This window comes from Curcuma longa, chromosome 4, assembly GCF_044706935.1.
Source record: "Curcuma longa cultivar G26 ecotype Majalengka, Jawa Barat chromosome 4, ITB_CL_G26_1.1, whole genome shotgun sequence".
Taxonomy (NCBI): Eukaryota; Viridiplantae; Streptophyta; class Magnoliopsida; order Zingiberales; family Zingiberaceae; genus Curcuma; species Curcuma longa.
Window position 1 is genome coordinate 7062288 of NC_133864.1, and position 68233 is coordinate 7130520.

Below are 68233 nucleotides of genomic sequence, written 5' to 3' on the forward strand. Positions count from 1 at the left end.
ACTCTATTCCGCGATTAAAACCAAAAAACTAGTAATAAAAAAAAAGGACACAAGATTCTACAGGAAGGGAGGAAAACGATGCTCACACAGGGGCCTTTTTAACCTAAAATCAACCGAACGCCAGGCAAAACACTAAAACCATCAAACCAGCTAAAAAATAAGCAGAAAGGGAAGATAAGATAGAGATCGGTAAAACCTAACTAGCGGAGTTGATGTGCTACCTCCTCGTATCGAATCGAAGGGCGCTCTTCCTCCGCAACGACGCTCCTTCCTTGTGGGTCGGCAAATCTCTCGTCTCGCTTCGGATCCTTCGTTTCTCTCTCAACGTCGTCGTCGATTCCTTCGAGACGCTTCATGGATCCGCCCCCTTTCTAGTTGGGTTTGGTTCAACTCTGGCTCGGGTCACGGCCCGGCCGGATTCGGCACCCAATCCGGTCGTTTAGCTTTTCAGAAATTACATTTTTTGTAAAATTAATTATTTTAAATTTCGACACTATTAAAAAAAATCGTTTACAATTTTCTAAATTATTATTATATCTGACCTTAAATCTTATATATTTATGTATAAATAAAGCATTATTAATAAATAGTGCTAATATTTATAAAGAGTCAAATGTAATTTAAAATATGTATAAACACAGTAAGTTAAATTATAAAGTATTTACAAATTGATGCAGTAAATTAATAAATTAACTTAGAGATCTAAAGTAGTTTAAATGCACAAATAATTATGCTTATGTAGTTTGTATGTATTCCTTTTATAATTTGAAATATTTTAAATCAATATTTTTAAGGCAAAACTCATAATGAATTGATCGTCTAAATAAATAAATAAATAAATAAATATATATATATATATATATATATTTATTTATTTATTTAAATTTTTAGTTTTTCCCCTAGACAACTATATGGAATATTCCTTATAATCAATAGAATTATAGTAGGTCTTACTTTTTAAAAATTCGAATAATTTAAATTCAAATATCAAATTTAATAAAAAAACTCTTGTATGTTTATATATAATTTTGTAATAAAATTATCGTTGGCAAAAAAGTGTTTCTGAATACACGCGAATTTAAAAGAAATAATAAATAAATGTGATTTAAAGATCATGAATTTAAAATTTAAAACTAACTTCTAATAAAATAGAATAAGATTGTATATAATAGATAATTTTTTAAGATCTTATATTGATGAAAATTTCGTAAAGAATATAAAATAGATATTTTGATTTTTTTTATAAATTAAAAAAAGTCTCTTCCGTGATTCGAACACTTTTTATTATTATTATCTTTAACCTTATTAGAAGCGTCCTAAAAATTACTCAAAATTATTTCTATTTAAAAAACAAACAGACAAGCAAAATGCGTGGGGCGCGCCTGGATTCCCACCGTCCATTAACACGTGAGTGCGCGGCCCACGTGCGGCCACGCGCCGCTTCGTGTCGCCCTCCAGCCCAACACCGACACGACACGTGTCGCATCATGGAGAACCTCCTGCACGTGGGGACGTTCGATGCCCAATCATTGACTAAAGCTATTTCCTCCACTACCTTCGTCAAAAACAGAAAAATAATAAATAAATAAAATAATAATCTTCAAAAAGAAAAAGAATTATTTTTGTTTTATTTTGACGTGATCGATGAGCGCTGATGACGTGAGTGGTGGGTAAAAGCTTTTTTTTTTAATTTAAAAATAAAAGAAATTAGATGCCTAGAGAAGAATATTTACTCCGCAAGCAACCTCCAAATGAATGTTATCACGTTCGATTTTAGGATGGTTGAATGTTAGCGAATCTATTTCTTTTTTAGGATGGTTGAATGTTAATATCTAGGATACATAGTTATTTGGACATTCCATATTTAGACTTCTGTATAAAGGTAGCAATCTGTCATTCTAACAGTCTTACATTGTCAGTCTCACAATCATTTATGAGGAAGTAAATCAAAGAGCTGCAGTTGACCATGACAGAGGAGGACATTATCTCGGCTTTGTAAAATTTGAATCATTGTTCCACTTTCTATAACTTTGTTCTGTCGTAATCAATTCAATTATACCTCATAGCATCATATTTATAGACATATCTTCATGATGGTGCTCAATTAGTTAAAGAGGGATAGATACATCAATTCCACCTCTCATTCAAAATATATATAATATATATTATTTTTTTAAAAAAATATTAATAAAAAAGTCATTTTATTTTTGAATTTAGTAGGAAATATGGAATCAGATTGTATATCTACAGATTAATTGATTAATTTTATATATATATATATATATATATATATATATATATATATATATATATATATAATTTTCTATCCTAATGGTATAAAAGCATGAAGAGGAATAATAAGAAATTTATTTTTAAATAAAAATAGTTTTTAAATATATATTAATTGTATTTTACATATTAGTTGGGATCCTTATCGCAATAGACTCTCGTCACAAATTTGTGACGGAAATCTGGTCCGTTCGATTTTAAAATCAACGATCGATCGCTAAACCCCTAAACCCTAAACTCTAAACCCTAAACCCTAAACCTTAAATCCTAAATCATAAACTCTAAACCCTAAACCCCAAAGCAAATCACCCATTCAATCTACGGTCTGGATTTAATCTTAATTTTAAAATCGAACGGTATGCAAATTTTCGTCACAAATTTGTGACGGGAGTCTACTGTGACAAGCAACTTTTTTTTTTTTTTTACCTATATCTTTCAAATCCGTGCAAGTGCATAGTTTGCATTCCCCCACAAAGTGTGCTGGCTTGCCCAACCCTACCCTACTCTATACCTCTCTCCCGGCCCCTTTATCAACCCCCATACTGCATCCTCTCCCAGCTCCCTCACTTCATCTTCTCCGATCCGCCTCTCTCATGGAAGCTCGCGCGCGGCCGCTTCCCTGGCCAAAGCTCGGCGAGGCTGGTGGCGGACGACTCAGCTAGCCATGCATGGCGGCTAGCTGAGAGATCACAAGCTCTCGGCGGGGAATTGAGGTGCATGGTCCGAGACAAGCTCTTAATCACCTTTCTCTCTTCAACCTTCTCTTCTCTCCCTCTCCTCCTGTGCTTCTGTGTAAGGATTTAGATATATGCATTAATGGCCTCCTACACACCTGTTTAATGACTTAATGGCCGATCACTGCATGCTCGGAATAATATGTCGCCTGAGTGGCCGTACCTTGACCGACCTTGGAACAGCAACAGGAAGAGGGGGAAGCTCATCTATCCGGCCCTCTGTCTGTCTGTGGCTGGCTCTCACTGTCTCAGCGTGCATGATCAGTGAGCGAGCGTGCATGGCCGGCCATGGGGTTTTGGACTGGCGTGCAGGGCGTAGGATTCCTGCATGGATGTGGTGGATTCTGACACTCCTGAAGCTACTGTTTGCACTAGCTAGATTCGATTCCACTGCATAATATTTCTGACAACTTGTTTTCTCTTCATTTGCTTTAATTAAAGCTGATCGATAGCTAGCTCTAACTAATGAGTAGTTTCATTACTGGTTTCTGTAATTTTTATTATTATTATTATTTCCTGATGAATTTGTGGTTATGAGAGGAGGAGGGCTCATCATTTTGTGGTTATGAGAAGTGAGCTCGCTTCTGTTGTTTGTTGGTTCTGACTTCTGAAGTTGCAAAGCAGTGGTCGTCTGTCTTCTGTTCAAGCTCAACTTCTTAAATTTATTAAACCTTTTCTCTTTGAGAAGATAACTTATCTGGAGATTCTTGAATGAAGAAAGGATTCAATTATTCTGAAAGAATTAAAAGAGAAACTGAATGGGATGAAAATCTCATGTAAAGATGACTTATCTATCAACTTTTTCACTATCATCCTCAAAAAAGCAAATTTGAAATTGTTAGAATAAAGTTATCCTCTGTATTTGAACTCAGTGTTTATTATAAGAGTCATGTTGATCAATAATGCAACATAATAGGGAGAGAATATATAACAGTAGGTCATAAGAATTGGATACTAGATTATTAAAAAATTACAATTAAAATTAAAACATAAAGTTAGACACGAGCATCTCCATATATAAAATTAAAAATATATATTGCATATGATACAATAGTCTCTTGGAACTGACACGTGATTACTAATAGAAATATTGGTTAAGAAATAAGTAAAAAAATCATTAAGAAAGATCAGATAATGTTCGAGGAAGGGATAATTGATAACTCTATATATACCCCTCAGGTTCTAACCTCTGCAAGTCTTCGTCATCACACTCTAACCCTATCTCGGCCTTGAGTTTCGTTGAGTTTCAGTTTTGACACTCACTCGACATCATACGTTGACCCCATCTTGGCCTTGAGCCTCGACCTTGAGTTCCAGTCTCGGCATTCACTCGGCATCACGCGCCGACCTCATCTTAACCTTGAGTTTCAATCTCGGCACTCACTCAGCATCACACACAGACCCCATCTCGACCTCGAGTCCAGACCTCAAGTTTCGATCTCGACACTCACTCAACATCACGCCGATCTTATCTCGACTCTCGAGTTCCGATCTTAGCCCTCACTCGGCATTACAATCCGATCTCATCTCAGCCTCGAGTTTCGATTTCGGCACTTATTTGGCATTACGTGCCGACCTCATCTCATCTTCCAGTCCCAATCTTGAGTTACAATCTCGACACTTACTCCAACATCACGTGCCAACTTTATCCTGACCTTAGGCCCCAATCTTAGAGTCTGCTTGATCCCAAGAGTCGGTTGACCTGCGCAATCAAGAAAGCCTAAGACTATTTCTTTCAAAAAAAAAAAAGATATCTCCAAAAGATATGGACAATCAGAATTTTTCTAAACTGGAACGGATATATCAGAATATTTCCTAAATGAATGTTAATATTTCAAAGATCAACTTTATAAAAAGTTGTCCATACTTATGGGTACAAGTATGTACATATCAATCATAATTTTTTCAAGTCATTAAACTCTTTCCTCATGCAAAATCCTAACTTGAATGTCATCGGAGTATTTGTCGGGATGAAAATCACTCAATATTTTGAAGTGTCCGCTGTAAACCAAACACAAGAGCCCAACATTCTAACTCTTTTTAAAGTACTTTTCAGGTATCTTCATCTTTCTCGACGATTATCTTCGAAGAGCATGTACATTAATAGTGTGTTGGTCGATGATTTAATTATCCACGATGTATTAATCAGAACACCTATTACATAATAGATTGATCGATAATATATAAAATTAAAATTTCATATAATTTTGCACTAACTAGATTCCATGCATTTTGGGTAGAGAAATGCGATGGATTGAAGTTGACACGAGCATCTCCTAATAGATTGCTTGAGCAACACGATGCATTTTACTATTTCTTTTCCTTTTTTTCGATATTTGTAAATTATTATATGTATATAATTATCATTTTTTAAACAAAGTAACTTATTATTTTGTAAAATGGAATACATCAAGCTATTAATAAAAAAAATTCATATTGGCCCTCTATTTATCTATTTCCATAAAAGTGCAATGAACATGTGAAAAAGACCCTTCTCCCTCCCTCTATTAATAGAATCAAATTCCCTTCATAAAAGCAACTCCCACTGCAAAAGATTTACAGAGGACTACTACACTAATCGAAGCACGGAGGAGATGAAGATGAGCGGGACTAACATCGCAAAAGCATTGCTTCCAGTGCTCGAATCCGATTCCCGTCTTCGTCCACTCTGTTACAGTGCGGCCTTAGCCGCACTTTTCCAGTCCGAAATCCCAGGGCAATGTGAATGTGTGATGATTCTCGTGATATGCTCCTGCTTCTTCCATTTAAGCACTCAGCTGCGAGATCGAAGTCGGGGGGCGATCTATACATACTTGGAGCCCTAGAGATAGCAAGAACCAGCGAGCAGTTTCTCTTCCACTTGCCGGTTCCTTTTTCTGCTCAAGATTTTGGATTTTTTTTTATAACGGATTTCCTTGAATTTGGCGCAGTTTTGCTAAGCGAGAGCGAAGAATCATTGGGAAGATCACCGGGATGCTGGCTCTGCTTCCGCTCCTCTTATGCATTTTCTCAAGCACCATTCGGGTGGCACAGGCAGGCTCGCCAAGGCCTTCCGTCGTGCACGTTGGAGGTCTCCTAACATTCGATTCCACCATCGGAAGAGTCGCCAAGGTCGCGATTGATGCCGCAAGGGAGGATGTCAACTCCGATCCTGCTGTTCTTGCAGGCACGAGGCTGGATATTGAAATGAGCAACACCAATTGCAGTGGGTTCCTTGGCATGGCGGAAGGTGAGCAATGGTCTCCTCTGTCTTTGTTATTCTTTCTAAAGGATCAACAGTTAATCTAACAAAACTGTGAAATGTTTTCTTAAATTTTTCTCATACTTTAATTTCTTTCAGATAAGAGTATATAACATTCATAATTCAATTCATGTTAAAATCTAGTATTCATAAAACTGTTAACATGGATTATGAACATAAAAAAGAAGAGGAGAAGATGTGCTAAATTTGGGTAAAATTTAAACAGATTCTACAATATTTTACCAAAATGCTTTATAGCCTATTAAATTGGTGGTGCCTCCTTTTGATGTCTCAGCTATGCAGTTCATGGAGTTGGATACTGTTGCAATAGTTGGACCGCAGTGCTCGACCATTGCTCATGTTATCTCTCATGTTGCCAATGAGCTCCATGTTCCTTTGCTCTCATTTTCAGCTACAGACCCTACTCTTACTGCGCTTGAATACCCCTACTTTGTGCGGACAACACAAAGTGATCTGTTCCAAATGGCTGCAATAGCAGAAATAGTAGACTACTTCCAGTGGAAGCAGGTGATTGCTGTATATGTTGATGATGATAATGGCAGAAACGGAATAGCTGCCTTAAGTGATATGCTTGCAGAAAAGCGCTGCAAGTTAGCTTACAAAGCTCCACTTTCGCCTACAGCAACAAGGATTGATGTCACAAATTTACTGGTGAAGATTGCATTGATGGAATCTCGCGTTATCGTGTTGCATTCGAATCAAGATTATGGTCCTATGATTCTTTCTGTGGCACATTATCTTGAAATGATGTCTAGTGGGTATGTTTGGATCTCGACGGATTGGCTTTCTTCTCTGTTGGATTCCAAAGGACCCCTTTCTTCCTACACAATGTCCACAATGCAAGGGATCATTACACTTCGTCAGCACATAGCAGAATCGGACAGGAAGAGTGATTTAATTTCTAGGTGGAGCAACTTGACCAGAAATGAGAGTGGGAACTTTCACCTTAACTCTTATGGTTTCTATGCCTATGATACTGTGTGGATGTTGGCTAAGGCAATAGACTCCTTCTTTGATGATGGTGGAATCATTTCCTTCTCGAATGATTCAAGATTGCAAGATTCCACAGCAGGAACTCTTCACCTTGATGCAATGAATATATTTAATGGAGGAGATCTTCTGCTTGATAAGGTAAGAAGCACCCATTTTGAAGGCAGCACTGGAGTTTTTCAGTTTGATTCTGATGGGAATCTCATTCATCCGGCATATGATATTATAAATGTGATTGGAACTGGATCAAGGACTATTGGCTACTGGTCCAATTATTCCGGTTTATCGGTTGTGCCTCCTGAAACCTTGTATACAAAGCCACTTAATGTTTCTCCTTCAAGGGATCAACTCTACAGCGTCATCTGGCCCGGTGAAACAACAATTACGCCTCGAGGATGGGTCTTTCCTAACAACGGGAAAGAACTAAAAATTGGTTACCCTCTAAGAACCGGTTATATGGAATTCGTCTCAAAGTCACCAACAACTGACACTGCTAAAGGTTACTGCATTGACGTCTTTACTGCTGCTGTCAACTTACTGCCTTATCCTGTTCCTTTCAAGTTGATACCATTTGGGGATGGGCATCACAATCCTAACTACACAGCGTTGGTAAATATGGTTGCCACACAGGTAAGTTTAATACAAAATATCTGCTACTGAACATGAATGTAACTGCTAATTTATTATTACATTAACTAACTTGATTTCAATTTTCAGTAGCACTGATCTTTTTCATTTTTGCAGGAATTTGATGCTGCTGTTGGTGATATCGCCATTGTTACTAGTCGGACGAGGATTGTCGACTTCACACAGCCATACTTGGCCTCTGGTCTTGTTATATTAGCTCCAATCAGAAGGCACAAATCCAATGCTTGGGCATTCCTACAACCCTTTACTCTGGAGATGTGGTGTGTTATAGGCATTTTCTTTATCATGATAGGAGCTGTAGTTTGGACACTTGAACACCGACTCAATGATGAGTTTCGTGGCCCGCCAAGGAAACAATTGATCACAATCTTTTGGTAAGTTGTTGCACAATAAATGAATGTTAGCCAGCTTATAGCTTCAACTTATCATTCAAGATATATTTACACCTTAGGTGTCTTGTCATATTTGATTATTTTCATGCTAGAGATTTCCAACACTGACTAATTTCGTTAACCATATTTGGTTTGTCGGCGCAACATGTCCTTTTTTCCTTTTTGAGCTTCATCGGCATTGAACCTTAGCGTGTAAATAAGTCATATCTAGTCAATTCCTATAGCATTGCAATATGACCAACTCTATCGCTTGCTATGTATTGCATTGTATAGCTTGCGTATCAAATATTGAGATTATGCTTGTTAAGGTCTGGTTTAACAGATATTGGGACCTAGTAACATGTGGTCAGTGTAGGTTAGGGACAAGTCACAAGTCAGAGAGAAAACTGTGAGATAGTTTGACCAAACTATGAAGTGTTCCATAGGATTCTAAACAATTTAGTATGATTGAAGTCGAATTGGAGGTTAGGATGATAGAGTTTTCACATCGAAGATTAAAAGGAGGGGGCTCGGTCTCCCTTAGGGTCCTGAAGTGGAGTTGTTGTAATCCTGAGGTGGTGACACAATGACCTTCAGTGAAAACTGAATGTTTAAATCCAAAAATTCTCTCTCAGACCTTGGGATCTATTTTCACATTGACAGATGTTCATATGCTTCGTGGTTTCGACTCTCATAGGATAGGAGGATAGCCTCGAATCACTGGTGTGACACCATCATATGAGATAGCATGTTTATTTTGCCCCAAGGGTGAATTGAAACATGTCTAGCTCATACTGGTTGGTTCTACAAGTAGAAAACCCAACGTCAGTGCCCAACATTAATCAGTAAAGTCTCATGAATACAGACTTGCCATTTTCAGCTAGTTATTATCATTTTCATGCAAACTTTAGGTTGATGTTTTTTCTTTTTATTTACTAACCAAGTTTTACTTCTTTTACCTTAGCTTTTTGACTTCTGGTTGTCCTTTGCAGGTTTAGCTTCTCAACCTTGTTTTTTGCACACAGTGAGTATGACTGAACACACAAGACACTTCTATTCCAATACATATGATTTAGAGCTTAATCCACACTGTCAATATTTTCTCTCAGGAGAGAGCACTGTGAGCACGCTAGGACGTTCAGTTCTAATAATCTGGCTTTTCGTGGTACTGATCATCAATTCTAGCTACACTGCAAGCTTGACATCCATCCTCACAGTGCAAAAGCTCTCAACGACCGTAAAAGGAATTGATAGTTTGACAAACAGCACTGAACTTATCGGGTTTCAGGTTGGTTCGTTTGCTGAAAACTTTATGGTCGAGGAGCTAAGGATTCCCAGATCCAGACTTAAAGCCCTCTCACCAGAAGAATACGCCAAAGCCCTGGAACTGGGCTCTGATAATGGAGGTGTTGCTGCCATTGTAGATGAACTCAGCTACGTTGAGATTTTCCTATCAAAAAATTGCCAATTCTCAATCGTTGGACCAGAATTTACCAAAAATGGCTGGGGTTTCGTAAGTTCCTTTCCAACTTTTTTAGTTTTGTGAAACCCTGTGATTAATATACATTCTGGAACTTAGTCACTACTTGATACAATTAGTTCTTGCATTCTTGCATATGAAAGATTCAAGCCCTTTTCAATTCAGGTCTTCCAGAGGGACTCTCCTTTAGCTGTCGACATGTCGACAGCAATTCTCACTCTGTCCGAGAATGGAGATCTCCAGAGGATCCACGACAAATGGTTCACAAGAGCTGCTTGCCTCTCTGAATCAGAAGAAATCGACTCACAACGGCTTGATCTCAGCAGCTTCTGGGGGCTGTTTCTCATAAGTGGGATCTCATGCTTCTTGGCTCTCCTCGTGTTCTTCACTGGCGCGATACTCCAGTACATCCATCTGACTTCCACTCATCAGCAAGACCCTTCCAGCCATGGAACGTCTCAATTGGGACGCGGCTTTCGCGAGTTCTTTTCGTTTCTCAACGACAAGGAAGAGGACGTCAAGAAGAGATATTCTCAGAGAGGAGATAAGCCCCACGGCGATGTCTCTGTTGACCTTGAATGAAACATGAGGATGGTGTATGCATGCTCGGTATCTGTATCATACTTGTAAGTGTGCAGTTTTCCTTTACTTATCAGTGTTGTTTCGATAGATTGCCAACTATGAAGCAAATGGCTACAGGCCTGATATATCTGTGTAAGAATGCATGACTTCTCAGTTGCCAAATAAATAAATAGGCCCATTGATAATTTATACGAACACAAACAAATCTTCATGATTCACGCAACACGCGTACGTTTGTTTTTGGCACGACAAATCCAACGTTAAAGCGTGAGGTGAAAGTGAGCATCTTGCCTATTTTTTAAAATACCAACGGATACGATTTAACGAAAAGCCGTGATGCGGTTCCGTTATGGAATAACGCCAAGCCGTTAGCTCCGTTCGCTAGCTGGGCCCGCGACTGCTCAGGACCAACGGTCTATGATCTGCTATTATCTCAACGGTTGCTCCTAGTGTCGACACGTGTCTTATCGTCCTATGATGCTAACATTCCGTTACCGTCGACGAACTGAGAACGTCCGCTCCGTCGTTATCCTATAAATCTCAGTTCGCTGCCGTTCGCATCGCCAGCGTCGCCTTCTTCGCTCGCTCGGCGCCTCTCGATTCCCTTCTCGTTCCGTCGTCTCGATTCCCGATGGCCGACGCAAAGATCGCGAAGCTCCAGTCAGCTGTTGCTGCTCTTGATCAGATCAGGTGAGGCCGAAGCCCCTTTGTGTGTTTGTTTTCTTCTTAACTCATGGATTCCGGTGAAATACGCTGGATCTGATCGGTGTTTTTGTATTTTTATTTGTAGCCAAAATGAGAAATCTGGATTCATCAACCTCGTGTCTCGCTACTTGAGGTAAAATTGAGTAAATTGGGGTTTTTTTTTTGGGATCCGATTGCTTTCGATGTTTGTTTCACATGATGAGCTCATTCGAGTTGAGTTATTGAAATGTCGGTTTTTTGTTGTGTGTTGGTTGGATCAAAGCGGCGACGCAGACCAGATCGAATGGAGCAAGATCCAGACTCCGACTGATGAAGTGGTCGTACCTTACGATTCCTTGGCACCACCGCCGGAAGGTCCGGTTTTTCTTCTCTGGTCGGATCTGGGACACGCTATTGCTAGTTCTCTGATTTATTCTGATTAGCCTGTTGCAGATATGGAGGCCTCGAAGAAGCTCCTTGACAAGCTTGCGGTGCTAAAACTCAATGGAGGATTGGGGACCACCATGGGATGCACGGGTCCCAAGTAAGATAATTTTATTTCTCACAAAATGACTACTGATGAACTGATATAAGCTAGTAGTTTGATGCTTAATTGCCTTTGAGCTTGTATACATGGTTTCTAACGGACTGTATTATTTATGTTTGCATTGTTAACTTTATTACTCAACAATGTCAAAGGAAAGACTGGTCTTGGTTCTTACTTCTGTACGTCATCCATGTTATTTCTTGTCATGGATAACTTGGTTCTAATATACTCCAACCTAGCAGGACAAGATATTGCTGCCTTATTACTCAGCTGACAACTTCAAAGATTATATACTTCATGCATCATATAAGACTTTATGCATTTGGTTGGGCCTTATAGTTGTTAAACATAGTTTAGGATTGGCACCAGCTCTTCTAGTACAATCCTATATGCATACTTCACCTGCAAAAGGAAGTATTTTGATTCATGTCTATTGTTTGTCAATGAAAAGAAGACAATATTGTGTATAAGTCAACTTAGACTATACATTATTGTTATTATTAGTATTATTTGGACCCTGTTTACTAACTCATCACTAGGTGTCTCTAGTGACTGCTGGATTCTGTGAACACTACTGACAAAATAATTTTAAGATCTATATGCTGTCCTCTTAAGTAGTTAAACACTGACTTGTGGCCACCAAATATTTCAATTAACCTAGTTCAAATATCAATATTACAATCCCAACTATTAATTCAGAGGATGAATCAGTTAATCCTGGCCCCTTTTATTAGGAAGTAGGACAAGTTATTTGTACCTAGAATGTGCAGCATTGAAATTCTGATTTCTTAGAATATATACACAACTGCTAATTCAATTATTACCTTCTTCTTTATCACTTTGCACTGTTTATTTACAATGTTCCATAATTTAGAGGTTATAGCATAAATATATATAACTAGACCCTACACAAGAGTTCAAGATCATCATGAATGAAAATTGAGTTTTATTTTCCATGAACTTCAGATCTGTAATCGAAGTGCGTAATGGGTTTACCTTCCTCGACTTGATTGTTATCCAAATAGAGGTAAGGGTATCTTAGTGAGTTTCTTTTCATGATATTGGTGATATTAAATCATGGAAAACCTTTTGTAGTCTCTCAACAAAAAGTATGGATGCAATGTTCCTCTACTTTTGATGAATTCTTTCAACACACATGATGATACACTCAAGGTGTGAATAACTGACCTGATTTCAAATCTAACTAACTTCACATGGCCATGTAATGCCTAACTCTGCTCATACATTTGATGTTTGTGAAGATTGTGGAGAAATATGCCAACTCAAATATTGAGATACATACATTTAATCAGGTTTGAAATTCATCTCTCTTTGTCAGTTTGTCTGAGTTTGGAGAGCTGCAGCAATTTAATATTTAAAAGATTCTTAAACCTGTAATTATTTGATCTTCAGAGCCAGTACCCTCGCTTGGTTGTTGAAGACTTTCTGCCATTACCAAGCAAAGGCCAAACAGGGAAGGATGGCTGGTATGTTCCGGTCAAAGCTTCTTATAGGCTGTTCATGTTAAAACATATGCTTACTTCTTTTAGTTGCCTCTGTGATAGTTTCCTTATCTTTTTTTGGTTTCTTCCACAAAAAATATGCTAAATGACTTGGAAAGGGTGATCACTTGGGCATGCTGATCACGAAGTTGACCCCCTTGTATATTGCCAATCGCCTTTAACAAAAAGAATGACATTATCAGAATCAATCAATTATCGCTTTGATGGTTATCCTTTGATTTTTAATTGACCTGTCTCAGGCCATACCACACCACCCATTTTGAGCATCGTTGCTGATCCTTGTGCACTACACTGGTAGCTCATTTATCATACTAAACAAGCTTGATACATGTCATATAGCAAAACAATGTTCATGCTTTGCATTGCTACTTTATTCTGTATTAGTGATTCAAGTAGTTTGTTTAGACATCATAATAAAAGGGCAGATGAAATATCAATTATCATTGTTCCTGTATTCACTGTTCTTTTTGCTGACCTTTTTCTCTAGATTTTGTTTTCTATGCTTTATCCAGTATTTAAACAAGAGAACGTTGTTGTAGTTTGACAGCACTGTATTTCTTTTATTAGTTTGTAATCAGCAACATAGAAAAAGATTAATGAATGGGAACTAGCATTCTGGAGCTTCTACATTTACTGTTTTCTTCTTTCCTGACATTTCCTTGGACGAGGGTCTGTCTCAGTTCTAGTTTGTTAATGACAAGTATATGGCATAGCTTCAATGAAATATTTTGGAAAACAGAAAAATCACTATTCTCCAATCAAAGTTTTCACTGAATTGCCCTCTTCCCTGGTTTGAAGGAATAAACTAATAAGATTTGAATCCCTGAATGATACTTAAGAAGTTAAATGTCAATGCACATTTTCTGTTAGCTAATTTTCAATTGAGCAAATTTCTACTTAATCCTGTCCTCATACATGCCCAATTCATTTTATAGGAAATTGGGATTTGGTTATGATGGATGATTGAGATATTTCTTTCTGCAGATTGTCATGAAAAGTTTTTAAATATACATGTTTTTATTTCCAATTCATAGGTATCCTCCTGGTCATGGTGATGTTTTCCCATCCTTGAAGAACAGTGGCAAGCTTGATGCCTTATTATCACAGGTATGCAACTGCCAACCCAGATGATAAATTAATTGGTTAACTATTTTTGGTTTGTGACTTCGGTGACCATTCCATTTTTTGTGTCTGTTCGTTAAACACTACTATGCATGGTTTTCCTCAGGGGAAGGAGTACATTTTTGTCGCAAACTCAGATAACTTGGGTGCTGTTGTTGACATCAGTATGCCTTCTATTGCTGTCACTTTTCATTATCTAATGTAAAATTTCTTTCACTGTGTTACATAAGAATGTTTCACTCTGCTGAATACAGAAATCCTGAGCCATTTGATTAACAATCAGAATGCGTACTGTATGGAGGTATGAGCATATTCCTTCTGAGAATCTGCTGAGTTTAGGATAGGCATTAACACTTGTACCGGGTGGTGATCAGGTGACACCTAAGACGTTGGCTGATGTTAAAGGTGGTACATTAATCTCATACGAAGGAAGGGTTCAGGTAGATAGTTTGGATTTAGTGCCTTTCATACTACACTACTTCGATTTACATCAGGCATGTTTCATGAATCAAAATTTCCAAATATTGGTACAAGACATGTTTATTTATGATAATTTACCATACCTAAATAAGAACATTCTAGTTGCCATTGACATCTGTGCTGCTGTTGGTTATTTTTCATGTTTCAATCTTTTAGCTAGACTCTATCAAAAGAGTTATACATATAGGCATCTAACACCTCCACAGTAGTTTGCCACTATATATTGCAGACACCATTAAATTAAGTTTATATTTAAAATGAGATCATAATATCATCATTATAAAACTGTATTAGTCTCAAAATCCAACTATTTGGAATTGGCTACATGGATCTTATCCCTCTATTGAACTTCATATGCAAGGTTATATCAGTAGCAGTATCGATTAAATCACCATTTTATTACATTAACTTTATTGCATTAACTGGACTTTCTTTAGTTCCCTCTAGCTCTTATACTTTCAACTCTAATTCTTTTAACTTGTTGAGCTATAGAAATTATTCATCACCTTTGAAGATATCTATATAACCTCAGATTATATAATCTACTAGAGTGAACCTAATTGCTCCAAGATAGTAGTTTTTTTTCTCTTATTTTTTAGTAACTTTACACATCCATATTAGCATTCTCATTTTCGCTAGATTAATTTTGTATGCACTTTTTTTTTCCTAACCCAACATTTTGATCCATAAAATGCCAGGGGCTATAGTAGTCTTGTAAAATATTCCTGTAGCATACATGGTTTTATATAACTTTTCTTGTATTATAGGGGCTACATCGCAGAACACAAATGAGATTAAAACACAAACCGAAAAGATATATTTATGAAACTTGCTTAGTGCAAACCAAACCATGTCTCAAGATGGTGGAGAACAAAATACGTGTTTTCCACTCAAATTAACTGCCATGTGGAGATTGTAAAATAAGAACATTTCATAGAAATTGTCTTTATTGTGGTCATGGGATGTTCATATTTGAGACAGAATCTGTAGGTTTCAATTCAGTATTAATAGATCGATCAAGTTGGTGCTTATTCATCAAGGTGACAAGCAAGGCTATGGCTTATGCATTTTCATTTGTTTTTTTTTTTTTATTTTGGAGCATTTGTTTTCATATCCTGTCATTCTTCAATGCCTTTTCACATTTCATACTGTTTGAACAGTCCCATGATCTCTTAGTTCTTATTATAGAAACATTTGCAAGGCTACTCATCATACAACTAGTCTGATTTTTTTTTTTTTGATGGCTCATGCTACCATACCACCAGTCATCTGAGTCCATTTATTAGAGAGTAGGATAAGTTGAATTTATCTATTCTATATATCCTCTGTTTCAACAAATATTTTTTCACCAAATTCATACTTCATACAAGATATGTTTAAATATTTATTCAAGTAATTTATATAGTGCATTTTTCAGAGGTACATAGTTGCTGTAACTCAATTGATCTGGCCACTTAGTATGCTTAGAAGGGTTTGATATAGTGAACTTTGGCTGGTTTATGTATCTACAGAAACAAACTTAGACATTTTATATTTATCTTAATTGTGGAATTATAAGATGAATAAATCATAACAGTTCTCCATGTCAAAATTTTCTTTTCCAGCAAAACCTTGATAGAAGTTCTCATCTAAATCTCTCGGATTTTATGTTTGTTATGTGAGTTGATATCTTTGCTTAACCCCACATTTTATCCCTTAAATGTGCAAGTATTATTTGTGTTTTTGGCAATTCCGGCTTATTTTATTTTGCTATTTTAGAAGATCTAGATTAGTTATGTCATGTACACAACTTTCAGGATGTTGAAGCTTCATTGATCTGGTACTTGCTTTTGTTTTTTCCCATCTAAACTTTTTTTTACCCCTTCTGTTGCAGCTCCTTGAGATTGCGCAAGTTCCTGATGCTCATGTAAGTTGCTTCACATTATGGTGATCATTCATCTCATTCTAAATGCAAGGCAAAATATTGACTGTTCTTTTTCATGGGCTACAAGGTTACATTATTCCTCAAGAATGCCATCATTCAGACATAGATATAACCCATATCTTCTTTTATTATTTAGGTGAATGAATTTAAGTCAATTGAAAAGTTCAAGATCTTCAACACCAACAACCTGTCAGTACTCAATGATCAAAATTTTACACTATGACAGTGAATTATGTTGCATTTTCTGAAAGTTTGTAATTACAGTTGGGTGAACTTGAAGGCTATTAAGCGGCTTGTTGAAGCAGATGCACTTAAAATGGAGATTATTCCAAATCCAAAGGTGGTGTGACTATATATGTATATGTATGTATGTATGGATATGTGCGTATGTTTATGTATGTTTTATACATCCTCTGGTACTTTTCTGGCCCATCATATATATATATATATATATATATATATATATATATATATATATATATATATATATATATGTATGTATGTATGTATGTTTTCTAGTTCTTTTGGTACTTTTCTGGTCCATCATAAAGAAACAGAAAATTAAGCTAATTTGGTGCTTTTATCCAGGAAGTTGATGGTGTGAAAGTTCTTCAACTGGAAACTGCGGCTGGAGCAGCAATTCGAGTAATCATTCGGCTGATTAGATACTTTGTCTATTTTAGTTCAAAATCACATATATATATCTAAAACATACCAAACTATGCTTTAACAGTTTTTTGACAATGCAATCGGGATTAATGTTCCTCGGTCCCGGTTTTTGCCAGTGAAGGCAACGTCTGATTTGCTTCTTGTGCAGGTATTCATCAGTCATCTGTTCTATGATGAACAACATAATTCCTGCTTTCCTTTTTTCACTTTCTTTGCCATCCCTAACTCAATCTTTTTCCTCCCTCAGTCTGATTTGTACACTTTGGTTGATGGTTTTGTTGTTCGTAATGAAGCAAGAAAAAATCCTGCAAACCCCACAATTGAACTTGGGCCAGAATTTAAGAAGGTAAAATTACGACTAGAATGGTTTAATTTTTCTTCTGCTACTCAGTGATTTGTTTGATTAATTGTTCCTCAACTTGTAGGTGTCCAACTTCCTTGCCCGTTTCAAGTCTATACCTAGTGTCGTTGACCTTGACAGCTTGAAGGTTTCTGGTGATGTTTGGTTTGGTGCAGGAGTAGTGCTGAAGGTATTCTTTCTCTATTTGGTTTATCTATTTCCGCCCTTCACTTGATGAATTAGGCAATTTTTATTCTTATGGAATCTCTTTTAGTTTCTCGTTTCCTAAAAATTCAAAAAAAGTAGCAGATACAACATTGTCTATAATAACGACATTGATCTCCTTTTGTTGCACCTCTTTCTTGCACTACTTCACAAAAGCTCCATGAAAACTATTTGCAGAGCGCACATGCTTCGAATTAAGATAAACCTCATGTTGCTTCAGTTTAGTTCAACATGGCCCTTTCCTTCATTTGAATTAGTTGGTTTTCATGAGACTTCTTGAACTTTTGAAATCAAAATATTACCTTTGCTCCCAGAAAACACCTTGTTTTTACTATTTTCTTCAACTTTTGTCTTTCTGTAAGGCACGTCTTAAAAGATCCCTGCCATTTTCGCTGAAGATTAATGCAAATGGGTATATTTTCAATATCCGTCTCCTTATATTTATTTAGAGCAGTGATAGACAGTCATATAGATGTTCAAGTATTCAACATCAGCATGAACCTATAACGGCCTAATGATGATGATATTCATCTTACTAAATGATGTTCTTGCCTTTGATTGTCTCATTATTATCTGCTAATTTAATAGTTGTTTTCTGCACTATTTCATCAATATACCCTAATTATTTTACCCTAATTTTCTGGTGTGCAGGGCAACGTGACCATCACTGCAAAACCTGGGGTGAAGCTGGAGATTCCAGATGGAGCTCTCCTTGAGAACAAGGTAAACCAATAATCCATTTTTTTCTTTCTTATATTAAACTTCCAGCTTCCAAAATTTAGAGAACGTATTTTATTCCCTTTATCAGGTAATCAACGGCCCTGAAGACGTCTGAGCAGAATTCTCACTAAATTTTGGCTTATGTAGCTGTCCTCTTTATGCATTACCCTCGACCTATAAAAGGCCAACGGCTCATGCACTGCGTGAGACGTGGTATAAATAAACAACTTAGTTCATGAGAATGGAGCTTCGTGTGGGCTTCCAAAATCTTGTTGGAGGTTTTTCTCCAATTACTTTTTTAGCAACCTGTGCTGTGCTGCCTTTCAAACTTTGCTGCTGTGTGTTGTTATGTGCATTGCATTGTTTGCTCGATGGAGGTGTAGATTGGGTCAAGCCGTTTGCGATTGAGCTTGATCTGGCCTGATTTGACCTGTGCCATGTTGGACCTGGCCCAATCCTTGGGTTGGACAAGGTGGGGTTGGCCAGGCCGAACTTTAAGTTGAGTTAGACATGGCTGCTTGCATGCTAAGTTCGACTGAGCTCAGCTAGAAAATTTTTATTTTCATTTTATAATTTTTATATGTTTTAAAACAATTTAAGCCATGTGGCCTGGGTCTGGCACAACATGGAATTTTGATTTGGTTTTAATTCATTAGTCAATGAAAATATTTCATATCGAAACTCATAACCTCACTGGCACAGCCCTACTTGAGCATGTAAGACTACTCGGCGTGTCCCACGTGTCTCTCTCACCTCTTGGCCTTGCCACTTTGGTCAACAAGTTCGACTTAACATGCCAGGCCAATTATCCCACTCAGATTGATACACCAAAGCCAATTGATCATGTCAACTCCACTTGCTAACCATGTCCTGCTCGACCTAATAAACAGTGCAACCAATTGTTAAAATCTTTTTTATTTTCTCTTGTAAAAGATGAAATCTGCTACTTCAACGGTTCCACATAATCGATCCTATAATTATTTGTGAAGAGGTAAATCGAAAAGTTATAATTGACCATAAAAGAAGGGTATTATCTTGACAGTCGCCAAGATTTGAACTTTTATCCTCTTCTACAATTTTACTCCGTCATAACTAACTCAACTATATCCGGGGGTTATTTTTCCCAAATTCATATATGCTGAATTGATTATTACCATTTGATTCTGGTCATATTCCAATTTACATTTTCTTGTTTAGTGATACAAAAATCAATGTAAAATTTCATTTGAATTTAATTCGATCGGTTCATACCATTTGAATGTATGTAATAAAAAAAGAAATGATATACTACATTAAAACGCAGTATGATACATTATAACCTGAATCTCACATCCATGTAGTGTATCATATTAAGTTTTCATATATAATGTATCATTTCTTTAATAAAAATTAATTTTCACTATCGAGAAACTATAGAATGTTAGAAAAAAGAAATTTGCTTCTCAAATGTTGAAAATCATTTCTATGCCCTTAAGGGCCGACAAAGTAAGAGAAAAAGATAGAAAAGGCTTATAAAATTACACATGGAATCATCAGCTTTTATTTACTTCTTTTTACCCCTTTTCTTCTCTCCCTATAGGACCTTCTAAAAAGCAGTTCATGTGTAATGGATCGTATTTAAGAAGAAGAGAAGAAGAGAAGGGTACATTACAATGCAATCAATCGTTCTCTCTCTTCTTGTGCCCCGTTTCAGCAAGAATCTGCAACAGTAGTAATTGCAACTATGAATCTGCCTAAATGAGAAATTCTGCTCAAGAAATGAAAATGATTGACTCACCTTTTTGTTAATGCTGATTTCCCCATCGAAAAATTGTGTTAATTTGTGGGAGAGAATGATTCTGCATAAGAAGGATAAACAGACGACCTTTTAGAGTGGAGGCAAACTGGATCTTATGCTCCCTGAGATTTCAGATTCCTTCAAAGTTGTACATGATTTGGGCAGCTAAGATATCGACCCAAGTATCAGGAAGGCCAGGGAGGCACCAGTGCATGCAGTCCTGGCCCCAAATCGACACGGCATCCTTCTTGCCCAACCAGATTGCTGGATGCGCGTCCGATCTGAACTCACTCAAGTGAGTCAGGTTTAGTAACCTTATACTTGTACCGAGCAATGCTTGTTGAACCAAAGAATTCACTTCCCTTGCTTCTTTGTTGACTCCCTTATTTTTAGGGTCAAACCATGTATCAAGCTGTTGAGGAAATTAGACAAAACTATTATAACATCATAAACTATTATCCATGAATAAGTTCTTTAATATGCCAAAATACAATGCAAAAGTGGAAATATACCTCCTCTTCTCTTAGTAGGTCACTCGACAAGCAACTACCATTATGATCCCATTCCCCTCCGAAGAAATGCCTTGGTGATTGAGTACGCCAAAATTTGATGGTCTTTTTCGGGACTTCTTTCTCAATATAGGAGATCATACTTTTAAGGACAACCTCAAGTCCAGCAAAGATTCCAAGTGGAGGGTCTATTGGTTTTCCTCCCTTGTAAAAGACAAGTGGCGTCTCCTTTGGAAATTTATCAGGACCCCACCTGTTCCAGTTAGATATTTAAATTCATGGTCGAATATCATAGACAATCAAAATTCTGAAATTTATTTACTCAAGACTTGAATGAAACTATCTGGCTTGAAATAATAATAGTTTGTTATGTATAGGTGATAATAATGGCTGCCTTCATCTCATATAGATATGGTTTTCAAGGCATTATAAACCATAATTAAACCAGAAGTTTTCAAATGCATGCATTAGAATATTTCTCGACCGGTCAGCATGAGCAAACAACAACAATCAGCAAATGTCTAGAATGAAATAGCATTAATTGTGTAAATGACTCGAAAGTATGAAGGTAAAGAGATGAGTAATATAGAATATTACCAATGACCAGTATTCAGGATCAGAACATCATAGAACTTGGTGACCATAGCCCAATCATCTGCAGGTATATCAATATCAACTTTATAGATTCCCTTGATTCCATCTTTACCTAGCTGAGATGAACTATCCACAGGATGCCACCTTTAAGAATGTAAGTACAACAAAATTACCACATTAGAATGAGAGGGAAAAAAATCCATTGTCGAAAAAGATGCACAATATTGCAAGTAATTGCACAAGTACAGAAACGTACAAAACCATGATATTCAAGAAACATTGTCTTTGGCCTTTATGGAAACATTTAATATTACTGATGCATGCTTGAAATTTCCATAAAAAAAACTAGCTTAGACAATATGTTAGGCGAAAACAACATCAATATGATTATGGATTAAATGTCTCACTACTAGTGCCTTGCTGAAATTAGGATTAAAAGTACAACAGTCATGACAACCTTAAAATTTCACATATCCAGTTAAGTTGTGCATCCTTGATAATACCAATAGCTTGTTTCAGTTACAACGATTAGACTTCCTCTATATATTGTATAAAGTAATATCAAATTGTGGCCCAAATGAGATGCAAGAAACAAGGGTGACCATGGATTCAATATAGAAGTAAGAATCATTAATCTAAAGCCACCATAACCCCAAAGGACTTATCTGAAGATGATTTACAGCATACATACACTTGATTTTATCTTTCTTTCTGGAAAGTCTATCAGAGGCTTGGACACATGCAAGTCCTACAGAAATGAACTGCTATTCAAAAACAAAGAGGTCATTTTACTTCTAGAAATTATTATTTATTACTAATGAAGCTAATCTTTGTGTTTGTCACAAGGCTAGTCCCACAGACATCAACTATTATTCAAAAAAGAGGTCATTTTACTTTCAGAAACTAATACTAATGAAGCCAATCTTTGGGATAGTTAGCTTCAGCTTTGTCCATCAATGTTTTCAACAATTAAATAAGCCTTTTTCTGCTGACATACAGATCTAGACGTTCATTCCAACTTAATTACGCATCCCTGCACTTCCATTAAAAAAGAATTCATAAATCAAGTAACATGAAGAAGGTATTAGCATAAGTCTAGGTCAAACTGAAACCACATTGGAGGCATGTGACCTTAGATCTGCAAATTTAAATCGCCAGACAAGAGAGATAAAAAAAATGGCCGTACGTATAATTCGCGACCAGAACAGCGCGATGATAAGCCACGACGACGTCAAACTTGGGAAAGTAGCCACCTCTCCACGCCCGCTTGCGCTTCCACTTCACCGCCCCGCCATCAGCCGACCTGAGAGTGCAGAGGAAGGCCACCAGGAAATTCTCGTTCAGAGAATCTCCGACGAAGCCGATCTTCTTTCCCCTCACGGATCCGAGGAACGCCGCCGGGTCGATCCGCGGAACCGGCGCGCCGCCGCAGCGGTCGGGGACCCAGGCCCAGGAATTGATGGAGTCCATGCCTTCGCGCGTGTTGCGGAGGCAGTTCCAGGCGTTTCGGTGGAAAGGGCAGGAGGCGTCGTAGAGCGGGGCGGTGAGGGTCGGGAGGCGGGCCCATCGGCCGGCGGATAGGTCGATCGGCGAGGCGCCGCAAGGAAGCGATGCCCGGAGGGGGCGGCGGAAGGGGGAGGAGGGGAGGAGGAGGAGGAGGGAGACGGCGTAGAGGAGGGGGAGGGCGAGGAGGAGGAGGAGGAGGGCCGGGAAGGGGAGGCGAAGGTAGTGGGAGAGTGGAGAAACAGTTCGACACTGTTGACCCATTGGGGTTTGGTGCGGTTCAGTTATGAGCTCGAACCAGATATTAAAAGCCAGCCGAGGAAACCTTTCGGCCGGACGATCAAGCCGTATTTAATTTCGACCGTCCATTTAAAAATATAATAAATTAATATTTTTTTCTAAAAAAATATAGAACAGTTACCTTTTAGAGAAATATTGTAATTAATCGAACGATAAAATTACTCAAATAACTACTTTTAGAAACAAGAAATAAAAATAATTGTACGTTTAAAATTCTTGAATGCTATTTTTAAAAAGGCGATGGGAAATAATAAAGAGAGAGCTCCCAGCGAGGATCGAACTCGCGACCTTTCGCTTACGAAGCGAACGCACTACCACTATGCTATGGAAGCAGCGATTTTTATAGTTTGCCTTTAAATTTATTATTGTAATCACCCATCAATCACATGCCACATTCTGGTACTCCTCCGACGTATGCGAGAAAAGGCAAAAACAATGAAAGCAGAGAGAGCTCCCAGCGAGGATCGAACTCGCGACCTTTCGCTTACGAAGCGAACGCACTACCACTATGCTATGGAAGCAGCGATTTTATGGTTTTCCTGTAATAATGTTATTGTATGTACCCATCAGTCCGACCATCACATCGACGTATGCTTCCGAGCGCAGGCGATCACGAAGATTCCGACCAGGCGAGGCGGGAGAAGAAGCTCCGCCCCGTTCTTCGGCTTTCCGACAACGCTAACGCTGATTCGGCTGCTGCCCGCTCCGAATTGGACGATGGAAGAACCCGAAAGGTCGGGCTCGTCCGGAATGATCCCCAGGTAGTTTGATTTCGATTCTTTCGCTTCCCCTACCTCTCTCTCTCTCTGACTGCTGGAATGTAGATCCTTGGAGTGTAAATTGGGAATTTCGTGGTCCGGAAACGATTAGTTGTGTTATAAGAGGCTTGGGTGGCAAATCTAGTGCGGATTTACTTTCCGTATGTGGATTGGGAATCTTTGCTGGCTTCTCGGTTGGGGCATTTCTTAGATATGCGGGATCCTTGAATACCGTTCTTTTTTCCTTTTATTCTTTTCATCTCTGACTGCAAATTTAGAGAGAGAGAAATAGCGAGTGTGTGTGATCTTTGACTGCAAATTTAGAGAGAGAGAGCGCGAGTGTGTGTGATTCTGTAGCGGACTTCATCTGGTCAACCTCCTGGTAATTTTTTTTTCTTGCAAGAACAAAAAGATAATCTTTCGGTCTTTCTCTCTAACAGGGTGATCTTTTATCTCTTGTTCAAGTGTTTTCCTTTCCTTTCTTTTTCTTCAAAAAACTCCCTTCTTGCTGAGATGGCGTGGGTCATCTCCCTTGTTTCAGGCACAGAGGCAGAATCCTACACCGAAAGTGACGGATCTTCCACAAGGGTGCATGTTCTGTTCAATTATGTTTCTTTTCATTAGATTCAATGGGCTGTTGTCATCATATCAGGAAAGATACTTGTTGAGTCTCTGAGGAGCCATTACAGACCCTGCGGAGGTGCGTTGTGTTTTAAATATGGTTACCTTGTAGACACAGGAGGATTGAAGGACATCTTGGTTGGCCATTATATCAGCTTCCAGATTACCATGGCATTATCAAACATCCCATGGATTTTGCTACCATCAGGAAGAAAGTTTCAGATGGAGTTTATGGCAACCTGGAGCAGTTCGAGGTCAGTTACTAAGAATATTTGAATGCCAAATCGTTTTCTACTACTTGTTGACATATGTATTGACCAAAATGCTTTAGAAGCTGCTGCATTTTTTTTATGCTTATCCAATGGTGTTCTTTCTTTGTGATCCTTATTAAATAACAAGCAATTCTAGATACATCAAAAGTTAAAATGTAGATGAACTCCTTTACATTTCTTCCCTTTTGGAGGTGATACAGATGCTGAAAATGAAGACTAGGACTGCACAAGAAAATGAACATTGTCTAACTAGAAAGTCAACATTGTCCATGGTTTTAAGAAACCTATGCTTGGACTGCCCAGGCAAGAGTTTGAAGGGGACCCCCAAAATGAGTACATAGTCTGCATATGAAATGTGCAATCTGCATGTGCAGTTAAAAAATCTTATTTGGATCAATTATACATTATCAATTAATATTGATTAACATGTTCTATCCATGTGCTTTCATTGTATGATTGACACATTTTATTCCTATATGGACATATGAAATGGATGTGATGATAAATATACAATATTGTGTTCTTTCACATTGAAATATTGAAAGAAGTCCTTTGTTATAGATGAAAACCGTCGTAATACATATACTGAACTTCAGGTGGTTGGCTCCAGCGAGCCATCAGAGTCAACAGCATTTGATGGAGAAAGAAAGCAGCTAATTACTGTAAGTTTTAAGTCAGACTCCAATATATAAGCTTTGTCTGTGCCCATCATTCAGTGTCTAGTGATTTGGTTATTTTATATCCAACATCCTTGTAACTATACTATGTGATAGCTATATTCACTACAACTGTCAGAGTTGGAAGATCTTTCAAGACCTACATCCTTTCTCTTTAGTCATACTTTTGACCCTTTTAGATCTTGGATACCATGACATAAAATATCGATAAATCATCTACTAACAAAGTTGATGGTGTCTCAATGTCAATCAGGTCGGCCATCACACGAAGCATGCATATGCCTGGAGCTTGCTGAGGACAATGAAAATGAGATGAAATGATTGTAGTGGTTTTGAGGTAGTTCCAAAAAGTTATTCTCCATAATTGGAGGAGATAGTGGCCACTTTTTCAATAAAATTGTTTTCTTGTAATACATAAATATTTCATCCCTTAATTTCAGTTAAATAACTTTTTTTATGTGGAAGTTAATGAAGTTATCAGTCTGAAAGCCTACCTATGAAGTGTTTAAGATATTGAATGCTATTAGTGATCAACTCCACAAACAGGAGTTATTAGAATATCGTCACACCAAGTGTTAAGTTTCATATTGGTAGATAAACTGTCAACAAAGCCAGAAACAACAATAAGGTTCATTAACTTATAAAAAGTAATTCAGGTAGCAGTCGAAGTACATGGAAATTGTCTTCTCAGTTACTGGATTCAGTAGGAGAGTCTGTTGGAGGAGTCTTTGGCTGAGCTCTCTCCTCTTGTTGCTTTGAATGCTCAGTAGTTGAATTCTGTTGAGCTTTACTTGGTGTTGTATCAGTAGATGGAGTTGTTGACCCTTGTGAAGTGATTGAAGTTGTATCCTGGAGATTGGAAATATACCGAAAATATTATATCTGATGTGAACTTAAGCAATTGAGTACTTGAACTACTAGAGTAGGGAAAAGGTAGGAGGGACTTGAGCTTACTGTGACATTAGTTTTATCTGCTATATTTGTAGGGCTACTCTGGCTCTCAGATGGAGAACCTTTGGTTGATGGCAAGGAATTCGATTGAGAATTTGTTGCTGTATTCTGAGCTTGTGGAGTAGTTGATCTACCATTTGTTGAAAGAGTAGAAGCCTATTGAAGTGTCGGAAAACAAAGATAAGTAGCAAGCCATAGGATGTCTTGAAATTTTGAATAAAATGAACTTGATAAAATATGAGGGATTACATCAGTAGTAGTTGAAGTTATTTGAGTAGCAGATGTTGAAGAAGTCATTTTGTCATCCTTTCTTGAGGTGGAATCCTACTCAAGTGAGACAAGGGAAAGTCAAATAACTAACTCAATGTATCTCCGCACAAGTGATATGAATTAAGTAATACTCAAACAAATCAACTTAAAGAAGTAGAGCCTACATCAATAGTTTTTGAAGTTGCTTTAGTAGTGTCAGATGTGATAGTGGATGGTGACTCAAGAACTTTTTTTGAATCCTCTGAAGTTGAAACTGATGATGTATCAGTTTGTTCTAAATTCTTTGTTGTACTTTTAGTTGACTGCATAGAGTAGTTTTGAAATCCTACAAGGGCATACAAGAGCATCATATAAGTAAGATAAATATATAATCAATGTCTCCCAATGCATATCATATGATTGAGTTATTTAATAATATTGATATAGAAAATTAAAACTTACATCACTCGGTGAAGTTGCTTGGTTGGTGGTAGATGTCAGAGAAGATGGAGATTGGGATAAGGTTGGTGTTGAAGTCTTTGATGTTGAAGTTGATAAACTCTGACTTGATTGTAATTTTTCTGTTGTACTTTGAGTCGATTGTGATGTAGTTCCAATGGATTGAGAAGAAGTCATTTTGTCATCTTTCTTGAGGTGGAATCCTACTCAGTGAGAGAAGAAAAAGTCAAATAACTAACTCAATGTATCTACGCACAAGTGATATGAATTAAGTAATGAAAACAAATCAACTTAAAGAAGTAGAGCTTACATCAATAGTTTTTGAAGTTGCTTTAGTAGCATCAGATGTGATAAGGTTGTGATAAAGTCTTTGACATTGAAGTTGATAAACTTTTGATTGTAATTTTTCTGTTGTACTTTGAGTTGAAAGTTATTTAGTGGATGAGAATATCAATTTGTCATCTAAATTCTTTGTTGTACTTTTAGTTGGTTGCAGAGAGAAGAGTGGGAAAGTTTTAACTAACTCACAATGTATCTCCATACAAGTGATTCTTTAACTTGAAATCCTACAAGAGCATATATGAGTAAGATAAATATATAATCAATGTCTCAATGCTCCCAATGCATATCATATGACTGAGTTATTTAATAATATTGATATAGAAAATTAAAACTTACATCACTCGGTGAAGTTGCTTGGTTGGTGGTAGATGTCGGAGAAGATGGAGATTGGGATAAGGTTGGTGTTGAAGTCTTTGACATTGAAGTTGATAAACTCTGACTTGATTGTAATTTTTCTATTGTACTTTGGTCGATTGTGATGTAGTTCCAGTGGATTGAGAAGAAGTCAATTTGTCATCTTTTCTTGGGTGGAATCCTACTCGAGTGAGAGAAGAAAAAGTTAAGTAACTAACACAATGTATCTCCATACAAGTGATATGAATTAAGCTATTGAATCCTTAATAAAATCAACTTAGAGAAGTAGAACCTACATCAATAGTTTTTGAAGTTGCTTTAGTAGGTCAGATGTGAGAGTGGATGATGACTGAATAACTTTTTTTGAATCCTCTAAAGTTTAAATTGATGAATATCTTAGTTTATTATATATTCTTTGATATAGTTTTAGTTGATTGTATAAAAGTAGTTTTAGAGGACTAACTAATTAGCACATTATCATTTTTAATATGAAACTCTACAAGAGCATGGTATAGGTAAGATAAGTAAATAATCAATGTCTCCCAGTGCAAGGAATATGACTGAGTTATTTAATAATATGACATAGAAAATTAAAACTTACATCACTCGGTGAAGTTGCTTGGTTGGTGGTAGATGTTGGAGAAGATCAAGGTTGGGATAAAGTTGGCACTGAAGTCTTTGATGTTGAAATTGATAATTCCTGAGTTGATTGTATATTTTCTATTGTACTTTGAGCTGATTGTAATGTAGTTCAAGTGGATTGAGAAGAAGGCAATTTGTCATCTTTTCTTGAGGTGCAGAATCCAACTCAAGTGTGATAAGAGGAAGTCAAGTAACAAACTTAATGTATCACCATGCAAGTGATATGATTTAAGTTATTGAGTACTCAATGAAATCAACTTAGAGAAGTAGAGCCTACGTCAATTGTTTTTGAAGTTGTTTCAGTAAAAGTAAAAGGTAGGTGTGAGAGTGGATGATGACTCAAGAAGCTTTTTTTAACGTTGTATAAGAGTCTTTGAAATTGATGATGTCTCAGTTTGTCTATATTCTTTATTGTATTTTTAGTTAGTTGTATAAGAGTTGTTTTGAGGATTGGGTAATGCATATCTTTCTTCTTTAATATAAAATTCTACCAGAGAAGGTATGAGAGAGAAAACTATATAATCAATGTCTCTCCATGTAAGTAATATGAGTGAGTTATTTAATTGTTGAGCAATATGGACATAATAGAGAAGTAGAGCTTACATTACTTCTAGTTGGTGTTTCTTGGTTAATGGTTGGTGTCAAAGGTGTTGGTGTGGTTTTGGATAATCTTGTGTTGGAGCCTTTGTTCAATGTATGTTGTTGATTGTACTCTAAGTTGATTGTGTTGTAGTTTTCGTGGATCGAGAAGAAGTTAGTTCATCATCCTTCTTTGTTATAGAACCCTTTAATTGAACGTGTTAAGAGGATGTTAAGTATCTAATCAATATATCTTCATGTGAGTGATATGATTTGAGTTATTAAATTAGTCAATAAGATGAACTTAAAGATGTAGAGGATACACCAATAGTTGTTGAAGTTGTTTGACTAGTGGTTAGTGTCTAAGAGGATGGTGACCTAACAACTTATTTTGGAGTCTTTGAAGTTGAAGATGCCTTTGTTCTTTATTGTACTTGGGGTCGATTATATTGGAGTAATCCTAGAGAATTGAGTAGTGAGTCCATCATTCTTATTTAATACAAAACCCTACTCAAGCATGGTAGAAGAAGACGAGTAATTAACCCAAGAGAAGTCAAAATTTACATCAACATAATAGTTGGACTTGCCTGACTATTGATGATGTTTGAGTTGATGGTGCATTTTTCATTGTACTTTAAGCTAATTGTGTTAGTGAAATTCCAGAGAATTGAGTAGAGACTTTATAATATATGCTTGGTATATTACTTAGAGAGACATTGAGTAACTTACATCTGTAGCTGCTAAGCTCGCTTGACTAGCAGTAGGTGTTAGAGGAGATGATGGCTTGACAAAATCTTCTCTTGGTGCCTTTGAAGTTGAAGTAGATGATGCTTGTGCTGATCTTGCACTCATGTCTGTACTTGGAGTTGATTGTGTTGAAGTAGCTCCAGAGGATTTAGAAGAAGTTGGCCCATCATCCTCCCCTAACTTGGAACCCTAATCAAGTGCCATAAGAGCCATATAAATAACTAACTTAGTGTATCTTTGCACAATTAACATGATTGACTTTAGAAGGGTAGAGATCACCTCAGAAGATTGTGGTTTGGTGGGATCTTGTCTTGGAAGCTCAGAAGTTGAAGTTGATGATCCCTTGAACAATTCAACTTTATGTGTTTTAGGTTGAGGAACAAAACTAGTAAGGAATTGAGTTCCGCTGGACTTGGAAGGCAGAATGTGCAGACTGGACTTCTCTTTTTGAGTTGCTTTGCTCGCAGTGGCATCCTCTTCCTGATCCCCCCTTTCGATGTCCACCTCGTCAAGAATCTCCACCACTTTCTCCCACGAAGGCCGCCGCGAGATGGCGTGCCACCACCGGCGAACATTCTTCCGGGAGTCGAACAGGTGGCCCCACTCGTCGGATTGGGCGATGTAATGGGAGTTGGGGAGGTGTGACAGGTCGGCGAGGGAGAACTCGTTGCCGGCGAGGAACTCGCAATCGCCTAGTCGCTGATCGTAGGCGTCGAGGACACTGCTTAGCTTTTGCGCTCCGATCGAGAGCAAGGCGCGGTCGCAGGGCTCGACGGCGAAGGCGAGGTGGAAGGCCAGGTCCCGGCTCACGCGGTCGAAGCTCTGCTCCTCGAGCTTCAGCCATTGCTCGACGGAGGCTCTCTCGAGGCGGCCTTTTCCCAGGAGATAACGGTTTCCGCGATCCGCGTACTTCTCCGATATGTAACGGCAAAGCGCTCTAGATTCTAAAATAATTCATAAAACAGTCATATCAGCATGTAACGGTTTCCAAATCAACAACCCATAAATATACAATTTCGTAACGGTTTCAAATCAGAATAATGAATTTTTTTAACAGCTATTTATAATTTGGACAAAAATATAAAAGACACCGTCCCATTTCAATTTTTTTATCAAAAAATATTTTATAGTCATATTATATATTTATTCAAATATTTCTCTGTCTAGTATTATTTCTCATCTAAATTTCTTATCTAATTTTTTAATTGATTAAATATGTTACAACAACTATAAAACTATAGTTGCATATAGCAATTATGATTTCATAGTTGCTACAATACATCTAACATATTTAACATTAAAAAATATTCACATTGTAACAGCTATAAAATCGTAATTACTACAATATGAATGGTTAGGTGAGGTCGAATCCTCATTGTAGTAATTACGATTTTGTATCTACTACAATGAATGTTAATTAGGTTGAATCCATATTGTAATAATTACGATTTCGTAATTGCTATAACAGTTATAGCAGTTACGGTTTCATAACTGTTAAAACATTAATGGTAAATAAGGTTGAATCACATTTTAATAATTGAAATTATAACGGCTAATAATGTGAATATTTTTGAACATGTTAAATATGTATAGTGGCAATTATGAAATTGTAACTACTACAATATGAATATTTTTTAAACTTAAATATGTCGGACATGTTGTAACAGCTACAAAATTATAACTGCTACAATATGTATAATAGCTATTTTAATGTGTCTGAAAGATTAAGATTAGGATTTAGATAAAAATAATATTATTAAAGAGTATAAAATAGTATTGGAGAGTATTTAAGTAAATATGCATGATGGAACAATGAGGTAGAGGATATCTTTTGAATAAAAAAATAAAAAGTGGGACTTTGATGATTTAGAAATAAAAGGACGTTCACTTTTGTCCTTATAATTTTACACAATCAAATCTTCATACAATATAGATTAGAAAAAAAACAAAGGGGCAATTGGTAATTTTTCACTTTACAAAATTTCCTTTTAACCCTAATAATTTTGAGAATCATTTCAATTTACACCTCATTTTAGCTTTGTTTAGTCGAGGGCTCAGTCAATTACAACTCAACTCCAACTGATCCACAAATCTAGCTAGTTTTACAATGAATTTGTCGCAGGTCGATCGAACCAACTTAACAAAGGAGGTAAGATGAAATGGTTTTCGAAATTCTAGGGAGTCAAAATGCAATTTACTAAACTTTGGAGGGCCAATGAAAATTTTTGGAAATGACCAAAATGAGATTAGTTCTTCGTTACCAAATAGCAAAGTGTGTCCATCTTCCCACACAGTAACTGGTGATCTTGTAGATGCCTGCCCAAGAACATAGTTATGCATTATGTATCGGTTAAAAAAGAACGGTCGAACCGGGCTTGTCGAATCAGCCGATCCGGTCCGTATGAAATTTCATGTACCTGGAGAGTGAGCAAGTCACGAGCAATATGGTGGCCCGGATACAACTTGATAAGCTCGAACTTGACATCCTTCTCGAAGAGGCAAGCAAGAACACGAGACACATCCGGAAGAATTGGCTTCGCGGAGTAGACCTTCAGTATCGAATCCGCCATATCGGATCATGAATAAGATCATAGGCTACAATTTCAAAATGATGGGCATTTGTGGTTTGCATTGTGTGTCATTTAGCTTGTCATTTATAGTGATGTTTGCACATCTCCATTCCAAACTCTTTGAGGAAGCAAAGTAGATGCTATTTGTCTTCATCTTTACTGCTTTGTGATACACAAGTGTTTTAGTCCACGGATATCTAGTTTAAAGATAATCGCGGAGTTCTTGAATTCAATCAAATCTTGCTGGCAGATATCCGGACGCAACTTAAACCGGTTAAATACTTATATAGTTAGATAAGTCGGCATGATTAATAGTAAGTTAATTTCAACTTAAGTGATAAAGATTTTGTTCTTGCTGTTAAAGCAAGGCTCTGGTACATTACCATTCTTTGGTTGGAAGTTAAGAATGATGGATGGTTCGTTTACTTTGATGATAAAGACAGACTTGAAACTTAAGTGTAAGTGTGGGCTCGTATGTTTCATTAATACCCTGCTAAGATCCCTTGCTTGGTCGATCGGTCGGTCGGTCGGTTACTCTCGAAGCACCAATTGGTGTGCTCGACCACGGAGGAATGTTTCAACAAATATTTAATGGCATTGTTCCGATCAAATATCGCGGATGGTTAAGTCACCAGTCAACAAACTATCCAACACGGATGATCTCTAGGTTAGGCGCGGACGATCCCTAGGTTGAGCCGAAGGACCGGACCAGAGTCAAACCTGAAGCACACTTAGAAAAAGAAGGTTAGACTGGTGTCAAGGAGTCTCGACAAGCCACTCCGACACTCAAGTTAGGATTCCGGTGAGAATGATGTAAACGAGAATGAAAGCAAGTAGTAGTAGTAGAGTTTCAGGGATCGAACCTCGAACATGGTGGTAAGTCGGTCCTTTTATAACCTGCCCTGAGCTTCCCCACGTATGGCAGGGTGACGTCCTCCTCCTTGCCTGTGGCCATCTGCCAAGGAAGGAAATTCTTTCTGACTCCTCCTATTTTAGCTGTATGTGTAGAAAAAGGGGGCATCAGAGGGAACCAGGCCTAACACCAACGCATTCCCCTTGGCCCTATGCGTAGAAGAGGAGGTATCAGAGGAGACCATGTCTGACAATCTGGTACATTTTCTGCCCGAAATAGCAGAAGGAAGGGTATCAGAGGGAATCGGATCTGTAGTTCCTGCATATACATTCTTCTATGAACGGTCATGTGTCGCGCTAGCATTCCCGGGGCGGCTTGAGGCGAGGGCCCGTGATGAAGTAGGGCGAGGTGGAGTGGTTGAGAACAAATACTGAGGTTGGCCGAGATGAAGTTGGCCAAGGCGAGGTTGGCTGAGATGATAGCCGACACAAGTATGGTCGAGACAACGGCCGAGATGATTACAACCGAGACAATGGCCGAGATTGGGTCAGCGTTCCGACCCAGATGGGCTTGGTGGGGTGGGCCAAGGCTGGGCCCATACGACATCCCTATTACGGATTGAACTTGAGGCGCTAGTTACTCCGTCCTGGTAGAGTCGGATCTATGTTGACTGATCTTGCCACCTTAGCTTGACTTTGACCGCTATCCCATTCTTGACTTTCCTTCCCAGCGAAAGCCACGTCATCTATATATCACCCGCATCAGGCATTTTTAGAACTTCAAATAGAAGAGGGGCCTAATTTGAAAATGCCATACCATTTTTAAGGACATATGAAACTTAATATCCTCACATAAGGCCACAAACCCTACACGTTGGCCCTTCTCCACCAATCACAAAAATAGAAACATTAAACAAGAAAAACAAAGGCAAATCAAAATGGTCGGCCCGCTGGCTAATCGCCAGGTAGATTAAGGAATGGGGTCCCCCTGGGTGATTTGTGTGGAGGAAGACTAAAAAGAAAAGGAACAAAAAAAGACGTCGACAGCAGGGTTCGAACCTGCGCGGGCAAAGCCCAACAGATTTCAAGTCTGTCTCCTTAACCACTCGGACATATCGACTCGTTGAATTTATGTCTAAATTTATAATATATATGATATGTTATAATCATGAGCATTATAATAATTATGAATCATAATTATTATAATATAATATTATTAATATTAAATTACAGTTCAAGTATAATTATCATTTCGTAACTATATAATATAATGTTAAAAATAAAGCTATTTTTAAAAATTAAAATATGTTGAGTCGAGATAGAATGTTATTTTGATAATAAATAAAAATTTCCATTAAAAAAGATATTTTTTTATTTTTAATCAAAATAGAGTTATCTAGGAAACTTTTGTAAAATATTTAATAACTGACTTAAGATACATCCCCTATATAACTATGAAAAGTATTATATAACTATGATGGCCCCGAAGTATAGTTAAATTGATTAATGCAAAACAAATTTATTAAAGTGAATAAAGATCAAATCTCGACAAAACCAAAATAATATCTTCCTCACTGTAATTTTCCGATTTACCTTCACATAAATGATCGTGAGATCAATTGTGTAAAACCGCTAAGACAGAAGCTACTTAAATGTAGAAGCTACTTAAATGCCTATCATATCCCAAGCCAAATAGATCCTTCATTAGTATTTATAAGTTAAACCATTAACAGCCTTCTTCTCTGATTCGTCCACCGAGTAAATCAATAAACACAAATAGATCCTGATACGACAGTCCAACATCACCGTTCAAGCTCTACAATGTTAAGACCAAATATCCTAACATGGCATTCTTACGCAGAAAACTCTTTCCCCTAGTTCTAGACGTAGCAGTCTTTCTCACATCCTAAAAAGTCTGGAAGCTACACAGCTTCATTTGCCTAACAATAATTATATACAAAAACGACGACGTGGTAACTACAATGTTACATAAATTTTACTCGCCTACTCGAGAATTTTGTTGCAAAGGCAATAGACAGATCGTCCCGTCAGAAGTTAGCTTGCTTTCGTTCCGAGATGGTATCTTCTTTTGTTCTTTTTGCTCTGTTTTGCCCACAGGATCGCGACGAAGCCTAGCTTCTTCTTCTTCACGGAAAACTGCTTCTGTGCAGATCCTTCTTTACTCTCTTGGGAAGTTAGAAATTCTTCCCTTCTGGTCAGCATCAGACCCAATGAAACCTTGGGTTTTTCATTTTCCTTCTCCCTGATTCTGCTATCGTGCTCTTCAGGTGATTCTGGACTGATCAGCTTCATGCTCAGTATCTGCCCGATCGACAATGCTGGTCTTGGACCATAGTTTGTTGCCTCAGTAACCAAGGTTGAGCTGTTCAGGTCGAGCACGCATGCATCCTTCCTTTGGTGCGCGGCAGGATTCTTGAATTTTGTTGTGTTTTGTACACCAGAGCGCCGCTTCTGACCATTCTCAGATCGCCATCTCCGTAGAGCATCCTCAACAGCAAGCTTCCCTCTGTTGGCAGCCTCTACCCGCTTCAGTGCATCTTCAAGTGCCTTCTTATATTTTTTTGCATCGGCAGTTGCATCCTCAACTTTCATCATTGCTTCTGATCTAGATCTGTTTGCCTCCTCTATTTGAACCATGACGGTTTCAATTTTCTGTCTAGAGATTTCATCTGCTCCTAGAGCTTTACCTGTTAGGGCGAGGTACTCCTCAATTGAAATGATTATGCCATGTGAATTATCGAGTTCTCTGATTGAATTATTACTGATCATTAAACCTTTTGTGTGGGCAAGTGCTACAGCTTCAGCTGCTTTCGCTGCTTCTTCAATCTTCTTAGCTGCAAGCTGTCGGGCTTCAGCTGTCTTGATGCTAGACTTTGTCTGAGCAATCTCAGATGTCAGATTGGTCAATTCAACCTTAGCAGCTTCTATGGACTTCATTGACTGTTCTATTTCCAAGTTCTTTTGTTTGATCTCCAGCAAAATATTACAGGGTTCTTCAGATCTCATACTTTGCAGATCTTTAGTCTTTTGCAATCTCGCTGCTGTCTGATTAAGTTCTTCCTCCAGTGATGAAACCAAAGCAGCATTCGAAGCCAGCTTCTTTCGGGTTTTCTCAAGTAAAACCTTTTCCTCTCCTATCTTCATTTTCAACATTTTGACAGAAGTTTGAATGCCACATAGATAATTGGATGACCTGTTCAAGTTTGCCTTGGTCTTTTCAGGTCCAATAAAATATGTTTTTCAGATTGGCTCAATCCTATGGATGCACTCGATCCATAATGCACTTCTACATGATCAAAGCTCATAGGTGACATATTATCGGTTTCTGATGTTTCTTCATGTAGCCTCAATTTTAAGCCATCCACAATATTTTTTGTCGTTTCAAGTTCTTTCAAGACATCAAGTGTTTCCCTTTCTTTCAGGATGAGATCTTTCTCTAGTTCAGCTGTCTGTTCCTCCACTTTCATAACCTCAACATCCTCAAAGCAGTTGGGTTTCTGATGGAACATGTGGAAGTGAGACTTGGGGAATAAGCATTCAAAAAGAGTGCTGATATGAACATAGAAAAAAAAATAAATGAAAATAGCAACACCTGAAAGTACAATTTTATGTGGGTGGAAACAAACTTTTGAATAAAAGTAACGTAAAATTCTCAAAACATGCACTTGAATTTATGTTATTCTCTAACCAAGCCTTCTAGATATATTCCCAAATCATGACATTACCCTAACTTTCTACCTCTTAATCTGATCAATCATCAAACAATAAACAGTTTAGAAGAAAAACTTGACATTTATTTCTACCAAAAATCTGCCTTTCTATCCATAAACAAAAAGAGATTTATTAAGTTAAAATCTCACTTCTGTTTCGAGACCATGCAAAGGCTTGAACTGTCTTCCTTACTTCTCCCACATAGGTCTATTTCACAACAAAATGTATATCTATTTGTTTTTAGCTCATCAGTATGCAAACCAGATCTTGTTATATATATCAAAAGGCGGTCCTTTTTCTCTGAATCATTAGAGGGGTGCACCTCTTTTTATTTATCATCAAAAGAGCACCTTATCTGGCATATTCTACCAAATTTGCCCCTCTGAACCTGTAACTGTTGTACCCTAATCCGCCTGCCTACAAAACTCGGACAAAAGCCTCACCAATAGCCACGTTGCCTAAACCCATATGAATCCCGCCCAAACAATATTGTTTCATCTACAAGCAACAGTCGTTTCATCTCCATGTAACGGTTGTTTCATCTCCCTACTAATGCCATTTCGTCTCCCCTACCCTGACCGTTGGCGGCGGTGCTCTCCCCTTGCTTCTTTGATCTTCACTATCACTATTCTCCAAGTATTTGTGGTCCATGTAACAAATTTTAGGCAAGTCCAAGATCACATAGCAAATTTGTCAAAAATATTACAATGGCCTATACTAATCTAACTTCACAAGCAAACACTCTTTCACACTCCTTGGAACATTTTGAGTTAGTATGTCTTGATTTTCCAACTTTGAGTATGTCAAGATTCATATAGTCGTTTTTCCAATAGTGCTACATAGGCCTATACTGGTTTAACTTCACAAAAAAAAAAACACTCCTTACTCTTGAAAATTGTTGAGTTGTTAGATGCCTTAGTTTTCCAATTTTGGGCAAGTTCAATTTGCTTCTATCTAATAAGTGTTATTGTTGTCCTGTGTTTAAACTCACTAATTTTTATTCAAATGTTAATCATATATTGATAGTGTTGAGTGTTATATTTTCTGTTTTTCATCCTCTACGTAAGTTATAACCAAAGAAATAGTTAGTCAGCTACAACCATAGAATGAATTAGATTGTGGATATGATGCAACTCGACAATTTAACCTTAATAATGCATATTGGGACCAGTGTTGTAAATGGCAGCCGTCTAGGCGGTTGATTTTTTTTAATATTTTTTATACATAATATTATAAATAATCATCATTCTTTATATAATATATATAATTAAATGATGTTTATACATAACAATACAATTTATAAGGTATATAAATACAACTAACAAGATAATTAATAAAGATTCATCACTGTATTAATACTTACTTTTACCAAAAGCCTAAGTTTAAAATTCAAAGTTTCAATCCAACATGACAACAAGGACTAGACTAAACATAACTAATCTTCTAAATCATCTACACATGCACCATCAACTACACATAAGTTGGATGGTGGACCAATTATGGAGGTGACACTCCAAATTTACAAAAAATGACAATGAAATTTCTCTCTTTGACAAGTAGTTCATCAGAGTGTGAAAGAAATTGGAGCCAATTTGAAGGGGTAAGTAGTAATTCATAAATTATGGAGAAGAAGAGAAATAGGCTCGAGACATCAAGATTAAATGATCTTGTATATGTCAAATTCAACGTCAATCTTATGTAGAAGAAGAGTAAAAGAGAAATGGACGGAGATTTGCTTCTATCCTCTCAAGCTAATGAAGCTCAAGGTTGAAAATTTAATTCATTGAATCAAACCTAATAGGATAAATACTTAAGCTTGTTGTCTAGTACCATCCTCTCTAGATTTCTCATCAAATGTTCTTTGCTGCTCATACCTCAAAAATTCCTTTCCATAAGAAAGAACTCTCCCTCTCTGAACTCTGAACTTCCACAGAAGTGAAGTCCAAGGCCTTGTGACCTCTAGGACTCTTCTTGAAATGAAAAACTCACAGCACAACTCCCAACCGTCGACACTCAAAAAAGGGCACAAAATCCCCACAAATGAAAACCCTTGAAAGAGATTACTGGGCCAACAAACAATGTTGACCGTGGGCCTGGCGCAAACCAAGCCAAAGATCTTCACTGTAACTTTTCTTAACAAGGTCAACAACTGAGCAGTAAAGAGAAAAAAAAAAATTAACAAGAAGAAGACAAAATGATCAAATTAAATAGTATGTACTTCGCACAAGAACGACCGACTTAAGTACCAAGAAAGAGGGAAAAGCCTAAACATACCCCTGGGAAAAAGATCTCTTTGAGCTGCAACTTCCAGTCGGCGCTCCCGCCGAACCGATCCACCACCTCCTTCACCGACTCGAACGGCGCCGAAGTATCGATCCCCGGACTCCCAGACGCGGCAGCGGCCGCCGGATCTTCATCCATCCCACTAGAATCTGACGCCACATCCCCTCCCATCTGCATTTCTTCTTCTCTTCTCCCACGCACCGGCGAAGTTCCTAGGGTTTTGCGGTGATTCGAAGCCGCTTCGTACGAGCCAGCGAAGGGCGCACCTGAAAGTGGAAGTGGGAGTGAGATTCTCCATGAGCCCTTAAAAAGTAGCCGAAAGCGGTGATACGTTCACGCCACCCTCCGGTTATCTACGCCCATTCTACTCCGCCCAGTTCAGCTCGAATGGCACGGTAATAGCAGAGGGGCGTGCGTTTATCACACTACACGTTGGATTTAGCTTCGTCCATCAACTTTTCACGAATCTCGAGGTAATAAGCCCGTTGAATGCCAGATGTGGCTTCGTGGTTCGACTCCTTTGCGTGCAATGATTTTTCTCTTTTCTCTTTTTTTTTTAATTAAATTAAATTTTAATTTTAATTTTAATTTTAATAAATAATCCTCTAAAACGACGGTTTGATATCAGAAGATCAGCACTACTATGAACCTAATCTCCAAGAAACTATGACCACATTCTAGTTGAAAATTAACATAATATTAAAGTACTTCTGAAAAGCCCAAAATAAGCAATAGAGGATAGTGTTGAATTCTCTGTAGCTTTAGAAATTCACAGGACTTGATATGGATCCAATCAGATCCGTTTAAGTTGAAAAGTTTTGACTAAAACTCATTTATGGACATAAGTTATTTGGATTTTTACAAATTTGTAACCACTAAGAAGGGTTGAGTAATGAGAAGGTACATATTGTCTCAAACCTTGATTTTGATCAATGAACAATATGGATCTAATGTCGGAAGACAACACTACCACAGACTTAGTCTGATCCCAAATCAGACTAACGTGGGTCTGGTCTAATCCATATAAGACCCAACATGATCCTAATCTCCCGGAGACTAGGACCACGTTCATAGCTTAGGTCCATTAATGGGTTTCGATCAAACTTCACTAATCGACTTAGACATGTCTGATTTGACCTATTTCAAGTCATGTGGGTTTCTAAGGCTGCAAGAAGGTCAATGGTGCCCTCCATTGCTTATCTCGGCCTCTCTAGAGATTCACCAGTGTTCTACTAACTTTTAGTTAGAACGTGATCCTATTCTCTAGAAGATCGGCTCACGTTGGGCTTGATCTGGGATTAGACCAAGGGCGTGATAATGTTAATCTCCTAATATCATGTCTACATTATTCCTTGATTAGAACCAATGTATGACATCATATGTATGTTCTACAAACTCAACCCTTCCTAGTAATAATTTAATCAAATAGCCTAGATCTATTAGTGAATTTTCAAAACCTACTTATTGTTATGTTGTAAGGGTGCAAACATAGTCTCACATCTAAAGTACATGGAAAAGATCATGGGGTTAAAAGAATAGAAAGTATCTCCATTTGTATGAGGCCTTTTGGGAGAGCCCAAGAACAAAGTCATGAGGGCTTAGGCCCAAAGTGGACAATATCATACCATTTTAGAGATATTTTGATTCCATCGGTTCAAACAAGTGGTATTAGAGTGAGATCGCTCTTCATCGGACTAACCGTCGGATGAACCATGATCAAGATTTAACCATGTGGTTTGAACCTTAAACAAAGGAAGTGGGTGCTCTCGTGTCTAAATCAAGAAGACCAGATACCAGGTGAGAAATCCTAGTAGGTCGGGTGAATCGATGGGCAAAAAGTCCTAATTACGACTAGGTGGAAAGTCCTAGTAGGTCGGGTGGACCGAGGAGCAAAAAGTCCTAGCTGCGGCTAAGTGGGAAGTCCTAGTAGGTCGAGTGGACCGAGGGGCGGTCGTCCTGGTGGGTCGAGGATTCAAACATCAAAAATGACGTTAAGGGGGGTCTGTGGTCCTTTGTTTGAGGGGGGGATTGTTGGATTGCAAGGGTGCAAATATCATTGGTATGAGACCTTTTGGGGAGAGTCCAAAAACAAAGCCATGAGGGCTTAGGCCCAAAGTGGACAATATCATATCATTTTATAGATATTTTGATTCCATCGGTTCTAACACTTATCAACCTAGATAGGTCTGATTAGACTCATTCAGGTCTTCTAAGTTTCTAAAGCTGCAAGGAGTCCAACGATGCAATTTTCAAAGAGGTAAAAAAAATCGATGCGCCTTTTAAGAAATATGAAATCTCGATGTACTTTTTAAAAATTTTGAAATTTTATATGCGCCCTCTAAGAATTTATCATTGAATTATTTATTTATATAGAGATGTGATTAATTATTTATTTTTGGTATTAAAAATGTAACATATCTGGTTGTTTATTCTAATGATAAGTGAGATAGATTAGGAGAATATCCTACCAATATATGAGAGTTCAAATACACAAGCAAACAATGATAAATAAAATAAAAATATTAGAGAGAAAGTTAAGATTATACCTATTAAGAAAATTTTTAAAATATATATTTAAAATATATATTTTTTCTGTCAAAATCCACTAATGACCCTACCATATATGGTACCCAATGGCGAGTCAGAAATTATACCCTGTTTGGACTAAAAAGGCCTCAGGCTGATATACAAGATTGATAGCAAAATTTGATCCTGGGTTAATAAGTGAAATTTGACTTAAAAATTTAGGGATAATGAAGTAAATAGTTGACAAATTAAAATAACAATTGGGTGGGGCCCCTACGGGTATATTAACACATGGCTCCACCCTTGATTGCATAGTGTGGGGAGGAGGGATCTTACTTTTATCTCGAATAGTTTTCATTAACAAATAACTTTAGTCTTAAAGAGGATATAAATGTCATGTGGTATAAATTTATATGGTTGTAATAAGAACACATATATTTTGATAAAAGATATTTCCATTGATATATAACATTATATTTTGGCCTCTCAAATCATCAATTCTTACTCTACAAATTTGATTCCCTAAAATCTTATTTTAAAAAAATTATTAAATCAAATATTCAAGTTAATATGGAATTATTAATGATACTAAGATTTTGGATGATTGTTTTGAAGAGAGATAATTTGCAAAACATTGAATAATAAAACATGAAAAAAAATATTATGAAAAAAGCTCCCATTAATGTACTTCTTTAATTTGTCTTAATTACCATAATGCATATATATATATAGTGATTCATAGAGCTGTAGACGGGGACTGTGCTGACTTGGCGGGATATGAAAAAGATGAATTAAACATCAAAATACAATGAACAAAAAAAAAATTCATTAAATTCCAACCCAACCAAATTATAGACTACAAGTATGTATCTAATTTTTTAAAAATTAAAAAAATATTAAAAATAGCTAAAAAATTTAGTTTGAAGTATAATTTAAATTGATTAAGCCCAAAATAGCCCAACTAATTTTTTAAGTTTAAATTAAATCTAAAATAGCCCAACTTGAAGTTTTATATTTTTTTAATAATTATATTAGGTAATTTTTATCAAAGAATTGGGAGAGAGAGGTTTGAACTCGGGCCTAAGGAAAGATGAAACTTACCACTAGCCAACTGCGCCACCAACTTCTTCAAAAATATTTATCAATGATAAATATTATAATATTAACAGGGCTGGGCTACAGCCCAGGACAGCTCCTACTTAAACCCAACTTGACGGCTATAGTGATTCACCAACCATTCATTTTGTTTAGTATTAGTTATTAGCAACTAATTAATGACTATATTATTGCTCATAATTAAATAATTACTATATTTTTGCTTATAATTAATTATAATATGAAAAAGGGAAATTGAATGTAGAGTAATATCGTAAAAATCATCTGTTACTTAAGTAAACTAAGACTGTTGTAGTTAAGATGACCAAATATTAAGTGTTGTAATAAGAGTATTAGCCTTAATTGCTTCATGTGTTTGAAGCTTTAAGAAAATTATATGGATTTAGTACCCAAAATAGGAGGGAAGATGACTTTGCTTACCCTTTTGGAAGATATCAAAGTGCTTTGCATATCTAGACCCGACTCCGGTTGAGACGACGGTTTGAAATTGTCGATTCAACAGTTTCTCACATGTCTAATCTTAACCATCCAAGATGATTACGATTTACGACTCAGAACCACCAATTCACGATTCAAAACCGTCGATTCACGGTCCACGGTTTATCACGGTTCAATATTATTATATTAAATAATTTTAAATTAAAATTATAAATTCATAAAAAATTATTTACAAAATAAAAAAAAAGAACTTACACTTATTTAGTATTCTGTGTATCCCTTTAGGGTATAGAGGAATCAAAGTTTACATGGTTCTATTACCTTTTTACTCTTTTATCTTAAGAAGTGGCATTATTGATCACTTCCATTTTTCATTCCCATAGCATTTGTTCCTTCGATATCAAATTCTTCGACTTCGTCATCTAAAAGTTATATTTCTTAGATTTTTTTTACTCTAGTCCAATCAAAGTATTAATTGGGCTTCCAATAAGTCTAGAGACAAAGTTGATCGTCGTTCATCCAATATATTACCACTAATATTGAATGTCTATTCTACAACAACTATTGAAAATGGATAAGTTAAAATTTTTTTGGTGATCATGGACAGAATGAGGAAAGCTTTGATCCTTTTATGACCACCACTTTAAGATATCGAAATCCATTTCGCTATCTGCTTCATTAAAATTTAAATAAATTGTAAAATAATTCTCAAGTTTCTGTGTGTAAATTGAGAATCCTTATGGATGTTTCGTCTATTCTTTTAGTAAAAGTTATGTTTTTGTAAGTTTTAAATTACTACTACTAGTATTTTATGTTTTAAAAATATTAATTTGTATTCCATATTTTATACTATATTCTTTATAAATTTATATAAATAATTTTTAATATTATATACAATATTATTAGAATCAGAAAAGAAAAGGAGAATCTTTAAATGGAATTAAGGCGTCATAATACAAAACTAATATTTCTTGTAAAACTTTTAATTTTTTGTAACAATTGATATGTTAAATTCTAATGTATTGGAATATCACATGGAAATTTTTTATATCACATGCCATTATTTTTATAAAATCTATTTCATTGTTTCATTATAGATGGATGTGACCATAAATAGAAAATAACAATATAATTTTTTAAAATTTTTAATTCATCTAGAACACATCAATTTAAAATATGGCATGCAATGAGTATGAAAAAATAAATCACCAATAATATATTGACATGTAAATTTTAATTTATCAATACTATAGTTGTATTAGAATTAACATTATCCAATGATATTGAAAATACTTTATGAGTTAATCTATATTCTTTTAAAATTAAACATAATAATTGTAAGATGTTGTGAGCAGTATGTGATTCATCAAAAATTCTTTAAACTAACAATCTTTTTTAGATATCACAAGAGTTATCAATCCAATGACAAGTTAGTATATGCTAATGTATTTGCCAATAATCACTCTAAATATCAGAACATAAAAAAATTTATTATTTAATTACTACATTCTTTAATTAATTTTTAATTATTTTTATAAATATAGTTATAAGAACACATTTAGCAGATGAATTAAAATATTCTTTATAAAAATCTTCAAAGGTGCATTTAAATCTAAAATTAAATGAAAGATGTTCTAAAAAATAAATCCAACTAATGATTCTCTTAATTTATTATCGAAATATATAAATAAACCTGAATCAGTACTTCCACTATTAGAAAATCTAAATAATTATAGTTGAGAATGGTCGATTCCATATTCCGTCGGGTGCACCATCTCTATGTGTCATTTCAACCACCTATGGCCACCATCGACTTGAAATTGGTAGGAAGCATTGTAGTGCTTATATTTTGCACGCAATTCTCCTGGCGGAAGAGTGACATTCTCAAAATATTTAGTAAAACTACAAGATTTTAAAGGAAGAGCTTCCCGAACCTTAGAATTAATTGTATTGATCATACTTCCTTATGTTTTGGGTGTCTGAAGTTGCTCAGTCTTGTCATCGATGGATTGAATGTTGAGCTCCTCATTTGGATTCACTATTTGCTTGCCCCTCTAAGATCGAGATGATGAACCTTCTCGGCTTCCTTTCATTGTAGTCGGAATTGAAAGTCGAAAGCGTATAGAATTGGAGTCGAAAGCGTGTAGAGATCGAGGAATTGAGAATAAAAATAATGAAATGAGTTCTCTATTTATAGAGTTTGGAAATTAACAGATACTAAATCGTAACCATTAATCAAAAAATAGTCAAATGATCTCAACTATTGAAAAAATACAAAAAAAACCCTTTATCCCAACGGCTAAAACTGCCGATTAACTAGCAATTCCAACGATTGACGGTCACAAAAAAATGAACCAGCGGGCCGAACTAATAGTTAACCGCCGATTTGGTGATTTTTATTGGGCCAAAACCATAACCGACCCGGCAACAAGGTACCCAGTCCGTTGACCCGGTTGCAAGCCGGTATGATTTGGACCCGGCCTATGGTCAAGTCTATTTGCATCCGTTAGCACATTGTTCTCGTAGGTCTTTTGTTGATCATGCATCTGATCAAGTCCCCCCATACTTCAAGTTTGTGTTTAATATCTCCACTACTGCTCGTTTATTTTTGGAAGTATACAAAAGTATAATTTGAGTGGACATGGTCGACACTATGTAGAGCTTATGCTACTACAGAATCAAGGTCGCATCCCTAAACCCTAATGACCTATGAAAATAATATATACAAAAAAAATATCAAATAAAAAAAGAAATATATATATATATATATATATATATATATATATATATATATATATATATGATGTCATGCTGATTGATATATATCTAGAGACCCAAAATGGAAGAATGACCAATCAATATCACACAACAACTCAAGAACCAATTAGTTGGTGAAACATTACTTCTCAAAATCTATCTTTATAAAATCACACAACTTGCAAGATATATATGAGCATTAGAGCAGTCAAGCGGATAAAACGCATGATGGGATAGATCAACCCATTAAAAATGGAGCGAGATAGATCGATCCACCAACTTGGTAGATTGGGAAGTCTCTAATCCAACCCAATCCAACGGATTGCGGGTTAGACAAGTCAACCCATGAGCCTTAAAAATAAAAAAAATTTAAAAATTTTAAATTGAGATTACAGTTTAAACTAATCAAGTTGAAATTTTTAAACTTGAATTATAATTCATTAAGTTTTCTACTTTAATTTTAAAATTTAAAATAAATAAATAAATTTTCTCGATCCGTAGACCAACCCAAGTCCGTCGTGAGCCAACCCACGCGGGTCGCGGGTAACGGGTCGCGGGTAGCGGGTCGCAGATGTAGGCGAATCAACTCATCTGAATTCATCTTAAAATAAGTTGATAAAATTTTAACCCAACCATTCTAAATTGCCTAGCGGGGTGGACCAACCTAGCGAGCCCAATTCAAATTGACGACTATAATGAGCATTCATATGTGCACCAATAATCTTAGAAGGCAATCTGAATAATTTTGAGACTAACTTGGCAAACACAATTAATGCCTTGTTTGAAGATCTCTTGACAAGTTAAGTCACTATACAAAGAGCTGGCATTCCCAACCCTCTCACACATGCAACACTATCAACCAAACATTTTTTTTTAAATATAACTTCAATTCACACAATATTATAAGAACTGATCCCCAAAACTATAATAAACTTGCTAGCTAGCTTTGTCCTTGCAATTCTTTTTAAATATTTTTTTTAGAAAAAAAATCAAAAGGACACCTCTCTTTCATTAATAATAGATATTTATATTTTTGGATTTATCTTGATGATCAATATAATGAGAAATTTTTATAGAATCAAGTCGGTCATCTTCAAAATTAATCGATTCAAAGAATTAAATATCTGGATTATTAAAAATAAGATGCCTCACTTCATTTTTTGTTTATAAAAAGGATCACTTGTGCACATGTAGTAAACTATGATTCATAGTTACTACAACTAAGGGTGTAAACGAATCGAGCTCTTATTTGTGAGCTTTTAGAGTCAGCTTAATTAAAAATATTTAATTCATATTTAAAATTATTGAATTTAAATCGAATTCAAACATGTATAATAATTTTTAAATTAAATTTGGATTTATAATTAATATTTTATTCAATTATTCAGGAATGAACTGCTCGCGTTAGAATAACTGATCCCCAAAAATATAATAAACTTGCTAGCTAGCTTTGTCCTTGCAATTCTTTTTAAAATATTTTTGACAAAATAAAAAGTACACCCCTTTTTATTGTAATCATAAAAAAATATATCCCTTTTTTATTAATCAAATGCTGTCCTGTTGCATTTTTGATACCTAAATTACCCTTACTCGGTCCAAATGTATGAATTTTGAATTATTTGTGCAGATATTATAACATATTATTGACCACTTTATAACAATTTACGACGGAGTAGAATTACTGAAGTGGATAAAGATTAAATCTTCACGAAATCGAGGTAATGTCCTCTTCCGTCGTGACCAATTGCAGCTTCTCGATTTACCTCCTCACAAATGGTTGTGGGGCCGACAATGTGAGACCGCTGGGATGACGGATTCCAACTTTTTATTGAAGTTATAACAATTATGATTTATAACTGCTATAACATGCTATATATTGATCAATATTAACTTAACTTGAATAGGATCCTATACATATGTCATAGTAATTGCTACAACATATAACAATTAAAATTCATAACTGCAATAGTATGATGTTGATTAGTATTGACCATGAGTAGAACAGCATCTCACTTATGCATATGTTATAGTAGCTATGAATCATACTTGCTATAATACTATAATTGTTATAATAAATAACATCTTATATATTATATAGCAGCTATGAATTAATAATTGTCAGGGCCGGCCCTGGGCCAGGGCAATCAGGGCGACTGCCTAGGGCCCATAAATTGGTAGGGTCCTAATTTTTGGATTAAATTTCATATTTTTAACTTTTAATTATCATCTTTCAAATAATATTAAAAGTATTTTTTGATCGGGTCCAAAAAAAAATTGAGTGATCAACTCTATAATTCTTTGTCCATCTGTTCATCCAAAAAAAATTGAACGGTCAACTAGTTTTTTAGCCCTAATCGTCAATCCTTTTTCTGTTCATTCTGTCAAGCACAAGCACTCGACAAGAGTTGGATCTTGTTACCAGATCCTTTTTCTGTTCATTCCACAGGTTGTAGATATCTATCGCGAATTGCCCCCACAGGCCGCAACCGCTTCTATAGTTCCACACGCCGCTTCTACAGGTCATAACCGCTTCTACAGGTCACAACCGCTTCTACAGTTCCACACAATCTTCATCCAATTTGGAGCTTCTTCACTACGAAGAAGAAAAAAAGTATTTCAATGAAATTTGTAGTGACAATTCAAAAAATCTTAACTTTTTTTTTTTGTATGTTCTAAATATTATTTAGAGTATTGTTATCATTTTAAATAAGAAAAATTATTCTTTTTTGTCTTGGAACTTTAGTTACTTGGAGAACATTATTTTGTATAAAATTTTTTTTATCTTGGAACTCTTATTTATTGAAAATCATAATTTATTAAGCTCTAAAAATTAAATATGCTACTGTGTCATAGTCTAAAATTTATAATTTCACTCATAATCCTTATATAATAAGGACCGACTCTATTAATTGTTATGCTACAGGGATGAATAATTGGATAATAAAAAAATACAATTCTATCTTGATGATTAATCAAAAAGAAGCACCTTTTGAAGATTTTTGCTCTTCTTTTTTTTTCTCCTTTGTCTTGTATTGTATTGATTGTTTAGGATATGAACCTATCAGGTCCACTTTCTCCTAATTACTTGCCTTTTAAGCACTCCTTTGCCTTCTAAACACTCCTTTCTTCTTCCTTCAAATCCCACCCCTTCTTCTTCTCTCCAATCTCTACCCTCTCTCTTCTTCTTCTTCTTCTTCTTCTCTTCTTTGTTGCAGGTCACGAGCATGCCTGAATGTCCACACCACGGTAAGCCAATCGAACCCTTGCAAACCCTAAACCACCTCATGCTCGATCTGCACCGAAACGCCTAACCCTAGCTAGGAATATAATACGCGCAGGGAAAGGCTCGATGAGGTAGGCAAGAAGATCAAGAGGGAAACCGATCATGTCGCCGCCGACAGCATGGCGCGCCGGCAGCAGCTCGAGCCGGCCGGAGCCCTGAACCGGATAACGCCGTGCGCGGCCTGCAAGCTCCTGCGGCGGCGGTGCGCGCAGGAGTGCCCCTTCTCGCCGTACTTCTCCCCTCACGAGCCGCAGAAGTTCGCGTCGGTCCACAAGGTCTTCGGCGCGAGCAACGTCTCCAAGATGTTGATGGTGAGGAGGCGGCGCCGCCGCCGTCGTCGTCGTTGCATGCGTATGAGGGAGATCATGCTGATGGGTTTTCTGTTTTCTTTCCGGCGATTGTCTGCATGCAGGAGGTGCCAGAGAGCCAGAGAGCCGACGCGACGAACAGCCTCGTCTACGAGGCGAACATCAGGCTGAGGGATCCGGTCTACGGCTGCATGGGGATCATCTCCTCCCTGCAGCAGCAGGTGCAAGCCCTAGAAGCCGAGCTGACGGCGGTGAGAGGGGAGATCCTCAAGTGCAAGTACAGACAAACAGGCACCGCCGCCGGAGCAGCAGCCGCCGTCCTCTCCGCACCTCCCTCCTCCTCCTCCTCCGCCGCCGCCGCCCTGCTCGCGGCCTCCTGCGGGATGATGATCTCTGTCGCCGCGCTCCCGCCGCCGCCGCCGCCGTGGCCGGCGAGAGCCGCAGCCTCCTCCTCCTCCTCCTCCATGTACGCCGCCGCTTCCAGCTCCACGGATTACAGCTCGATCACAAACGAAAACATATCGTTCTTCGGGTAATTAATTAATTATCTTTATGGATTAATTAAGCTACAAACGATAAGATCATGCATGAAGAACATGCACGCATGTTCCATGATGCTTCTTCTTCAATTTTTTTCTCTTTTTTTTTTTTTGATGAATTGTACTGTTTCAAGAGCTGAAAATTATTGAAAACCCTCGAATTTGGTGGGCATGTAGCTGAACATGATCCATTTCTTCTGCAAAAGGTGGAATCCGTCACTTTAGCGGTCTCACACGGTCGGCCTCATGACCATCTGTGAGAAGGTAAATTTAGAAACTGCAGTTGATCACGATGCAGGAGGGTATTGTCTGGCTTCGTCAGGATTCAAATTCTTGTCTTCTTCTGTAAGTCTGCTGCGTCGTAACTAACTCAGCTATGCCTCGGAGATAACATGATCCATTTTGAGTTCATGGGAAAGAGGGAAGAAAGAGCATGGGGATGGTGAATTCTTGAACCCTAATTGAGGTTGCATGTGCACGTGATTATGGCGTTGACTAAAGTGGGATCTAGTCTAGGGTTCCTGGATCACGTGCTTTTCTCGAGATCTCGATCGAGCTACTATGTCATGCATGGTATAGTAACTTCTTAAGTTGCCTACTTAAATACTCATTCCCATGGAAAACGGATTCATGTCTTTCTCTCTGAACAATTAATCCACTTAAATTAAGAGTTTATTTAATTATTTAAAATTTTTATATTTTTAAACTTGTTTGATTAGTTAATGAGCTTAATATTATAAGTGTATTTGTTTTTTTTTAAGTTTGATAAGAGTTTTGTTAATAAATATATAGTTCACAAACTTGTTTATATTTGAACATGAATATATATTAATGAGCTAATCATATATAATATGTTCAAATTTATCTTGTTTAAATTTATTCATTAATTGAGATTGAACGAATATAAATAAATTTTTATTAAATTAAATACTAAACTTGGTCATCAATGTTTGATTTATTCAATTATATATAGCCCTAACTCGATGATCTGCATATTGTTTATGAGTTTGTTTTCGTTTTGTTTGAGCAAATGTCTTGTGTGGATGGAGTGTGGATTCCATGAAAGCGATTGTTTCAGTTCTACTGTCTTCCATGAAAGTGAGTCGTAGATGGATGGCATGGCATGGGAGTTCTTAAGACACCATGATTTTAGGGTTTCTTTATTAGAAGAAATAAGAAAGAGGAGGAAAGAAATTGCACTAGTAAGTTCGATAATAATCTCTTGATCAATGATCTATTAGGGCTTTCATGCGTAGGGGTTGTCTGCCTGACTCAACCATCCATAAGTTGAGATCTGATTGTCGCGTGCCTCCTTCGTGTGACTCTTAAATGTGTTGACAAGATCAATAATCAACAAGTCGATTCTAGCCATATTGATATCATCATACAACACATACTCAAGTGTGCTCTATCACACAAATAAGGATGCTTACCATTGATATGTGGCCAATTTCAAGAGAAGTAACTTAACATTTGACATCTATTATTCAAATGTGAAATAAAGTAAAAAAATTTATAAATTAAAAATTATGTCGGCCTATATATTAGTGTGGGTTTTAAAAATGAAGTCATTTTATCCTACTTCCTACCTTCCGACTAGTGCACTTGAAAATATATATTTGGTTGACTAAATAATTTAGTCAACCAAACACTTATATTTGATTGACTAAATATTTCAAAATTATGGATACAATGACAATAGTTTGATAGCGTTTGATATATACTGATAATTTAACACAACTCTCCATCTTTTTTATCTAGACTTAGGATCAATATTAGGGTTTTTTCCAAAATTATGGATGTCAATCAAAATTTATTGATTGGTTAATGGGTGGGTTACTAGTTAAAGTTTCAATAATACTTGAAACTAAGTATTATTTGAGTGTTTATGGTTGCAAAAATAATTATCGGTCTTCTCAATCTATCACAAATCTCATTGGAAGTGATAGTTTTTCATCAATTTTTTGTAATAATCTAGGTGTTCAAGCTTTGCCCCCAAGTACCTTAAACTTTTTAGATTCAAAATAATCTATTAAACATCTTCTTACTCTAATAAGATAGTTCGAGAAGTCAAAAGTCGCTTCTAGGACATAGTTGAATTAGTTACAACGGAACAGAATTGCTAAAGTGGACAAAGATCGAATCTTAACAAAGCCGAGACAATATCCTCCTCATTGTATGGGGCCGCTGGTAATAAATTTCACTTTTTACTGAAAAGAAATCCAAAGCCACTTTTGAATAACCAATTGCTTTTGAAGATCTAAGTAAAAACTAATCGCGTATCTAACAAATTAACCTAATGGAATTGCAATGACAAAGCATCCTAGATATAGACTCTTCGAAGCCATGAGCGAAGTTTCATAAAGAAGTATCTCTTCTCGAATACAAACACAAAATATCCTTAGTTCTCATCCTTGGACGATCTCACAAAGATCGTTGTAGGATGACATGAGTAGTTAATTATTTAACCGTAAAAGCCAATGTAAGCAACTGCTTATATACATTCATGTTTCTCCTTTAAAGGTTTAGTCGAGTGAACATCACTCGAAATGCAATCCAATAAGAACAGCAGAATGGATCTCACTAACACAAACCTAGTTGAGTTTGCACATGAACTTCCCAGTTCGATAAATAACAGAGTAGAAATGTTGTTTATTTTCCCCCACTGATCATGCCTTGACCTGGTGTGCCAGATAAACCAGAAGTTGGGGTGCTTGTCTTTCGACCTGTGCTGGTGTTTCTCAAGTCTAGTTCATCAAACAACCTATTTGTATAAACATAAGGTTTAGCAGCGGGCGGCCCCGTCTGACCATGGCTTGTATTTCCCCATGCCGTTGTCGACGGAACATTATTAACTCCAGAGCCAAAAGAATACTGCAGTGAAGGCTTTGGAACCTGGATTGAAGGATATGTAGCAGCACTACTATTGACAGGTGCAGGATACTGAAAGGTAGTTGATCCAAATGGATTGGCATCAGCATCAGCATTGCGATCGACAGGAGCAGTAGCCCATGGTGGCGGTGGGTAGCTGGACGAGTACGAGAACTGCTCAAACTGAGGTTGGGGATGAGACCATGTAGGACGTATTTGTGTTTGGGCCCATGGAGCAATGAAATTGTTTTCAGGATATGCTTGGTTCACAGCATTGGACAGTGGAGTTGCGGGGTTGACTCGAGGCGCTGGGGGAATCGGGGGTGACGATACATTTTGGTCAGATGTTACGGGTGGTGTTAAAGGAGTGTGGGGTGGTGATGAGCTTGGCAAGGTAATGCTCAACAGGTTGATAATGTCGTCTTCTTTGGTGAAAGTGTTAACTGGGGCAGGAGGATCAGGAAGTGCTAGTGTGTTACTTGCTGAAGAAGGTGATGATGCCTCTATGCTTCCTGCTATGCCGGAATTTGTCACATCAGTTCGGTTTGGAGAGCCCGAATGATTGTTAGTTGCAACGAAGTTGCCATCAGAACTTAGCGGCTTGACTTTGGAGTTCCTGCACAAGTGCAAATTAGCCTTTAACTACAGATCGTTTTTTTTCTATAATATGGTAGGTTAGCTGTCAGGAACTTACCTGCGAGCTAACTGAGCAAAATCATCATCCTCATCTTCTTCTTCATCATTGTACCGACTTGAAGGCTGAGGCACAATTGGAGTCCTTGGACTTGGAAGAGATTCAGAGAGTTCGGTTTCTGTAGGTTGAGGAGCAACGGAGTGATCCTGTGTGATCAGCTCAGATGTATCAGCTGGCAGAGGCGAACCAGAGGCTATAGCATCATTCTTTGCAAGTACATTTTGCAAGTCGTCATTTAATTCAAGGCCTTGACCTAACAGCTCCTCGTCCCTGTCACCGTGGCCGAGCTCAGTTTAGTTAGTTTCCTTTGGACGAAAAAGTGTAATCAGCAAAAGCAAGGTTACAGAATTGTCGGAAGATGATGTGTAGTCATGCCACAGACGATGAGGATTAACAATGCCAAGAAGTTACAGAATAAGGAAGAATGATCAAAGTCATTATCCAGAGAAGCTGACTCCATGGCTATAGGTCATTGCTCGCAAGTTCCTTAACGGAACCCCACTTGAATGTGGCTATTGAATCCCTCATGTTATGGAGCATCATTGTGTGTTCAAATCTAGCTCGAACCAACCTTCAAATCTAGCACGAACTTATGAATTGGGCAATTTCCTTCGTGTTGGCTTTTTCATGGTGTTTGTTATTAAATTCGAAAAGTCAGTAAGCATCGACTAAAGAAGATTAAACCAAATGATGGATCAAACAGAATTAGGGCCTAGAAAAGTTTAGCATTGACTAACATAAGTTTACTTAATATAATTGCAAAGTTAGATTGGCGAACAATATAAATTACCGGATCAAATTAAGTGATTCCATTAGCTTCTTTTGGTTGGAACGGCACTGGTCAACAAGGTCCACAATCACTTCATCTTTAACAGCCTATATAATGCACAGATAAGAATCATCAACAGTATCTAAGCGTTCAAGATAAATAACCATATCGGTAATGTAATCTACAAGATATATGCAAGGATAAAAACGGTAGCAAAATCCATACAGAACGATCGCTTGGGTTCACAGCTTTCAGCATCTCATTTAACAGATCCATCACACTACGCATGCTGGCCAAATCTGATAAGCTGAATCAAGATAAATAAGGGCATAAATTAGATAATTTTAAAAATAATAAAAAAAGAGAGGAAAAACGACAGATAGCTTTATGATGAACTTTAGAACCTATACCAGAGCTAAAAAAGAGCACATAAAAACAACCAAAGGATGCAAGGGAAAATTTTAAAAATTGGCATGTAAACCTCCAAACTTATACTTCTTTTTTTTTTTAACTCTTAAAGGTTCATTTGTTGTATGGAAAATAATTTACATAAGTAAAATATTTTCTGAGGAAATCTTTTATAGAGAAAATTATTATTTTCCCTTGTTCGGTCGGATATAGAGAAAAATAATTTCCTTTCTTTGCTTTCACAAGGACAATCAATTGGATGATCAATGACACCAAATTGGTAAAACAAAAAAAAAATGGTTTTCTGTGTGCTACATCATCGAATCAGGAAGTAAAATACTACAAGAAGCTTCATTGCATTGCAAGAAAGTGCTACCTAAGATTTGCCATCTCAGACGCCATAGCTTCTTCAAGTCTTAAAACAGAATTGCTGGGCATACCATAACCTACTGGAGGCTGTCTGATTCCAGATGTCGAATGCACAGGAGTAAATATTAAAGTTGAATCAGGAGAGCGTTCAGGAAAGTGCACTCCAGATCTCTGTGGAGGTTAATTAAGCATGATTAAACATACTGCTTTGATATAGTACAATTATGAATTACCAGACAAGACAAGAAAATGCAACGGAAAACTAGTACAAACACCAGTTTATTTATGTTCTTCATTGTTCTAGTATAGTATATCAGTAATGTCTTAAATGCAAATTTCCAAGAAAGACAAATATAAAATACTTATGCATGGGAAAATCACTTTTTCTCTAAAATCATTTTCCTAAGATGAATCAACATGTATTGCATCCAACGAAAAACAATAAACTACCGTGTATGCTGCTTCATCACTGATACATTCTATGTATTCCGAGCCACATAGGCAAACAGTGCATATTAAGAATAGCTATACAAAATTCTAGGTACGTAATAGAAGAAAAATAAATGAAACTGAACATTATTGGGCAAAGTGAGTAACAAGGATGCATACCTTTAAGTCAGTATAGGCCCAGTAAAATTGAGGATACTTTCCACCAGCCCCCCCAAATGCTTCTTGCCATGAATCCAACAGTGCCAAAATTTTGTCCCTCACTTGCATATCAGTCTGATGGTTAAACAAAAGGATGATCAGAAATGACTGAGCATCGTAAGGAATTGAGTGATAAATCTCCATAAACTAAGCAGAAGTGATAAATCATGTTTAATTCTAATAATAGGTTTCACATGCCTCGATATCAACGTCTCACAGAAAATATCCCTATAAGTCTTGCTACTGAAGAGCAATTTGGTGTAACTTATTAAATGATATAATAACAAAAAGAATAGTTTAATGCTCAAGAATGACAGATAACATATATATAGTTAGACTAATTGGCTCAATTAACAGGATGTGAGAGTATAAGGAAACTAACAAAATTGTATTTATCATAACTAAAGTGGTTTATAAGATATAGATACTAATAATAAAAATATGAAATAACCTTGCACAGTGTTCGGTGTGCGACAAAATACATATTGCTTACTCATACCTCAAGTAGCATGCAATGTGATTGTGAAAATATGATCCCTTAGCTTACATGCTCTGATAGTCAGACTCCTTATCTACCTTTGTGTACTTGTGTTGGTTATCCAACACTTGAACTCAGACATTCCTATTGACCATGTGCAAAGTATGAATTAAACATCTAGGTCCATATACTTTATGATGATGACGACGATGATGATGATGATGACGTGTCGAACATTTAGATCTATACCTTTGTTGGATAATTATATTAGAGTCCAACATAGCATACAAGGATACACAATTAGCTACTTCTAGAAGGATGATTATATCTTTGGGTGGGAAATTGTTATTTTATCTACAATTAGTACCAAGATGTAGCATTGTTCTTTACAAATAACCAACCTATATGACATAATACATAGAAATGCTTATGTAGGATAATATAAAACATACTGATAAAATACATCTTACATACATATACAATTCTCTTTAGAAATATCAGCATCATAAAGTCGTGTTAGTCTCAACCATTTTGCATCAACTATCATGGATCTTAGTGTAAAAGAAGCATTTAACTAACCTTCTTCCTAACAATTTTGACCATCTCTTGAGGAATTTCACGTTCAACAACCTGAAAATGTACATAGTCACCACAATTCTTTATCATTGTCTCTAATAGCTGCAAAGGAAAAAAAATCCGCATTAAATATTTCAGGCAAGTTAAAATCATATATTACCCATGACTATTCCAAAAGAAATTTCAGCCACATAAAATATACTTCAAGGATCCAAAATATTTTATATCTGGAGTAACCAAATCACCTGCATCAGATAGGTTTACTAATGGTGAACATCAAAGATTTTCTTTCAGATAGTTAAGAATAAAATTTATTTTTCATTAACTATCAAACAGAAAAATAAATAATGACATGGAAATCTGAATAATGGAAACAACATGCTTCATCTTCTCAATTAAGAAACTCATTAGCATTGAAACTTGCACTTACCGTCAAGGATAAAAATTGAATTTGAGGATTTTTGTGTTGCAGGCGCTTCTTCAAAGCTTTGACTACATCTTTTGCTTGCCTGTTTCAGAACTTGGTGTTAACTTTTGCAAGCATATTTTTAAAAAAAAATCAAAAAGCAGAAAGTTGGCATTGTAAACGTCTATGTTATACCGAGAAGAAATTCATAGGTTTGGAATGTCCTTAATACAACAAAAAAATTGCTGACCTATTAGTAGGAGACAAAAAATAAAAAGATTCTTGATACATAATTCAATCAAGAAGCTAGAATTTCTGACATGAAAATGTATACACTGAAGTTAAGAAAACACAATTATCATTAAGCTAGAGCACGAGAGAAAGGTGTAGAAAATACAAGCAAAATATTTCATAAATATCAAATTACTTCCTGAAGTTCCCTGCATACTGACTCTAGTATCAAAGGAACATTTGTTGTCAAACAAGAAGATCATGTCTTCAATAATTGCCCTAGGCACTCCCACCCACTCCCAGATATATAAAGCTTATTGTATTCTCTTATATCAAACTCATCATTCTCTTTACATAGCAGAAAAAATAACTTCATATATTAATCTTCTTCTACTCTGTTTTGGTTCACATCATTGTTTAGATAACTCCATTATTCCTCTTGGCATGATCTGTTCTTCACTGTGTTGGCTTTTTCATTTACTTGTGGACAAAAGGAAAACTCATATCAAGAGTTTGTGATAGATATCTGAGACAAGTGAACTATTCAAAAGCAAGACCAAAGCACACTCACTGATGTGCATTTTTGATTTTGGTTTGACACTGATTCACACCCCAAAAGAACTGCAACATAACTTCTCTTGGACAGCTAAACAACAGAAACTTTTTTTTTTTTTTACAGAATCAATTATTTGAAAGATCTCTCGGTGTGAGAATTCAGTAAGACCTTTTTAAATACAACAAGATGCTCAACATAATTTTCTGTTCAAGCTACTATTCATACCGTTCCAGATATCAACTTATTAGTTGCATTCAATCACACAACAGCACCTTGGATTTTCGTTGTGATTATATGATCATACTAAACAAACACCAGGAACAATTTTCTTCAACATTTTTAGTCATCTGTTCCTGTCGTACTTTTTATCGCTTAAACTTAATGTCTTTTATCATTGAACAGAAACCAGTATATTGGTAAATGCAACATGCCATCATGTTCCATGTTACACTACTAGTAGTCAATCATTTGCTCAAGCAAAGAAATGTAAATTCTTCTCAGCTTATTTTATTCACTATTCTGCTATCATTTTAACACAGGGCCTTGCAAATTCTTACGAAATGAGCTATGTCGTCAAACTCATAGATTTTCTTGCTCTTAGTTCTATCTTTTCATGCCTTGATTGCCTAAATGAAACTAGACCAAGGAATGGATATTGGGATCAGAACGAGTAATCTTCTAAGGTGAACAAATGGTGGGAAACCTTTTAAACTCCTTATTTTGATCACAACCTTTAAAACTCCATATTTTGATCACAATAAACATCGAAACTTTAACAGAGAGAATATGTTTTTCTTAAAGGAAGATAACCTACAATCTTCTAGATTTCTTACAGCTTGATCTGAGCTTTGATTAGAGAAAATAAGAAGAAATAAAGACAAAGTCAAAGGTTTTGGCATGATTAACAAAAACCAGTCATTTCAATCGGGATATGTCAGAAAATTTCTACAAAGAACTTTGACATGCCTCCACAGCCTTAGTGTGTTAAGAAATAAAATACGCTAACCAAAAGTGAAAAGCAATTAGATTCTTCTGTGACAAAAAGTTATACCAACAAGAACAGTACCAAAGAAATAGTAACCTTATGACAGAAGAATATGATGATGAACAATAAATGAGAAGGATAACCTAACAAAAAGACAATAATGATTCAATGGATCAGATCAACAATAATCTACAGCCAGATAACATCTGCCTACCACAATTAATCCCTGAAACAGGAAGGCTAGAACTTTTGGAAATTTGGGAGGGGGGACATATGCTTGACGCTAAAAAATAATAATCGTTGTCAAGTCACAATCAAGATCACAGTTTGTTCCTAGTTAAGTTCACACATGGAGGGACTAGCACTTTCCCATCCTTATCAAGCGTTTCAACAGCTTCAAGTAATGGTTAACAAGTTAATTGGAGATAAATCAAAGGTGGGCAACTATAATTATTGCAGTACTTTATTACAGTAGCTTCAGAAAACATTTACGCAGGACCACCAATTCAAAAGCAGTCAACGTACTGATGAACATTAGCTTTTAAATTGTCAATAAAATATTGTAATTTTCGCCACCACACTCAAAGGCATCAATTTCATGAGGAAAAGCATCTCCTAGGTACACTTAAATCTTTGAGAGATATCTGCTTCTATCAGTCCCTCCCAACAAAGGCAACAATATTGCAAAGATTGCCGACTATCTAACAATAAAGCTCAAACCCTAGCCATCCAATATATCCACGCCGAAACACGCTTCGATGAGAGCAACAATTAAAAGCATCAACACCAAAGATCAAGTCTAAAAAGGATATGCATGAGCCCCAAACCTCAAAACTCAGTCCAAAATCAGAATCGATGCAACAAAATGAGATTCAGCAGGGGGGAAAGATGGATGTAGCAAATTTCCATCTCCACAAGCAGATAAAAAAAAAGGAAGCTCTAACGAGCACCGAAACTTGTACAATCACACTCACCAGTGGTCGGAATTGACGGAATCACAAATATCCATGTTCAAAGTCCAGTCAGGCCCCATAAGAAGGTCGCTTGTCGCCTTCTCCACCCGGACCGTCGCCGAAACCGAAGACGACGACGACATCACTCCAAATCCCTCTCGAAACAAACAGAAAGCCAAACAAAACAAACTCCAGCAGCAGAAAAGCTCGAACCTTTTCCCTTGTGCCAATTCTAATCGAAGAACTCCAGTGGATTCCGCCTCTTGATTTCTGCCATTAACGCAAAGGAAATCGAGAAGGAGGCGCACAAGAACGAATTTATAAAGGGATTACACCATCAAATGAGATTCCGCGGAGGGATCGATCCTCTCCAAGAATTGCATAATTTTAATTACGATCGAACCATCCATTCACTTTTTCACGAACACGAGTTACAAGACGGCGGCATCGGAATCATCCAACGTCGAATAAGTCCAAACAAAATGGCTTCGTAAAATTATCCCTGCAGAAGATCCAATCTTGTTTCTTTGTTTGTTTTCTATTTATGGGGTTTGTGTGTCGACCGATATTTCACCTACCCGAATTTTAGTTACTCATTTTTCTTACACGACTTTTTATTGTTGGAGATGATGGGACCAGTGTGAAGTGGAGGGTGGAGGATTCGGGTACATTTGGTTGTCACGTAGCATTGGAATAAGGATAAAATGGGAAAGGAAAAAGTAGGCAGCGGCGGACAGGTGGAGGGGGCGGGGCCGACCACGCAACGGGAGAATCCATCGTGACCGTTGGTCTAACACGCCTGGCAACGTGTCGACGGAAGAGATGATGCAGGCCGACTTATGTAACGGATAATTTCGGTGAATTTAAATATATTTTAGGGTAATTTAATTTCTTTTTCATTCTTATCCACCTTAATGAAATTAGAGAGTATGATAGAACTCAAACAACATCAAACAAACTATTTAAAGACAAAAGAGAATATGGATCCTAAGAAAAAATTAAATTATATTAAATTTAGTCTTAGTTTATTTTATATGTTATAAAAGATTATTTTTATAATTTGAATATATAATCTTAAAATTATATGATAATAATTTTACTATTGTAATACAGCTTTCCTTCGTCAAAGAAACTATTTAAGGATAAAAAATTTAAAATAAAAACCTTTTTAATTAGTACTTAAAAAAATATCAATTTTATATTGGATGAAAAGTATCATTCTTTAGTCTAATTCAATGTGTGTTTTAATGAACCAAAGCTTCTTATGAAGTGGAGTGGGAGAAGAGAATATTTTTAGGACATGATTAAGTTAGTTACTTTAAGATAAATTTATTAAAATAGACAAGGGTTGAATATCGATGAAGTTGAGATAATATTTTCCCTTGTAGCGATCAACTACAATTTCCTAATTACTTCTTCACAGATGATCATGAAATTGATTGTATGGGACTAATTAGGTGGTGATTTATACCTTTTGCTTTTGCTAAAGAAAAGAATAAAGAAGGGAAAGGAATGGAATGACACTACTACACTTTGTTCCATTATATTATAGAAGAATATTATACTGAGCATCATTCATGAACACTAAGTATAAAAATTTATTATTTTATTTATTTTTACTTTCGTTAACATAAATATTAAATATTAAATCCTAAATTTTAAATTATAAATTTTAGATTTTAAATTTAAAATATATATATATATCACAGTGATGCTCACGGATAATGTTCAGCATATCAAAATCCTCTATTATATATATATATATATATATATATATATATATATATATATATATATATATATATATATATATATATATATATATATATATATATGAGAAAAAATAATTAAAGATAAATTCATTTGAATGGTTTTAGACAAGGAATTATAATAGTAAAGAAGATCAATGTTGTGAAGTGAGGGTACAATATACAAATTATAACTCTCTTAATTGCATATAGCTAAGTAGCCAAAGGAGAGTTTAATTTTTTTAATACAAGAGACGTAGAAGTATAGAAATGAGATATGAAATTCTCGACTCCATCTCTATTTGCATACTTTTTGCACCATTGCATATTCTAGGAGTCATTCCTCCACCTACTACTACAACAAGTGAAGCTAAGAAGAAGAAAATTTAGTCTTCATTCATTTTCTTTCAATGGCCCTTTATCCTTCCATCAACCTTTTTTATATTCTAGGAGTCATTCCTCCACCTACTAATACAGATTTATTCTGTTCAATAATATTCACATTATAATAACTATGAAATTGTAACTACTATAACAGTGTAGCAATTACGATTTTGTAACTATTACAATCTAGATTTATCCTGTTCACATAACTAGTTGATCGATTTAGAGTTTAAATTTAAAATTGATCGATCAAAAAATCAAACTTGTAATTTTATAAGGGGAGTGGATAGGGTGAGATACTTTTTCCGATGAAAAATAAAAAAAGGATGTTATGTTGATGATTCGGACTAGAGTCGTCAATTTGGATTGAGTCCATCGGATTGACCTGCCACGTTAAATAATTTAAGTGGATTGGATTGAAATTTTATAAACTCATTTTAAAGTGGGTCAAACTGTATGAGTTGGCCCATGGTGAACTTGAGTTGATCTACGAGTTGAAAAAATTTATTTTTTAAAAAAATTTAAAATTAAAGTAGAAAACTCAATAGACTAATGAGCTTGATCTATTGAAACTACAATCTAAATTTAAAAATTTTAACTTGACCCATTTAAACGGTCATCTAAACTTAAAATTTTTTATATTTTATATTTTTTTAATAGGTATGTGAGTTGATCTGCTTAACTAGTAATTCATTTTAGATTGAGTTAGATTGGATTATTATAAATCAATCTCTTATATGACAAATTTTTTATGGATTGCCTTAACTCGTCAGAGGGTGCACCCTCTAATTCTGACATCTTTTTAATTTTTATCCAATTATTTATATACCATACAAGTGAGAAAAAATATGTGATTTTTATATTAATTTAGCCTTTTTTTTTAATTTGTTCATTTATGGGAGTGGTGGCAACCGTGGCATCCATTGAGATCCAATTGGAGCCGGTAAAAAGGTTGCAACCCAACAGCAAGATAATACCGCCGACCAACACGTGGCTGTTCTCCACTGTTGACTTTTTGTCATAAAAAAAGAAAAGAAATGAATGCGGTCAAATCAGGGTGACGTGGCGCGGGCGAGAACCACAAAGGTTGCCGCATGGTCGGGTCGCCATCGCATTGTTTGAACCCAACTGCAGTGGTCCATGTCGCCGGGACCCATCAACCTTATCCACTGGCCGGCCTGATGCAAATAAATTGAATCAAATCAGTTCAAAAAATATTTAATTCATATTTAAAATTAAATGTAAATCAAATTAAAAAATATTTGATAATTTTTTAAAATCAAATTTAAATTTATAATATTTTATTTGAATTAAATTTTATATTATTTTAATTTAAATGAGTTCAAATTAAGGTCTGAATAATTTAAATCAAATTCAAATTTAAATGACTTTGAATTATAATTTGATTCCGTTCAAATTAAAGTTCAAACAATTCAAACTGAATTCGAATTGGAACTCAAATTTTATTTTAAATTAAAATTATTTATATTTTTTAAATTTTAAATTAAATTTAAATATTATATATATATATATATTAAATTTAAATTAAATATTAATATTTTTATATTATTCAATTCGATTCAATTTGTTAGTTGTTGTTGAAAGATGCAATGACAAGTCCTTGCAATTTAGCATATTACCTGCTAAGTGTTGAAAAATACCTAAACGCCCCGTGTGGTGTAGGTAAAGTAATTAAAAGAATACTTAGAAGAATTAAAATTTTGATTAATATCTCAAAGGTTAATTTTTAAATATATAAAAATTATATTCTAGATTTATTTTGTATACGAATCAAAGAAAGAATGTTTATATTCCGAATTAATTATACGAAACTTAAACACTTAAATTACTCACAATCATACTTATTTTTATAAAACTACGATTCTTTAAAAAATAAAATACCAATTGTGCACGGTCATGTCTGATCACACCACGATGGTGAAATTACGGTCGTGAGTTTACGACGACATTTGGTGCGATCAATTATTAACATATCAATCTTTTATATTAATCGTCTAAAACGATTATGATTTATAATTCAGAACCATAAGTTTATGGTTCGATCGTCGTAGTTTGGAACCTAGCTCCTCTTTTCATTATAATAGTAAAATTGAAATAAAAAATAATTAACATTTCAGAATTAAAAAAAAAAACAAGAGGAGAAAAAATAATATGAAAATAATAAAAATAAAATTCTTATTTATAGAATTTCAAAATCAATAAATATTAAATCATAATCATTTATAAAAAAATATTAAATAATATTAACCGTCAAAAATAATAAAAAAATCTTTCTCTCGACGATTAGAACTATTGATCGAAGCCGCCGTCAACTAAAATTGAACATAATAAGTGATGTTGATTTTTTAAAAATTAACATAATAAATACCTATGATGCTATTTAAAAAAAAAATAAACATCACGATTAATTGGGTCCTTGAGTAGTAACTAGTCGAATTGAGGTCACATCTATTAATGGGGTTGACCGTCCATGTGGAGCTCGTTGAAGTGATAAATTACATCTTTTGCTGAAGAGGTCACACTTATTATGATTTAGATCAGATGAACCGGCCTTGATTGAGCTCAAACATATTATGATTTAGGCTCGACGAATTGAGTCCAGACTGAATCCGATTCAAAGCCGACCTAGGGTTAGGTCTAGCCGGGTGTAGTCCTGGACTCGTAGTGAAAGAGTGTTGGTCACAATTAGAGCTGTGTATTTGATTAAAATCGAACCGAACTGAATTAAATTAATCGAAAACAGAATAAACTAATTTTTTTTGAATCAACTAAACTGATCAAATTTTTCAATAAAAACTGAACAAATAGAATCGATAATTTTATCGGTTAATTCAGTTTTCAACCGAATTAATCAAATTAACTAAATTTTTTTTAAATATTATAAAATTTTTATTAATTAATTAGAAATTTATAAATTTATTTACTTAAAATTTATAAATTATTTTTTAAATTTAATTAATTCGATTTAATCAAATAAAAAAATCGATTCAAATTAACTAAATTAATTAATTTAAAAAAATAATTAAAATTCTAAAATAATTGAATTAAATTTTTTAATTTGATCAATTTATTCAATTTAATTAAATTTTTATTTACCGGTAACGCTCGCCGCTGTGCGAGACCAAACAACGATGGTGATTTGGTAGCCACGTGGCTATAGTTTCATGGCCGCAATTTCAGTGACTACAGGAGTGATAAATGTGGCCAGAGTCTTTTTTTTGCTTAAATAAATTAAAAAGAAAAAAGTATCTTAGAAAATAAATACGTTTTTAGATTTTTTTTAAAAAATAAAAAGTTAGACGTGCATTTTAGGTATTTTAAAAAACTCGAACGCTTGATAGGGTAAATCGGCCAGCAAGTCCGGAGGCGGCGAGCAGATCGATGTCGCGGTCTGTTGCGTGGCCCGAGCGTACTGGCGACCAGCTCACCGTGGCGCCCTGATCGCCGCCGGCCCACCACACTCGACAAGCTTGCTCTGCGATGGTGCTCGTTTTGTCCCTTGCTACTGTGAAGGATCACAAGTCGACGACTGTTTGACTGCCACATTCCCCCCACTTAATCAGGTGCAAAGATTCCTTGGAGATCAACCTTTTCAGGCTATTTTTATTATCATGCCAGTAATTTCCAAGAGTTCAAAGAAGAAATAGCTGGATTCACATGAGAGTTTTGGCCTCATAGTTTGTATAATCCAAGGATCAGAGGTGCAAGATGGTTCCACTATGAGGTGTGTCTTCATCATCTTTCTGAATTTGTTTTTCAAAGGAATGCACTCGTTAGTAGTACTGTTGTGATTTATTTGTTTTTTTTAAAAAAAAATTGTTACATTTTTTTCTCTCAATGGCTTATTTTTGTTCTTCTAATCACTAGCACTTGTATAAATACCTATAAATTCTCCCTCTAAGTATACACTGAAAAATTTCTTATAAATGTAAAGTGAGGGCTGCTTCATAGAAATATTGCTCATTGCTAAAATAAATGTTCCGACCAAATACTGTGGATGATCAAGCCACTAATCAACGAACGGACTAATGTACACATTTTTGGAGATAATTATCCGAAGATATGAAAAAATTTGAAATAGCATTTAAAAAGAGAGTTAGAATAATACCGGGGATGAATTCCGACAAGTCAATCTGACACTCGAGTTAAGGTTTTATATGAGAAAAGAAATTAAAGATTTGAGGAAGTTAGAGTTTTGTGTGTGCATACCCATGCCCATGGGTATAGACAACCTTTTTTTAGAGTTGTCCATATCTATTTAAGATATATTCCGAAATATGTGTTTCAATTTAAAATGTTCTGAAACATGTGTTTTTGTTCCGATATACTTGTTCCAATTGTCTATATCTTTCGGGATATTTTTCGGGTTCTCAGGGAGAAACAGTCTTAGAGTTTCTTAATTTTGCAGGTAAACCAATTCCCTGCCCTCAGTCTGAGGTTGAGATGGAGTCAGCATAAGAGACCGAAGTTGAGGTTTGAGATTGAGATGAGATCGACACATGAGGCTGAGCAGATGCTAAGGTCGGGCCTTGAGGTCGAGACAAGGTTGACATGAGGCCGAGCAGGCGCTGAGGTCGAGATCCGAGGTCAAGATAAGGTCGGCACATAAGGCCAAGCAGGCGTTGAGGTCGGGACTCGAGGTCGAGACAAGGTCGGTTCATAAGGCCAAGCAAATGTCAAGGTTGGAACTCGAGGCTGAGGTTGATAGTTGGCCACCCTTCGAACACTATATAATCCTCCATGATTTCCCTACTCCCTTCTAATTTTAAGGTCATGTGGTGGCCATGCGGTGGCCACGTGGCAGTTCTGCTATTCCGCCTTATCAATAAACATGACAAAGAATGGGTAGGAGTTAGGAGGCAATTATGTGATTATAATTACTTGGTTTAGACTAATGATTGAATGGCTAAAAATTATATATATATTTTGCATTGTGAGGTCTCCCTTCACCCTTAACAATAAATCTTCTCTTCTATTATTTAAATCACTTAATTCTCAAGTTATGACCTCTCATTTTAAGTTCCTCTCCCTCTCTTATCCATTTTCAAGACTTTGAATGTTTGCTAAGATTTGAAATTTAGAATGCTCTTAATTTGAGTCGAAGGTTATTGTATCTTGCAAAGCAATTGCCAATAAATTATAAGCATCTGAACAAAGCAATATCGCCTTAAAGAGAATGGTGACGATACTAAAAGAAGTACGTCTAGCGAATTAGAAAGGATGAGATGACAAGTAAGCCGTGATACATATTACCATACCAATACTCCATCAATTTCAAACCCAAACTAGTTGAATCAATGTTGACATATTTCATCCAATACAATCTTCCTTAGCTATTACTCTCCCGAACCTAGATAAAGTCATTCCAAATCCTCTTAATCACTAGTCGACAATCTTTTATATTAAGCCTTGGTAAATTTTCATGGAATAGAGATAATATATATAGGCTACATGTAAGGTCTAGGCAACTCTCTTAATCACTTATGAAACAAGTCATATGGATTAATCTTACTCCAGTCACCACTTGCAAGAATTGTCATAGTTACTAGTCATGAAACTTCAACTCTTGCTCCCTCCTTCCTTTCATGGCTTCTTTAGCAGTTCTTAAGACAAAAAGGGGGATTTCTGAACTCTTATTGACTTGCAAAACACTTCAATGAAGGTGCCCTGTTCATCTAAATTATCAAAGTAGGTATGACTTTGCTTCATTCCAGTCCTGAAGACTCACAAGAGTTTACTTAGATTCAGTGGCATTTAAAGCTAATCCTTAGATATTGTGATCTATGGATGCTAGATGTTCATCTACCT

At 36.1% G+C, this 68233-nt stretch overlaps 6 protein-coding genes, 1 long non-coding RNA gene, 3 other non-coding genes and 1 pseudogene across 10 annotated transcripts in view; 3 read left to right on the top strand and 8 right to left on the bottom strand.

Moving 5' to 3' along the window:
* LOC141825955 (uncharacterized) overlaps window positions 1–327 on the bottom strand; it is a 2535-nt gene extending 2208 nt beyond the window's left edge. Inside the window, exon 1 of the long non-coding RNA XR_012601588.1 lies at window positions 222–327. This is a non-coding gene — a long non-coding RNA (uncharacterized LOC141825955). The remainder of the gene's footprint in view (window positions 1–221) is intronic.
* A 5505-nt stretch (window positions 328–5832) lies between these two features.
* LOC141827939 (glutamate receptor 3.1-like) lies at window positions 5833–10527 on the top strand. The gene is made up of 7 exons (XM_074715287.1): window positions 5833–5863; window positions 5954–6252; window positions 6560–7905; window positions 8020–8297; window positions 9287–9318; window positions 9404–9807; window positions 9940–10527. The coding sequence occupies exons 2-7, from the start codon at window positions 5997–5999 to the stop codon at window positions 10354–10356; spliced, it is 2733 nt and encodes a 910-aa protein (XP_074571388.1). The 5' UTR covers window positions 5833–5863; window positions 5954–5996; the 3' UTR covers window positions 10357–10527.
* A 373-nt stretch (window positions 10528–10900) lies between these two features.
* Window positions 10901–18922, top strand: LOC141827940 (UTP--glucose-1-phosphate uridylyltransferase). The gene is made up of 21 exons (XM_074715288.1): window positions 10901–11046; window positions 11147–11194; window positions 11324–11415; window positions 11494–11584; window positions 12554–12614; window positions 12683–12760; window positions 12850–12900; window positions 13001–13074; window positions 14145–14217; window positions 14339–14396; window positions 14487–14533; window positions 14607–14672; window positions 16586–16618; window positions 16773–16825; window positions 16901–16976; window positions 17225–17281; window positions 17370–17453; window positions 17553–17651; window positions 17731–17835; window positions 18522–18593; window positions 18679–18922. Exons 1-21 carry the CDS (start codon window positions 10988–10990, stop codon window positions 18703–18705), a joined length of 1404 nt encoding a protein of 467 aa, XP_074571389.1. The 5' UTR covers window positions 10901–10987; the 3' UTR covers window positions 18706–18922.
* A 1115-nt stretch (window positions 18923–20037) lies between these two features.
* Window positions 20038–23237, bottom strand: LOC141828067 (protein trichome birefringence-like 12). Its single transcript, XM_074715424.1, has 5 exons — window positions 22657–23237; window positions 21474–21614; window positions 20880–21129; window positions 20368–20779; window positions 20038–20290 (listed from the first exon to the last, which is right to left on the bottom strand). Exons 1-4 carry the CDS (start codon window positions 23235–23237, stop codon window positions 20498–20500), a joined length of 1254 nt encoding a protein of 417 aa, XP_074571525.1. The 3' UTR covers window positions 20038–20290; window positions 20368–20497.
* A 296-nt stretch (window positions 23238–23533) lies between these two features.
* TRNAT-CGU (transfer RNA threonine (anticodon CGU)) lies at window positions 23534–23605 on the bottom strand. The gene has a single exon. It is a non-coding gene; the product is annotated as a tRNA-Thr (tRNA).
* A 117-nt stretch (window positions 23606–23722) lies between these two features.
* On the bottom strand, window positions 23723–23794 carry TRNAT-CGU (transfer RNA threonine (anticodon CGU)). The gene has a single exon. It is a non-coding gene; the product is annotated as a tRNA-Thr (tRNA).
* Window positions 23795–26197: 2403 nt separating this feature from the next.
* Window positions 26198–32494, bottom strand: LOC141827009 (uncharacterized; annotated as a pseudogene).
* A 1890-nt stretch (window positions 32495–34384) lies between these two features.
* TRNAS-UGA (transfer RNA serine (anticodon UGA)) lies at window positions 34385–34466 on the bottom strand. Its single transcript has one exon. It is a non-coding gene; the product is annotated as a tRNA-Ser (tRNA).
* Window positions 34467–35084: 618 nt separating this feature from the next.
* Window positions 35085–39538, bottom strand: LOC141828638 (WEB family protein At2g38370-like). Its single transcript, XM_074716098.1, is given in 3 exon segments — window positions 35085–36591; window positions 36594–36864; window positions 39353–39538. Coding segments are annotated over 3 exon segments (1647 nt in total). The 3' UTR covers window positions 35085–35401.
* A 9862-nt stretch (window positions 39539–49400) lies between these two features.
* LOC141827764 (LOB domain-containing protein 15-like) lies at window positions 49401–50325 on the top strand. Its single transcript, XM_074715083.1, has 3 exons — window positions 49401–49444; window positions 49537–49792; window positions 49894–50325. The coding sequence occupies exons 1-3, from the start codon at window positions 49431–49433 to the stop codon at window positions 50323–50325; spliced, it is 702 nt and encodes a 233-aa protein (XP_074571184.1). The 5' UTR covers window positions 49401–49430.
* Window positions 50326–52684: 2359 nt separating this feature from the next.
* On the bottom strand, window positions 52685–60573 carry LOC141827559 (TOM1-like protein 6). The gene is made up of 9 exons (XM_074714831.1): window positions 60294–60573; window positions 57572–57650; window positions 57145–57243; window positions 56049–56162; window positions 55447–55610; window positions 54888–54969; window positions 54684–54769; window positions 53894–54163; window positions 52685–53815 (listed from the first exon to the last, which is right to left on the bottom strand). The coding sequence occupies exons 1-9, from the start codon at window positions 60413–60415 to the stop codon at window positions 52981–52983; spliced, it is 1851 nt and encodes a 616-aa protein (XP_074570932.1). The 5' UTR covers window positions 60416–60573; the 3' UTR covers window positions 52685–52980.
* Between the last annotated feature and the right edge of the window lie 7660 nt (window positions 60574–68233).

Bases quoted from the DNA above. Each gene is read 5' to 3' on its own strand.
- LOC141827939 (XM_074715287.1), top strand. From the start codon at position 5,997: ATGCTGGCTCTGCTTCCGCTCCTCTTATGCATTTTCTCAAGCACCATT. The intron at 7,906-8,019 runs GTAAGTTTAATA...TCATTTTTGCAG, and splicing joins TAAATATGGTTGCCACACAG to GAATTTGATGCTGCTGTTGG. The intron at 8,298-9,286 runs GTAAGTTGTTGC...TGTCCTTTGCAG, and splicing joins CAATTGATCACAATCTTTTG to GTTTAGCTTCTCAACCTTGT.
- LOC141827940 (XM_074715288.1), top strand. From the start codon at position 10,988: ATGGCCGACGCAAAGATCGCGAAGCTCCAGTCAGCTGTTGCTGCTCTT. The intron at 16,977-17,224 runs GTGGTGTGACTA...GCTTTTATCCAG, and splicing joins AGATTATTCCAAATCCAAAG to GAAGTTGATGGTGTGAAAGT. The intron at 17,652-17,730 runs GTAAAATTACGA...CTCAACTTGTAG, and splicing joins TTGGGCCAGAATTTAAGAAG to GTGTCCAACTTCCTTGCCCG.
- LOC141828067 (XM_074715424.1), bottom strand. From the start codon at position 23,237: ATGGGTCAACAGTGTCGAACTGTTTCTCCACTCTCCCACTACCTTCGC. The intron at 21,615-22,656 runs GTACGGCCATTT...ACATTCTTAAAG, and splicing joins GTTCTGGTCGCGAATTATAC to GTGGCATCCTGTGGATAGTT. The intron at 20,780-20,879 runs GTATATTTCCAC...TTTCCTCAACAG, and splicing joins ACCTACTAAGAGAAGAGGAG to CTTGATACATGGTTTGACCC.
- LOC141827764 (XM_074715083.1), top strand. The intron at 49,793-49,893 runs GTGAGGAGGCGG...GTCTGCATGCAG, and splicing joins ACGTCTCCAAGATGTTGATG to GAGGTGCCAGAGAGCCAGAG.
- LOC141827559 (XM_074714831.1), bottom strand. From the start codon at position 60,415: ATGTCGTCGTCGTCTTCGGTTTCGGCGACGGTCCGGGTGGAGAAGGCG. The intron at 56,163-57,144 runs GTTAGTTAAATG...TTTAACCATCAG, and splicing joins TCAAAATTGTTAGGAAGAAG to ACTGATATGCAAGTGAGGGA. The intron at 55,611-56,048 runs GTATGCATCCTT...TAACCTCCACAG, and splicing joins GGGCCTATACTGACTTAAAG to AGATCTGGAGTGCACTTTCC.